General features: G+C 37.9%; 1 protein-coding gene across 1 annotated transcript; it reads right to left on the reverse strand.

The window, feature by feature from the left end:
* Positions 1–1188: 1188 nt before the first annotated feature.
* Positions 1189–50138, reverse strand: ACADM (acyl-CoA dehydrogenase medium chain). The gene is made up of 12 exons (XM_082863340.1): positions 50051–50138; positions 40344–40431; positions 38066–38163; positions 37880–37949; positions 37157–37257; positions 36099–36179; positions 26821–26951; positions 24367–24475; positions 20388–20528; positions 19734–19829; positions 3297–3545; positions 1189–1995 (listed from the first exon to the last, which is right to left on the reverse strand). The coding sequence occupies exons 1-12, from the start codon at positions 50078–50080 to the stop codon at positions 1924–1926; spliced, it is 1266 nt and encodes a 421-aa protein (XP_082719466.1). The 5' UTR covers positions 50081–50138; the 3' UTR covers positions 1189–1923.
* Positions 50139–72089: the final 21951 nt, after the last annotated feature.

The following is a 72089-nucleotide window of genomic DNA, read 5'->3' on the forward strand; positions in this document are numbered from 1 at the left end:
GTCCAAGTAATTAGAGGGTAGTGTTGTGGTCTAAACTGCCCCAAACCCCCGCCCCAAATTCATATGTTGAAGCCCTAACCATTCCCATGTGACCATGTTTGAAGATAGGGACTTAAGAGAAGTAATTGAATTAAATGAGGTCATAAGGGTATGGCTCTAATCTAATAAAACTGGTGTCTTTGTAAGAAGAAGAGACACCAGAGCTCACTCTCTCCCTATGCATGTGCACAGACAAGAGGCCATGTGAGAACAGAGTGAGAATGTGGCTGTCTACGAGCCAGGATGAGAGGCCTCACCAGAAACCAACCCAGATGGTACCTTGATCTTGGGACTTCTAGCCTCCAGAACTATGAAAAAATAAATTTCTGTTGTTTAAGCCACCCAGTTTGTGGCATTTTCTTATGGCAACCTTAGCTGACTAATGCAGGTGGGAACTTCAACCCCACCCTTGACATCTGGGCAGGAGAGGGAGGCTGTAAATTCTCTACCGAAACTTGAACGATGAGATTCAGGCGTTTCCAGATTAGTGAAGAGGTACTGGGAGGGTGGTACATTGGGAGAAGTTATGAAAGCTCGGTGTCTCTCCTTATACCTTGCCCTTTGCATCTCCTCCTTTGTAATAAACCAGTAAATGTATTTTACCTGAGTTCTGTGAGCCATTCTAGCAAATTATCAATCCCAAAGGCAAGGTCATGGGAATACCTGAATTTGTAGCCAAAGTGGTCAGAAGTGTGGGTAGCCTGGGGATCCAGGACTTATAATGGTGTTTCTGAAGTGAGATACCACTTCAGACGGAGTGGGTGGAGCCCTTACACCTGTGGAGTCTGATGCTAACTATTCTGAGTTACTGTCAGAATAGGATTGAACTATGGATTCCCAGTTGGTATCAGAATTGGAAAATCATAAGTGATGTCAGAAACACCATTTAGTATAACATATTTAAGCAGTATTTGATGTTTAGAATTACAAAGAAATAGTAAATTTACATTTGGTTCTTTCATTATTTCATACTGATATTTTCTGAAGTATCTAATAATGCAATCTAATGAACAAATGGACAGGTAACTATGCAGTTCAAAATCAAAACATGAATTTTTTTCTATCACAGTAAATAAACCAAGTACACACTATTGCATGAAAAGAATACAGATACACAAATTGAACAGATACACAACACTGAACAATTTTAGTTAAGTTTATTTTTAGAATGTATATGCACAGAATGAGACTGTACAGTAGACCAAAGGTTAACCAGAGACCAACAGAGTCATATAAAAATAATTTAAGGGAAATTTTATTGATTCATTTTAAATAAGGCAAGTGAAATGTGGGCTCAGAATTAAACAAGATTTTCAAGTAACTTTTGGTCATTGTATAAAGGGAGAATATGAACATCAAATTTTTGGTTATTACTGTACAAAATGGAAAACAAATGCTTTCCAAATTGCAAAAATTAACTCCTCTAACACAAATACCACTAAGTCTACAAAATCACTGGCAAGTTATTTAAATCCCAGAATATTTTCTCAGTGTAAATTTTGGAACATTCTGAATACTTTTATAAACCCTCCTTCCTGTCATTGGGAAAACACTGAAATTCCAAGAAATTTCTGTTACTTTAATTATAAGAGGTCAAAACAACAAGCCAAATGTATCTTTCCAGGTTAATGTGATTCAGGTACAGTGGCACTAAAGGACAACACATAATTTTAATAAAACCAAATCTATTATAGAAAAGGCAAGTCATAAAGCTAAACAAAAATAGAAAACTACTATTAGCATCAGTTGCATAGGTTTAGTATAAGAGTACTTATTTTAAAATTTTTACTGGAAAAAACCTTAAAGCCCGCTCTTTCTCTTTCCTGGAGTTTAAGTAGTAGATCATGTTCTAAATACTCAACAATTACTAACATGGTGATCTGGTTAATTTTTATACCTGCCAATGTGTTCACGGGCTATAATAATCCTTTGAATTTGTGCTGTACCTTCATAAATCTGCAAACAATAAGAAAATACATGTAGGTTAAATATCTTCCGTATGTAAACACCCAGTATTTTGGACAGTACCCTAAGCTCCACTGCAATACCAAACTGAATCAAACCATATATAAGGTCTGTAGTCTACAGTGATTCTGAAACTTGATTTTATGAACCCCATGAAAATACATAAATTCTCTAAAGATTAGTTAAAATTATTATAAAAACTCATTTACCAAAATTTTGGAGGACAGTCTTAAAACATCAAAAAAAAGGATATTAACATTTCAAAAAGTGTTTGGGAAATCTAAGTTCAATGTTGCTAAAATATTTTAACCAACTTTTTTGAACTGTTTTTAGCTAGTTGTCGCCTTCAGTCATTTTCTGTTCTTACTGTTAAACCTGATTTCTATCTCTTGTTGCCTAAGGAACACAGTTGCTAAAGAAAAAGATGCTGGAAGGATTTGTTTTTGTTCATTTAGGTAGCCCTACTAGCCAGCCCTCACTTCCAGTTTAAACTTCTAACCATTTATTAGTTCAGATGGCAGAGAAAAGCTAAAATGTAATAATTACAAGCTCCAGGGAAGGAAGAGTATTACCAGATAAACCCGTAACTTTGGATAAGGCACAAATTCTGGTTCTCAGTTTTTTCAAGTTTAAATTGAGGGGCTGCACTGTCTAAATTTCTTTCTCTAACATTCTATGATTCTACCTCTGGATTTCAAATGACTGGATTTGTCAAATAATTTGCTGGGGGTTGAGGAAAGCAAGGGAAGAGATATTGAGAATCATGGCTTATAATTACTTAAACTACATGTGGACATGAGCATTTATATCTTCTTCACTAAATTACTCCTATCTCTAAGTTTTTCTAACCATCAATTTAATTTATAAGACAGAGTCATCTATATCACTTTCTCCTCATGTTGTTTTTTTTATCTCCCAAATATGACTTCAAGAGTTGTCAGGTAAGATTCAAAATAAAATAACTTAATTAATTTAAATGATATACATACTTTTAGGAGAGCAAAGAGTGAGTTACAATTAGCTAGGATGTTAAGAATCAAAGAAGGCTGATCCAGACATCCTGTACATGTCTGCACCATTTACTCTGTTAGCCTGTTCTCTCTCAAGGAATACACTTCAGTGTAACATTCTTCCTTGTGTTAATTAGTTCCAAAAATTTAGGCTCACAGCCATTTATTATAATGATTTATTATTACCTGTGACATAAAAATCTATAAACAATCAGAAATCTACTATGTCATTTATGAATATTATGTTCCTTAAAAATAAATAAAAATAATTTTTAACATTACCTGATAGATCTTGGCATCCCTCATTAGTTTTTCTACAGGATATTCTGTATTATATCCGTTGCCTCCGAAAATCTGAACAGCATCAGTAGCTACCTGATTTGCAATATCTCCAGCATATGCCTTTGCAATAGAGGCAAAATAGGTATTTCGGCGACCAGAATCAACCTCCCAAGCTGCTCTCTGGTAACTCAATCTAGCTAGTTCAACTTTCATTGCCATGTCAGCCAGCAAAAATGATATTCCTTGGTGCTAGAATTAAACAGAAAAAAATTTAAGGATATTTATTGACTAAAAGTTTTTTCCCTGGAACTTTTTTTTTAACTTTTAAAACTAATTTTAGACTTAAAAAGTTACATTCTGCTTCCTCCAGTGGTAACATATTACAAAACCATAGTATAATAAACATTGGTAAAATGTTGTCAGCTAAACTATATACTTTATTCAAATTTGGCCAAGTTTTCCACCAATGTCCTTTTTCTGTTGAAAGATCCCATGCAGGATTCCAACTGAATTAAACTGCTATTTCTTCGTAGTCTTTCCTTCTCTTTCATGACCATGGTGCACTTTTGAATAATACTGATTGGTTATTTTTTTGTAGAATGTCCCTCAATTTGGGTTTGCCTGATGTTTTCTCAGGAGTGGAATGAGGTTATAATTTTTGACAAAAATACCACAAAAATTATATGGATCCTTCAGAGTATCTCCTGGGACTTTTTAAAGAAAATTGCCATAGATAGTGAAAAATAATGTGGCACTGTATCAGGTGCTGATGGGAAAGTGACAAAGACAAATAAAAGATGTTTCTTATCCTCTACAGGTTCATAATTAAATAGGAGACTTAGACAAATACTTTCAAGAGGAGACAGTAAGTTTTCTATGAGTTATATGGCCAAGATATGTTATAAGATGGAAATATGTTCACCATACCTTGATATGTGAAAATTTCAAATATGTAGTATGCTTACAGCTTTGGAAAAATATATTCATGACCCCAAAAGAGCAGAACACACATTCTGTTAAAGAGCACATGGAACATTCTGCAGGACAGATAACATGTTAGGCCACAAAAAAAAGTCTCAATAAATGTAACAGGGTTGAAATCATGTCAAACATCTTTTTTGACCACAACGGTAGAGACTATAAATCAACTACAAAAACAAAAAAATCCTGCAAAAAACACAAACATGTGGAATCTAAACAACATGCTACTAAAAACCCCAATGGTTCACTGAAGAAATCAAAGAGGAAATTTAAAAATACCTGGAGACTAATGAAAATGGAAGCACAATGTTCTAAAATCTATGGGACATAACAAAGGCAGTTCTAAGAAGTTTATAGCAATACAGGCCTTCCTCAAGAAACAAGAAAAATCTCAAATAGACAATTAACCTTACACATAAAGAAACTTAAAAAGAAAAATAAGTCCAAAGTTAATAGAACAAAGGAAATAATACAGCTCAGAGTGGAAATAAATGAAATCAAGACAAAAAAATACAAAAGAGATCAATGAAACTAAGAACTGATTCTTTGAAAAGATTTAAAAAAAATTGATAAATCTTTAGCCAGACTCATAAAAAAAAGACAGGACCCAAACAAATAAAATCAGAAACAAAAGAGGACAAGATGCAACCAATATCACAGACACACAAAATATCATGAGAGATTACTACAAAAATTACATGCCAACAAATTAGACAACCTAGAAGAAATGGGTAAATTCATTTAGACATATAACCTAAGAAGACTAAATAAGGAAGAAAAAGAAATTTGAACAGACCAATTACTAGTAGTGAAATTGAATCAGTAATGAAAAACTCCCAAGAAACGAAAGTCCAGGACCAGACAGCTTCACAGGTGAATTCTACCAGACATTTAACAAAGGCTTAACACCTATCCTTCTCAAACTATTCCAAAAAATTGAGAAAGGAATGCTCCCAAACTCACTCTACAAAGACAGCATTACTCTGATACCAAAACCAAATCACTACCAAAAACAAAAAGTAAAAATACATAAAAATTACAGGCCAATATCCCAGATGAACATAGATGCTAAAATCCTCAACAAATAATAGCAAACCAAATTCATTAATATCTTAAAAAGATCATATACCATGAGATCAAAAGGGATTTATCCCAGGGATGCAAGGATGGTTAAATAGCCGCAACTCAGTCAACGTAATAAACCACATTAACGAAATGAAGGATAAAAACCATATAAACATTTCAATAGATGCAGAAAAAGCTTTTGACAAAATTCAACACCCATTTATGATAAAAACACTCAACTAAGTGTGTGCAGAGGGAACATACCTCAACATAATTAAGGACATAAATGACAAAAACCACAGCTAACATCATACTCAATGGCAAAAAGCTGAAAGCATTTCCTCAAAGATCAGGAACAAGATAAGGATGCCCACTCCCACCACTTTTATTCAACATAGAATTGGGAGTCCTATCCACAACAATCAGACAAGAAAAAGAGGTAAAAAGCATCCACACTAGAAAGGAAGAAGTAAAACTGTCACTGTTTGTAGATGATGATATAGAAAACCCTATAGACTCCACAAAAAAGCTATCAGAATGCTGTAGCATTTTCATACACTAATAATGATCTGTCAGAGAAAAGAAAACGATCCCATTTACAACTGCATCAAAAAGAACACCTAGGAATAAAAGTATCAAGGAGGTAAAAGACCTGTACTCTGAAAACTGTGAGACACTGATGAAAGAAACAAAAGATGATACAAATAGAGAGTCCATGCTAATGGATTGGAAGAATTAATATTGTTAAAATACCCATACTATCCAAAGCAATCTACAGATTCATAACAATATGAATATCAAAATACCAACAGAATTTTTCACAGAACTAGAACAAATAATCCTATAATTTGTATGGAACCAAAAAGACGCTGAATAACCAAAGAAATCTTGAGAAAGAACAAAGCTGGAGGTATCATGCTTCCTGATTTCAAATTATACTACAAAGCCATAGGAATCAAAACAGTATGATACTGGCACAAAAATAGACATATAGATCAATGGAACAGAATAGAAAGCCCAGAAATAAATGCACACTTATACGATCAATTAATCTTCAACAAAGAAGGTAAGAATATACAATGGGGAAAAGACAGCCAGTTTAAAAAAAAGACAAAACACAAAACTGGACCATTTCTTTACACCATATACAAAAATAAACTCAAAATGGATTAAAGAATTAAAAGTAAGACCAAAAACCATAGAACTCCTAGAAGGAAACAGAGGCAGTATGCTTTTTTACATTGGTCTTATCAATACTTTTTGGACCTGTCTCCTCAGGCAAGGGCAACAAAAGCAAAAATAAACAAATGGGAGTAGATAAAAGTAAAAACTAAAAAGCTTTTGCACAGTGAAGGAAATCATCAACAAAATGAAAAAGCAACCTACTGAATGGGAGAAGATATTTGTAAATGATATATTTGATAAGGGTTAATATCCAAATTACATTAAAAAATGCAACTTATCAAAAAAAGAAATCCAATAAAAAATGGGCAGAGGACTTGATTAGATATTTTTCCAAAAACACAAAGATGGCCAGTAGACACATGAAAAGACGCTCAAAGTCACTAATCATCAGGAAAATGCAAATCAAAACCACAATGAAATATTGCCTCACACCTGTCAGAAAGGCTGTTATCAAAAAGACAACCAATAACAAGTGTTGGCAACAATGTGGAGAAAATGAAACCCTCGTGTACTGCTGGTGGGAATGTAAATTGGTGCGGCCACTATGGAAAACAGTATATAGGTTCCTCAAAAAATTAAAAATAGTACTATCATATGATCCAGCAATTCCACTTCTGGGTTTACCTGAAGAAAAGAAAAACACTAATTCAAAAAGATATATGCACTCCAATGTTATATAAATAAATAAGTCATAGGGATGTTATATACAGCATAAGGAATATAGTCAATAATACTACAGTAATTTAGTATGTTGAAAGATGGTTACTAGACTTATAGTGGTGATCATTGTTTTTTCCTTTTGCGGTACGTGGGCCTCTCACTGTTGCGGCCTCTCCCGCAGCGGAGCACAGGCTCCGGTCGTGCAGGCCCAATGGCCATGGCTCACAGGCCCAGCCGCTCCGTGGCATGTGGGATCCTCCCAGACCGGGACATGAACCCGTGTCCCCTGAATCGGCAGGCGGACTCTCAACCACTGCGCCAGCAGGGAAGCCCAGATGATCATTTCTTAATGTGTTTGCCTGTCAATCACTATGTTGTACACCTGAAACCACTATATTATATGTCAACTATACATCAATTAAAAAAACACAGACACATGCACTATATATATATATATATATATATATATATATTTTTTTTTTTGGATAAAGGGAATATAGAGCAAAATGAAAAAAATCACAGTAATTTTCTCTGGACAATGGGATTATGAATAACTTTTTTTACTTAATTTTACTTATATTGTATCACATAAATTATTCTACAATGGACGTGGAATGGAACATATCCTTTAATATACATTCAAAGAAGTCATAAAGACATTCAGAAACAAGAATACTAAGATTATTAGAAAGGTGCTTTGTGTAGTATGCAACACCAAAATGGGTTTTGAAGACCGACTGGTTATAACAAAGACCCCACACATTCTATGACTGTGTACAAACTAATAGGAACTAAAGGTCACAAAAAATAAAAGAAAAAACTGAGGTGTTCAATTTCATATATTTACTCTATTTAGTACTTTAGAACGTGACAAGTTGCTTGAGACTGGTGTGGTAATTAAGTCTTAGAGGAGGCATTATTAACCAATGTGAATAATTCCTATGTAGGATAAAGAAAGTAATATCTTCCCTTATTACTATCTGCCTGAATTGTGTCCATTCTTCTAAGTCAATGATTCTTTCAGTTTTTTGTTTTTGGTTTCATTTTTGAATAGGTAATACAACTACCAGTTCAAAGTTCAAATTTTCTTCCTACTTGTATCATCCCTGCCCTTCCCCACCCCATTTAATTCCCCCTCCTGGAGGTAATCAGGTTAACAGTTTGTTTTTCATTCTCTCAGAGATATTATATACCCATGTAAGCAAATACATCTATTGTCTATCCCTCATTTTTTTCCCGCCCCCCCCATTGTCTCTCCCTTTTTTACACATATGGTAGCCTACCATGTTGATGGGTTTTCATTTTGCTTTTCTTACTTATCAATAAATCTAAGCACTGTATATATCAATACATAGAGAACTTCTTTATTCTTTTTTAGAACTGCAGGATATTCCACTGTATTGATGATCAAAATCTTGGCTGTTTCTAGTATTAGGCTGTTTCCACACAATGCTGAAATAAACAACCTATAAATATGTCATGCTGCACATAATGGGAATATATCTGAAAGATAAATATTATATGAAATATAGCTGAAGGATAACCATTGCAATGTGGGCCCAAAGGTAGGTACTTTAGATATATATTGCCAAAATGTGGTTCATAAAAGTTATACCAATTTATATTCCCATTGGCATTAGGCAGAATCACTTATTTCAATACAGCCACAGCAACCTGGTATAACATGCCCATGCTTCTCTTGAAAGATTTTGATTTAAAAATCTAGGGTGGTACCCAGTTTACGTTTTTAATTAATACTCCCAAAGAGTCTCATTCACTTCCATTTCAGCCCATGCTTTGAGAAACTCTGTTGTAAATCCAGCTCAGATTCCCTGTAATGCATCTAGCCCAAGACAGTCTCTCTCCTTTTGGTTCCGTAACCCTGTCTGTAGCTCTCATTTTGGGACTTAATGTTATACTGCTCTATATTATTTCTTAATATTTCTTTTCTGATATGTATCTTATCTCCAAAGTCAAAGGCTCCTGAGGGCAGAGGCTATATCAAACTTCTTTTATATCTCTGGAAATAGTACATGTAGAGTGTGCAAAGAGGACAGACTCTTTAATAAGTGACTACTTGGGTTCACATCTTTTTTTTCTTTTTTTCTTTTTTTCAATATCATTATTGGAATATAATTGCTTCACAATGGTGTGTTAGTTTCTGCTTTATAACAAAGTGAACCAGTTACACATATGTCCCCATATCTCCTCCCTCTTGCATCTCCCTCCCACCCCCCACCCCTCTAGATCAGCAACAAGCTGATCTCCCTGTGCTATGCGGCTATCTATTTTACATTTGGTAGTATATATTAGTGATGCCACTCTCTCACTTCCTCCCAGCTTACCCTTCCCCCTACCCTGTGTCCTCAAGTCCATTCTCTACACCTGCGTCTTTATTCCTGTCCTGCCCCTAGATTCTTCAGAACCATTATTTTTATATATTCCATATATATGTGTTAGCATATGGTATTTGTTTTTCTTTCTGACTTACTTCACTCTGTATGACAGACTCTAGGTCCATCCACCTCACTACGAATAACTGAAGTTCGTTTCTTCTTATGGATGAGTAATATTCCACTGTATATATGCGCCACATCTTCTTTATCCATTCATCTGTCAATGGACATTTAGGTTGCTTCCATGTCCTGCCTGTTGTACATAAAGCTCCAATGAACATTGTGGTACATGACTCTTTTTGAATTATGGTTTTCTCAGTGTATATGCCCAGTAGTGACATTGCTGGGTTGTATGGTAGTTCTATTTTTACTTTTTTAAGGAACCTCCATACTGTTCTCCATAGTGGTTATATCAATTTACATTCCCACCAACAGTGCAAGAGGGTTCCCTTTTTGCCAAACCCTCTCCAGCATTTATTGTTTGTAGATTTTTTGATGAGGGCCATTCTGACTGGTGTGAGGTGACACCTCATGGTAGTTTTGATATGCATTTCTCTAATGATTAGTGATGTTGAGCAACCTTTCAGGTGCTTGTTGGCAAACTGTATATTTTCTTTGAAGAAATGTCTATTTAGGTCTTCTGCCCATTTATGGATTGTGTTGTTTACTTTCTTGATATTGAGCTGAATGAGCTGCTTGTATATTTTGGAGATTAATCCTTTGTCAGTTGCTCCAACTGCAAATATTTTCTCCCATTCTGAGGGTTGTCTTTTCATCTTTTTTATGGTTTCCTTTGCTGTGCAAACACATTTAAGTTCCATTAGGTCCATTTGTTTATTTTTGTTTTTATTTCCATTTCTCTAGGAGGTGGGTCAAAAAGGATCTTGCTGTGATTTATGTCATAGAGTGTACTGCCTATGTTTTCCTCTAAGAGTTTTATAGTGTCTGGATTTACATTTAGGTCTTTAATACATTTTGAGTTTATTGTTGTGTATGGTGTTAGGCAGTGTTCTAATCTCATTCTTTTACATGTAGCTGTACAGTTCTCCCAGCACCATGTATTCAAGAGGCTGTCTTTTCTCCATTGTATATTCTTGCATCCTTTATCAAAGATAACGTGACCATATGAGCATGGGTTTATCTCTGGGCATTCTATCCTGTTCCACTGATCTATATTTCCCTTTTTGTGCCAGTACCATAGTGTCTTGATTACTGTAGCTTTGTAGTAGACTCTGAAGTCAGTGAGCCTGATTCGTCCAACTTTGTCTGTCTTTCTCGAGATTGCTTTGGCTATTCGGGGTCTTTTGTGTCTCCATACGAATTTTAAGATGTTTTGTTCTAGTTCTGTAAAAAATTCCACTGGTAATTTGTTAGGGATTGCACTGAATTTGTAGATTGCTTTGGGTAGTAGAGTCATTTTCACAATGTTGATTCTTCCAATCCAAGAACATGGTATATCTCTCCATCTGTTTGTATCATCTTTAATTTCTTTCATCAGTGTCTTATAGTTTTCTGCATACAGGTCTTTCATCTCTGTAGGTAGGTTTATTCCTAGGTATTTTATTCTTTTTGTTGCAATGGTAAATGGGAGTGTTTCCTTAATTTCTCTTTCAGATTTTACATCATTAGTGTATAGGAATACAAGAGATTTCTGTGCATTAATTTGTATCCTGCTACTTTACCAAATTCATTGATTAGCTCTAGTAGTTTTCTGGTAGCATCTTTAGGATTCTCTGTGTATAGTATCATGTCATCTGCAAACAGTGACAGCTTTACTTCTTCTTTTCAGATTTGGATTCCTTTTTCTTCTCTGATTGCTGTGCCTAAAACTTCCAGAACTATGTTGAATAAGAGTGCTGAGAGTGGGCAACCTTGTCTTGTTCCTGATCTTAGTGGAAATGCTTTCAGTTTTTTAACATTGAGAACGATGTTGGCTATGGGTTTGTCATATATGGCCTTTATTATGTTGAGGTAAGTTCCCTCTATGCCTACTTTCTGGAGGGTTTTTAAGATAAATGGGTATTGAATTTTGTCGAAAGCTTTTTCGGCATCTGTTGAGATGATCATATGGTTTTTCTCGTTCAATTTGTTAATATGGTGTATCACATTGATTGATTTGCATATATTGAAGAATCCTTGCATTCCTGGGATAAACCCCACTTGATCATGGTGTATGATCCTTTTAATTTGCTGTTGGATTCTGTTTACTAGTATTTTGTTGAGGATTTTTGCACCTATGTTCATCAGTGATATTGGCCTGTAGTTTTCTTTCTTTGTGACTTCTTTGTCTGGTTTTGGTATCAGGGTGATGGTGGTCTCGTAGAATGAGTTTCGAAGTGTTCCTCCCTCTGCTATATTTTGGAAGAGTTTGAGAAGGACAGGTGTTAGCTCTTCTCTAAATGTTTGACAGAATTTGCCTGTGAATCTCTCTGGTCCTGGGCTTTGGTTGTTGGAAGGTTTTTAATCACAATTTCAATTTTAGTGCTTGTGATTGGTCTGTTTATATTTTCTATTTCTTCCTGGTTCAGTCTCAGAAGGTTGTGCTTTTCTAAGAATTTGTCCATTTCTTCCAGGTTGTCCATTTTATTGTAATACAGCTGCTTGTAGTAATCTCTCATGATCCTTTGTATTTCTGCAGTGTCAGTAGTTACTTCTCCTTTTTCATTTCTTATTCTATTGATGACTCTTTCCTCTTTTTTTCTTGATGAGTCTGGCTAATGGCTTATCAATTTTGTTTATCTTCTCCAAGAACCAGCTTTTAGTTTTACTGATCTTTGCTACTATTTCCTTCATTTATTTTTCATTTATTTCTGAACTGATCTTTATGAGTTCTTTCCTTCTATTAACTTTGGGGTTTTTTTATTCTTCTTTCTCTAATTGCTTTAGGTGTAACGTTAGGTTGTTTATTTGAGATGTTTCTTGAGGTAGGAGTGTATTGCTATAAACTTCCCTCTTAGAACTGCTTTTGTTGCATCCCATAGGTTTTGGGTAGTTGTGTTTTCATTGTCATTTGTCTCTAGGTATTTTTTGATTTCTTATCTGATTTCTTCAGTGATCTCTTGGTTATTAAGTAGTGTATTGTTTAGCCTCCATGTATTTGTATTTTTTACAGATTTTTTTCCCATGATTCATATCTAATCTCATAGCATTGTGGTAGGAAAAGGTACCTGATATGATTTCAATATTCTTAAATTTACCAAGGCTTGATTTGTGACCCAAGATATGATCTATCCTGGAGAATGTTCCATGAGCATGTGAGAAGAAAGTATATTCTGTTATTTTTGGATGGAATGTCTTATAAATATCAGTTAAGTCCATCTTTAAATGTATCATTTAAAGCTTGTGTTTTCTTGTTTATTTTCATTTTGGATGATCTGTCCATTGGTTAAAGTGGTGTGTTCAATTCCCCTACTATTATTGTGTTACTGTCAATTTCCCCTTTTATGGCTGTTAGCATTTGTGTTATGTATTGAGATGCTTCTATGTTGGGTGCATAAATATTTACAATTGTTATATTTTATTCTTGGATTGGTCCCTTGATCATTATGTAGTGTCTTTGTCTCTTGTAATAGTCTTTATTTTAAAGTCTATTTCGTCTGATATGAGAATTGCTACTGCAGCTTTCTTTTGATTTCCATTTGCATGGAATATCTTTTTCCATCCCCTCACTTTCAGTCCATATGTATCCCTAGGTCTGAAGTGGGTTTCTTGTATACAGCGTATTTTAATGGGTCTTGTTTTTGTATCCATTCAGCCAATCTATGTCTTTTGCTTGGAGCATTTAATCCATTTACATTTAAGGTAATTATTGATATGTTCCTATTACCATTTTCTTAATTGTTTTGGGTTTGTTAGTGTAGCTCTTTTCCTTCTCTTGTGTCTCCTGCCTAGAGAAGTTCCTTTAGCATTTGTTGTAAAGCTGGTTTGGTGGTGCTGAATTCTCTTAGCTCTTGCTTGTCTATAAAGGTTTTAATTTCTCTGTCGAATCCGAATGAGATCCTTCCTGGGTAGAGTAATCTTGGTTTTAGGTTTTTCCCTTTCATCACTTTAAATATGTCCTGCCACTCCCTTCTGGCTTGCAGAGTTTCTGCTGAAAGATCAGCTGTTAACCTTATGAGGATTCCCTTGTATTTTATTTGTTGCTTTTCCCTTGCGGCTTTTAATATTTTTTCTTTGTATTTGATTTTTTTTTTTTCTGGTACGCGGGCCTCTCACTGCTGTGGCCTCTCCCGTTGCGGAGCACAGGTTCCGGACATGCAGGCTCAGCGGTCATGGCTCACAGGCCCAGCCGCTCCACGGCATGTGGGATCTTCCTGGACCGGGGCACGAACCCATGAACCCTGCATCAGCAGGCGGACTCTCAACCACTGCGCCACCAGGGAAGCCGTTTGTATTTGATTTTTGATAGTTTGATTAATATGTGTCTTGGTGTGTTTCTTCTTGGATTTTCCTGTATGGGACTCTCTGTGCTTTCTGGGCTTGATTAACTATTTCCTTTCCCATATTAGGGAAGTTTTCAACTATAATCTCTTCAAATATTTTCTCAGTCCCGTTCTTTTTCTCTTCTTCTTCTGGGACCCCTATAATTCAAATGTTGGTGCATTTAATGTTGTCCCAGAGGTCTCTAAGACTGTCCTAAATTCTTTTCATTCTTTTCTCTTTATTCTGCTCTGCAGTAGGTATTTCCACTATTTTATCTTCCAGGTCACTTATCCATTCTTCTGCCTAGTTATTCTGCTCTTGATTCCTTCTAGAGAAATTTTAATTTCATTTATTGTGTTGTTCATCACTGTTTGTTTGCTCTTTAGTTCTTCTAGGTCCTTGTTAAACGTTTCTTGTTTTCTCTCCATTCTATTTCCAAGATTTTGGATCATCTTTACTATTATTACTCTGAATTCTTTTTCAGGTAGACTGCCTATTTCCTCATTTGTTTGGTCTGGTGGGTTTTTGCCTTGCTCTTTCATCTGCTGTGTGTTTCTCTGTCTTCTCATTTTGCTTAACTTACTGTGTTTGGGGTCTCCTTTTCACAGGCTGTAGGTTCGTAGTTCCTGTTGTTTGTGGTGTCTGCCCCCAGTGGCTAAGTCTGGTTCAGTGGGTTGTGCAGGCTTCCTTGTGGAGGGGACTGGTGCCTGTGTTCTGGAGGATGAGGCTGGATCTTGTCTTTCTGGTAGGCAGGACCGCATCCGGTGTGTGTTTTGGGGTGTCTGTGACTTTATTATGATTTTAGGCAGCATCTCTGCTAATGGGTGGGGTTGTATTCCTGTCTTGCTAGTTGTTTGGCATAGGGTGTCCAGCACTGCAGCTTGCTGGTTGTTAAGTGGAGCTGGGCCTTAGCGTTGAGACGGAGATCTCTGGGAGAGCTTTCGCCATTTAATATTATGTAGAGCCGAGAGACCTCTGGTGGACCAATGTCCTGAACTTGGCTCTCCCACCTCAGAGGCACAGGCATGACACCCGGCCAGAGCACCAAGACCCTGTCAGCCACACGGCTCAGAAGAAAAGGGAGAAAAAAAGAAATAAAGAAAAAATAAAATAAAATAAAGTTATTAAAATAAAAAATTAAAATTATTAAAAATAAAAAAAATTAAAAAGTGATAAGAAACAAAGAAAGAAGAGAGCAACCAAACCAAAAAACAAATCCACTAACGATAACAGGCACTAAAAACTATACTAAAAAAAAAAATAAAAATAAATAAACCAGATGGACAGAACCCTAGGATAAATGGTAAAAGCAAAGCTATACAGAAAAAGCACACAAAGAAGCATACACATGCACACTCACAAAATGAGAAAAAGTAAAAATATATATATCGTTGCTCCCAAAGTCTACCTCCTCAATTTTGGGATTATTCGTTGTCTATACAGGTATTCCACAGATGCAGGGTCCATCAAGTTGATTGTGGAGATTTAATCCACTGCTCCAGAGGCTACTGGGAGAGATTTCCCTTTCTCTTCTTTGTTCACACAGCTCCTGGGGTTCAGCTTTGGATTTGACCCCGCCTCCACATGCAGGTCACCTGAGAGCGTCTGTTCTTCGCTCAGACAGGAGGGGGTTAAAGTAGCAGCTGATTAGGGGGCTCTGGCTCACTCAGGCCGCGGGGAGGGAGGGGTACGGAATGAGGGGCGAGCCTGCATTGGCAGAGGCCGGCATGACATTGCAACAGCGTGAGGCGTGCCATGTGTTCTCCAGGGAAGGTGTCCCTGGATCATGGGACCCTGGCAGTGGTGGGCTGCACAGGCTCCCAGGAGGGGAGGTGTGGATAGTGACCTGTGCTTGCACGTAGGCTTCTTGGTGTGCAGCAGCAGCCTTAGCATTTCAGCCCGTCTTGGTGTCCGCGCTAATAGCCACGGCTCGTGCCCATCTCTGTAGTTCATTTAGGCAGTGCTCTGAATCTCCTCTCCTCGCGCACCCCGGAATAATGGTCTCTTGCCTCTTAGGCAGGTCCAGACTTTTTCCCAGACTCCCTCTTGGCTAGCTGTGGTGCACTAGCCCCCTTCAGGCTGTGTTCACTCAGCCGACCCCAGTCCTCTCCCTGGGATCCGACCGAATCCCGAGCCTCAGATCTCAGCCCCCGCCCACGCCAGCAGGTGAGCAAACAAGCCTCTCAGGCTGGTGGGTGCTGGTCGGCACTGATGCTCTGTGCGGGAATCTCTCTGCTTTGTCCTCTGAACCCGTGTTGCTGTGCTCTCCTCCATGGCTCCGAAGCTTCCCCCGCCCCGCCACCCCTGTCTCCACCAGTGAAGGGGCTTCCTAGTGTATGGAAACCTTTCCTCCTTCACAGCTCCCTCCCAGAGGTGCAGGTCCCATCCCTATTCTTTTGTCTCTGTTTTTTCTTTTTTCTTTTGCCCCACCCAGGTACGTGGGGAGTTTCTTGCCTTTTGGAAAGTCTGAGGTCTTCTGAGAGCATTCAGGAAGTGTTCTGTAGGAGTTGTTCCACATGTAGATGTATTTCTGATGTATTTGTGGGGAGGAAGGCAATCTCCACGTCTCACTCCTCCACCATCTTGAAGTTCCTCCCCAGGTTCAAATCTTGATTTCATCATTAACTGATGTTCTTACATACAATAAATAAGACTACCAGTACTTACTCTATAGTATTGTGTGGATTAAATTAATTAATACATGTAGAGCACTTAGGATAGTGCCTAGAACAAAGAAAGCAGCTACTTATTAATATTTTAATATAGTAGTAGTTCAATTACTACTATTTGTTGAGAAGTTCACACTGCAAAACATATCATAAGTGCTAGAAATCTAAAGGTTTCCAACACAGAAATTTACTACTTTTATGGATATTACATTCTAGTGAGGCAGTAAAGAAAGACAATAAACAAACACATACATGGTATAATGTTGGGCAGTGCTAAGACGAAGAAAAAAAGTGGGAATACTATATAGAATGTTGGAGGTGTTTTTTTACACAGGGTAATCAAGGGTACATTCTTTAGTGAAATGAATGAGCAAGTGGGTATCTAGCGGGAAGAGTAAAGTTAAAAACAACAACAAAAGGTCACTGTGGATGACAGATGACCATTTTAAGGACTCTGGATTTTAATCTGAGTGTGATGAGAAGATATGAAAGAATTCTGAGCATAAAATGGTTAAGTAACAGGGAGATATAAGTATATTTCTTTCTAAGTATATCTTATTTCAGTCTTAAGTCCCAAATAACATTTTCCCTCATCCATTTTCCCCTCAAGAAAAGTTACTGCTAACTAGCAATAATAATCAATACAAATGGGAGTTATTCTCAACAGATTTTTTTCATATCATACCAAACCACTCCAACTTCACCTGGATGGAGGGTTTTGACTAGACAAAGGAGTAGGCAGTTATTGCCATTAAGAGATTCTACCATCCCGTAATTTGTTATCAATGTCCCTAGTTCTACTCATTGGTTAAAAAAAGTACCATTCTCTGTTTTTGGGCAGCTTTCTTTAGCCACATCAAGTTAAGCACTGTGAGGATAAGTAGTGACATAGTGTTCTCTTAAAGAGAGAAGTGATAATAACAACAATAATAAACATGGTAGTGAATAGGAGAGCTGTGATTAGAGTACTACACTCTATAATGTCTCTTAAAACAAAACAAAAAAAATCTATTCTTTCTTTTTGGAAATAACAGACCAAAGCTATATATAAATCAGCCCTTTAGTGTTACCTTTGTTTAGCCTAGAAAAGTAGTAAGCAAAAACAAAGATTTTTCTACACTTAACAGTAAGAGCCATGAGGAAAAAATATCAACTTCAGAGTCTGTAAGAAGTGGAAAATAAAAGATTCCATATTGAGTTGAAAATAGCCAGAAGAGTTATCATCAGATACTTGGTGGGGAGGACCTGTAAATTATGTTATCTGTTTACAATTAAACTAAACTAATATTTAATAATAAATATACATTCCACTAATCTGTATACATATAGTTCTGGCAACATAAATGAGCTAATGTAGAGTCTCTTTTTGGTGACAAACACAAAGAAATACTTGATTTAAAAACAGCTCTTAGAATGCTGAAACCTCTGGACTACCTGATAAAAGTACAAAAACCAATTCCCCTGGATGCTTCCACAATGCATTGAAGGAAAATAATACCTGCTACAGATAAACTTATAAGCAAAAATTAAGAGAGGAAATAACTGGTCATGACAGAGAGAACACATGCAACAGACCAAAAAAATAATCACCCTAATAACTTGAGATAACAGAAAAATATCAGAAAGTGACTATAACTTAAGTATTATATAATTAAGGAGATAAAAGGAGAATAAGAAGCTATGTTAAAAAAACAGGCTACCATAAAAGAAAGGGTGGAGATGAAAAAGAACCAAACATAAATTCTAGAAATGAAAAAAGTCATTAAATGGATTAAGTAGCAGATTAGACACAGGGTAAGAAAAACTGAAAAGCAAATCTGAGAAAATTATCTAGAATACAGCAAAGATAAATTACGAAATTGAGGTTAAGAGATACAGAGCAGTACTAATCCAAGTTTGATCTGTGGATCACTGCCAGTCCACAAATTGTTACTGGTCTAGTTCCTGATACAGAAAGTGAGAGTAAGCATTTGCAACAATTTGATATTATTGTGACATTCTTATATTTTACAAGAATAATGGTTCACAATTGATTGGAAATTAAAAACAATCTTTCACCACAGATAGTTTGAGAACCACTGACACACAGAGGTAGAAATAGGGAGTGTTCACTGTACAACCTATAGTTAACAGGAGTTATAGGAGAGAATACAGACAATGGGGGTGCATCAACATTTGAAAAGATAAGATTAAAAATTTCCTGGGAATTACCTGATGGTCCAGTGGTTAGGACTCTGAGCTTTCACTGCCCCAAGGGCCCGGGTTCAATCCCTGCTTGGGGAACTAAGATCCTATAGGCCGTGTGGTGCAGCCAAAAAATAATAATAATAAAAAAATAATAAATAGTACTAAAATTATTTGATACTCAAGAAGACATGAGAAGTAACATGAATTAAGAGCATGAAATGGAATCCTGGACCTATGACTTCTAAATTGTGTGTCCTTGGACAAGTTATTCTCGCTGAGTTGCTGTTTCCTGATCTTTAATAGAAATTACAGTACTACCAAAACAAGAGTGTAATGGGGGAAATGCACAATATATTTTAAATGTGTAGCACAGTGTCAGGTACACCACAGGCACTCAAATATTAGCTGTTCTTTTTCTTCTTAATTAACAGAATCCCCAAAGTGGACAATAGTTAGTAGCAGAGTCTAAAGAAAATCTATTCTTAAAACCCACCCTGGGGATTTCCCTGGTGGCACAGTGGTTAACACTCCACGCTCCCAATACAGGGGGCCTGGGTTGGATCCCTGGTCTGGGAACTAGATCCCACATGCATGCCGCAACTAAGAGTTCGCATGCCACAACTAAGGAGCCCACCTGCCTCAACTAAGGAGCCCGCCTGCCAGAATGAAGACCCGGCGCAACCAAATAAATAAATAAATATTTTAAATAAATAAACAAATAAATAAATTAAAACCCACCCTGACAGTTCACATTATCTTCTTGCTACCAAAGCAGAAATAAATTATTTTGTACTTAAAAGATAATTTTCAAATATTTAGATGAAAATGAATGTCTTTACATTTGAACAAAGCAAGTACAGTATTAAAATTACCTCTACAAGCAGCTTTCCAAAAGTTTTCCTCTCCAGGGCATACTTAGTAGCTTCATCCAAAGCTCTTTGTGCTAGTCCCACAGCACCAGCTGCTACCTAATATTTTAACATTTTACAAAGCAAAAGTTCATGTTGTCTTTAAAACACACGTATAATGTCTATTTGCCTAAAATCTAAGTTAAGGATTATACAAGAGAAGCTGACCTATACCTTAAGGCAATAAAGGGTGGGGAGATAACAAGCATTTAAATTTATATTATTTATGAATTAAAGGTTAATGGAAGGCATTTGTAAGGCACAGGATCATAGCCTAGAGACAAGTCATTCTTTCTGTTTAACAAGGGAAAGCTTCTCGGGGGAAATACTCCAAATGAGTGAGGGAAGAGGAATGAGTACACATCAGCAGGAATGATTAGTGTGAAATGCTTCTTTGTAAATCGAACAGCTATAGTAATTCTGTATTTACTAAAATAACTTCTGTAACACCAAGAGTGTTGAAGAATTCTAAAACAAACAAAAAACAATATCCCTCCATCCTTATAAAAGAAGCAGATATTAAAAAATAAATACAGACCAAGAATACAGTGTTAAAATAAAACTACTCAGTGTAATAAATGAAAAATCCTATAAAGGTTATTAAGTCATATTACTTACTAGAGGTCTGGTTTTATCAAAAGCTCCCATTGCAATTTTGAAACCAGCTCCCTCACCAATTAAAACATTTTCCTTAGGTACTCTCACATCTTCAAAGACAATTCCTCTTGTATCTGAACATCGCTGGCCCATATTTAATTCCTAATAAGGAAAACAATATATATTAAGGAACATTTTTTGAGCTAGCATGTATTCTTGCTTTAACCACTGTTTTATGACTTTTCTGCAATTGTCTTAAACAGAGGTGGACAAACTATGGCCTGCAATGCCTGTTTTGTAAAGATAGCTTTATTGGACTACAGTTGTTACTGAGTCCAAGCTCACTCTGCTCGCCGCACGACAGGCCAATGAGTCAGAGACGAGGTGTTGGTAGGAACGTAAATTGGTGCAGCCACTATAGAAAACAGTATGGAGGTTCCTCAAAAAACAAAAAATAGGGTTACCATATGATCCAGCAATTCCACTCCTGGGCATATACCCAGACAAAACTATAATTCGAAAAGATACATGCACCCCTATGTTAAGAGCAGCACTATTCACAATAGCCAAGACATGGAAACAACCTAAATGTCCATTGACAGATGAATGGATAAAGGTGTGTGTGTGTGTGTGTGTGTGTGTGTGTGTGTGTGTATTATATATGTGTGTGTGTGTATATATATATATACACACACATATATAATACACACACACAATGGAATATTTCTCAGCCATAAAAAGAATGAAATAATACCATTTTCAGTAACATGGATGGACCTAGAGATTATCATACTAAGTGAAGTAAGTCAGAAACAGAAAGGCAAATATGATATCACTTATATGTGGAATCTAAAATATATGACAAATGAACATATCTACAAAAGAGAAACAGATTCACAGATATAGAGAACAAACCTGTGGTTGCCAAGGAGGGGGTGGAGGTGGGGGAGGGAAGGATTGGGAGTTTGGGATTAACAGATGCAAACTCATATATATATAAAATGGATAAACAACAAGGTCCTACTGTATAGCACAGGGAACTATATTCAATATCCTGTGATAAAACATAATGGAAAAGAATATATATATGTATAACTGAATCACCTTTATGTACAGCAGAAATTAACACATTATAAATCAACTACACTTCAATAAAGTATATATATATGAAAAAAGAAATTGCCAAGGTAGCTATATCCCCTCAACATTTCATTTAAAATATTTTCAAACCAACAGAAGAATTGCAAGAGTAGTAAAATGAATACCTCATCTTTACCTAGATTTGCCAATTTTGGCACATTTCCTTTATTTCTGTGTTTTGTGGGTGTGTATAACTATTAGCATTATTTGCTGAATTATTTGAGAGGAATTTGCAGATACGATGACCCATCTTAACAATTTAATCTCGTTTTTCATAAGCAGCATGAGAAGCAGGGGCAATGGGAACATAGAGCTGTAAACAAATTCTTTAATTTACTTGATTTAATATTAATAATCTGCTTCCAGGCTTGAAAAAATAGTGACAGTAATATATAGTTTGACTGAGAAAAAAACCAACATCTCTTTGTCTTTATAAGTTGATAAACTCTAGTACCTTAGACCCTCACTCAGACATAATGAGAAAACACTGTTTATGAAAACAGTTTTACTCTATCCTGTTTCCCAGACTCATCCCAAACACCAGAACATTTAAAACCAAAATGCTTCCTGGACTCATCTCAAGGCATATAATTTCTAAAACACAAAACATTTTGAAAAACATCAGATTTCACAAATTTGTAAAATTCTGATAATTTCAAAAAAGACTTAAGGAGATTTAAATATATACAATATAACTATCTATCTCTCTCACTAGAAAATTAGATCCTCAAGGGCAGGATCTAATTTTTTTCTGTTTTGATCAATACAGTATCCTCAATACCTTGAATAACGCCTAGCATATAGTATGAACTCAATAATAAATATTTATTGAATTAGAGATTTTTTTTAAAGTTAGAATATGGGAAAAAGGAAAGTGAGACTAGACATAGCAAGATAAAATCAGAAATCGGTTTACTATGTAATAAAATATAATCTGTCAGGACCTTTACATTTTCTAGAGACAGCCATAAATTTGGCCCTGAGTTTTCTAGCAACCATCCCTAAAAAGGAAAAATGAATAAAACATGAATAAAAACAAACCAATTGCTTGGAAGAAGCACAACAATTCTTAGTACTTCTATTTTGTTATATACAATAATCTCATTATATTTTTATTTGTAAAGTGCAGTCTACCTTTAATATCTATCTTAAAAGAAAGTATAGAATAATACAGTGTAGGAAACTGCACTAGGCAAGTTTCTAGGACACATTAGCACTGATCTCAACTCTGCCTCTTAAGTATGTAACCTTGAGCAAATCATTTCACTTGGATTTCAGTTTCAGTGTTCAGCAAACAGACCATAAAAAATGTGTAGGGTATCTTCCACTTTTAACATTCTACGGCCTAAAAGGGAAAGTACCCCTCTTACATACATTAGCAACATGCTTCCATTTTGAAGAGGCTTTGGTACAAAAGAGAGATTCTCATGGCTTTTAACAAAACATACAAATACATATGATTGGTTTAGAAGTTTGCATAACTTGGCCAACTCAAAGTAGCCTTTCCAGTTCAGGTTATGTCACCCTTAGTCTAATATCTGACAAGATAATCTGAACCTTTACCCATTTGGAAGAAAATTCATGTAACTCTTAATTAACTTCCATAATCCCTCCTTTGCCTTAGATATAGACATCATTTAGTCATTAATAGGTTTTCTTTTTTACAAATTCACTTTGAAAAAAAGAGTTTTACATTTGTAAAACTGCATCTCCTCTTCCTTTTCTCAGAGTTATAATCTTAAATCATGCTTCCTTAGCTCTCACTAGGACTACTTTAATGACTTCATTTCTTTCCTTCTTTGATTTACTAAATTTTAAACTCTTTTCTCTTTAGTCTACTTTAAATGCTACTGCTTAATTATATCCATGCATTCAGATTACTATGCTTTTGTTTCTTTTTTTTTAATATATTATTTTTATTTTGGACTGTGTTGGGTCTTCATTGCTGCACGCAGACTTTCTCTAGTTGTAGCGAGCAGGGGCTACTCTTCGTTGCGGTGCATAGGCTTCTCATTGCGGTGGCTTCTCTTGTTGCGCAGCATGGGCTCTAGGCGCACTGGCTTCAGCAGGTGCAGCACATGGGCTCAGTAGTTGCAGCACGCGGGCCCTAGAGCATGTGGGCTCAGTAGTTCCGGCGCGTGGGCTCTAGAGCGCAGGCTCAGTAGTTGTGGCACACGGGCTTAGTTGCTCCGTGGCACGTGGGATCTTCCTGGACCAGGGATCGAACCCGTGTCTCCTGCATTGGCAGGTGGATTCTTAAGCACTGCGCCACCAGGGAAGTTCCCCATATTACTATCCTTTGCAAATATGTTAAATTACCTTTTCTTGTTCAAATAAAATTTTTCTTGCCTTCTCACATTCAAGGCTCTTTGCCATTTCTACACTTTCTCAGGAACAGATTTTTCTCTTAGTGTTGTATGAACTTGGGTAATCAACTTATGTCACATTGTTTTAATCCATAAAATGGGCATAATGCCACTTATCCTACATGAAAGGTTGCTGTGAGCAAAGAAAAAGAATGGCGAAGTGTTTTGAAATATCTAAAACTCTATTACTGGGCAGGCCATACAAACGATAGTTTGATTTCTGCTTCATTATCCCTCACAGCTGTTATTGGCATTCTCCATAGACTGGCACCAAGAATGGCTACTCTTTCAAATAATTACTTGACACGACTATTCTCAACTTAAAAATCTTTAGCAAGGACTATTTCACCCAATAACATCAAAAGCAGATTTATTTTCATTGCAACTTAATACAACCAAAATGTTTTCAATAAAGGAAACTGAAATTAGTAATTTTGAAATTTATAGTTAAAATAATATTGGAGGCCTTAATCACTGATAAATACATACTTTACCTTTCTTCCAATCTGTACTCCTGGGGTGTCTGCTTCCACAATAAATCCAGTAAAGGCTTTACTAGCAGGAGCCTTAGGATCCAGATCAGAACGAGCCAATAAAAAATACCTAATACACATACATGATGATAGATAATGGTATCAGCAGATAACATATGGTGACTCCCATCTCAGTTAATCCTCCCAACAGTCCCAATTATTATTACTCCCATTTTATAGATGAAGAAATGAAGAATCAGAGAGGTTTAAAAGCTCACCCAGGTCACATACTTACAACATGGCAGAGCTAGTATTTCACCCCACATTTACTTCTTAACTAATACGGTATCTAACTTTTTTGTAGTTTGATTGACAAGTAAAAATTCCTTGTATCAAGATGACATAAAATAAAGTATGTGTGTGTTGGAACTGTCACTTTTTCTTTCCCAAAACTAGTTTAAGTATTTAAGGGACAAGTTATCTGGAAAAGGAGGGTAAATGGGACTGCCTGTGAAAAGAAATGAGATAGTGACCCCTATGTTCTGACTACTGTCCTCTTCATGCAGCAAAATCAGAGTTTGTGTTACAGCTGAATTATGAATATCTCCTGGGTTTTCTCTCCAGAAGAATTCTTCCCAGGAAGATTTAAAAATAAAACATGAGGAAAAAAAGGCAAAACATCCAAGTATCCATGTAACCCATGTTCTAAATAGCCTGGTATAGGAGAATTTTTTTTTAAAATTTCTTGAACAACTAATTTATTTTCTATGCTTAAAAGTAATAAACTGGGCTTCCCTGGTGGCACAGTGGTTTACAGTCCGTCTGCCGATGCAGGGGACACAGGTTCGTGCCCCGGTCCGGGAGGATCCCACATGCCGCTAAGCGGCTGGGCCTGTGAGCCATAGCGGCTGGGCCTGTGCGTCCGGAGCCTGTGCTCCACAATGGGAGAGGCCACAACAGTGAGAGGCCCACGTACCGAAAAAAAAAAAAACAAAACTAATAAACTATCATCTACTCTACAGTTTCACTTAATAGTTTAAAAAATAGTAAAAATTGTTTTCTAGTTTCATATATTACCTAATTTGTCTTACTACATGATGCGCTGTACTTAATCAATTCTTAAAATTGTGAAAGCTTCTACTTGCATTGTTGGATTTCCCTCAACTTGTTACATTTTAATCATTTCTTCACTTTTTTATTACTTGTGATATTATGATAACTTACTTAAAGATAATGATATAGCACTCCATAATACTGGACACTCATAAAGTGATTGACATATTTAAAATAAACAGTAAACTCACTCTCAGGAATAATGCTTTTCTTGCCAAAAAATAGCACTGAAGAGCACACATATATAATCAGAATTTTTGCAGACAAGGGAAGATAGCCCATTTTTAGTTCATTATACCAATCACCAGAAGGTCCTTCTTCTATAAGTTTTTATTTATATACTTGTAGTGATGAGTAAATACATTTTTCCCATGACCACTTAACACACACTAGATAGAACTGTTGTTGAAATTCTTGTGTTTATGTTGAGCTATACTTTACATTTTTCTCACTTTCACACATTTATTCTAAACTGACTTTTGAAGCAAACATACAAGCCTACTCTTCCATGTATGAGACATTATTTTAAAAATTTTTAAATTCTTTCCTACACAACCAAATCTAATTCCTTTACTCTTCATAGGACATGTTTTCTGTGCTCACCCTAATGAAGGACATTTACTTGCTTCTGAATTTATTTCATTTTGTCAATGCATGTCTTAAAAAGTGTTGCCCAGAAATGTTACCATTTTTTTTCCTGCTTGTTTGATGCTATACTTCTATTACTTCAGCAAGAAATTACATTCGCTTCTTAAAGGCAGATACATCACACTGTTCATTCCTATAGAACCTTTCTTCATCTTTTTTCCACAAATAATGCTATCAAATATGTTTTCCTTCAAAATTTTATATTAATACAAAGGATTTTATGATCCTTTGTTGAACTTCATGTCATTATTTTTGGACCTATATATTTGGACCTTTTAGATTTTATTAAAGTAAAATTCTGTCCTCTCTAAACTTATTGCTCAGAAGCAGAGAAATGTGCATACAATGGCTTTCCTTTTTCCTCAGAATCTTAGGGGAATGGTTCCAAGGATCCTGGTATGGGCTAGGGAGAGTGGGGGTAGTAAGCCAAGTAGAGGGAACTCTAGCTTTCCTAATCAGATTCAACCAGAGCAGGTGTTTTTGTTTTATTTTATTTTACAAATTAAACTTCTGATACAATTTGAAGAAATAGTTCAGGACTTAAGAATAGTTTGTGAAAATCACTGAACTATTTATAATCCTTTATGGACCCTCCAGTTCCATGAATAAAACTTGTCTTAATTGTGGTAGTTTAATAATAAAGGAAGGAGAGAAGGGGAGATTCTGAATATAAAGCATTTAAGAATCAATATAGAGAGGTTTTAAACAACATACCAATTAGCTTTTCCTCCATTGGTTATCCACATCTTCTGACCATTAATAATATACTCATCTCCTTTTTTTTCTGCTTTGGTCTTTATAGCAGCTACATCAGAGCCTGCTCCAGGTTCTGTTACACAGTAGGCCTTGAATATATGGAAATAAGAGAAAATAATTACATGTTAATTATTAAATTATGAACATTTAGAACCAGGAGGGTATTTTATTTTTTAAGTCAGTATTTTAAATACTTTAAAATACTTAACAATAAAATGTTCTTACAGAATCAAACTACTCAAATGTAAAAACATTTAATATGTAATTTAAAACTAGATGTAGGATACCAATAAACCATATCAAAAATTACAATGTTAGGTATCTTCAACCAAGTTAAATAAATTTCACACTAACTCATTCATCCAAACATTTATTGAGTAGTATCTACCATTTACCAGGTTATGAAGGAGGAGATGGAAGAGCCAGAGATGAAAGACATCCTGTCTTCAAGATTTTTACAATGTAGCAGTGGAGATGAATATTATATTGTAATTATATATCTAAGTATTAAAGTCACACACAATGGGCTTAAGAAACTATCTTAGCTTTAGGGTGTCAGAAAGCTTCCCAGAGGTGATGTTTAAATTAGGTCTCAAAAAGGAAAAGGAATTCTTGGGCGGGAAGGAAAAGGGGGAATGTGTATTCCAGGAAGAAGTAATACATATGCAATGATACCGAGATAAGAAGCAGGGTTACTCAGTGTTTGTGATACAAAAGTACCAGATTCTATGCATTCTGTGCATGTAAGGGAATGGTAGAAATTAGTCTGGAAAGAAAAGAAGGGAACAGATGACAAAGAACACTTTATATTACACTAAGAAGTTAAAATTTTATCTAGTGGAAAAAGGGAAGCCTCTTAAGGCTCTTCAACAGATATGTGACAAGATGTAAGCAGAATGGATAAAGGGAGTGGTAGAAGGCAAGCAATGGGTAGCTGAAGTTCATTCAAGTTTACTGAGTGACAGGTACTGGGAATACAAGGCCTAAAGACACAAGTTCCTTACCCTTAAGGTACTTATAGTCCAAAGAGAGAAACCTTAACAGTTAATTTTAATTCAAAGTAGTAAGGGTACATAGGGACATTAGAAATGACTACTTAGACCTGTAGAGGGTGGGAAGTGATGAGTGGTAAGTAAGATGAAAAGAAGAATAATAAGTAATACTCGTTGAAGGAGATAAGTCTTGAAGGACAAATAAGTGAGGCAAGCAGACCTAGGCATGGAAGAATGAAACAGCAGTTGTACAAGGCAAAGTACTAGCAGTTCAGTACTGGAATGTAAAGTATGAAAGTGAAAGCCATGAAAACAGGCTAAAAAGGCAGCCAGGGACCTGGTCCTGGAGGCTGAGGTGTATGCCATGCTAAGGAGAGCAGACTTTTATGCATTCAACAAAAGGTTATCAAACACTTGCTATTGTGCCACAGAACCTGGGCTTCAGGGAAATCCAGAGCAGCCTAGTGCGGAAAAGTGAGGAATATACATGCATTTTTCTGAGGATGTCAGATTCTAAAACGGGTTCACAAACTAAAAAAAATATATTAGATACCACTGCTATTGATGAAATGGAAACACAATGTTTTTGTAAATGCAGGAAAGTGACAGATTTACATTTTAGATAGTTTATTATTACAGAAGTATAAAGGACAGATTTAAGGGGAGATAATAATAATAACTTTTTACTATCTTCCAGGTGCTGTTCTAAGTACTTGACTCATTTAAACCTCACAATAATCCTTATGACACAAGTACTAGGTGTCTACATTTTATAAATAAGGAAACTGAGACAGTGAGGTTAAGTAATTTTCCCAAGTTCACAGATCTAGTAAGTGGCATAAATACCTACATAAGACTGGAGTTAGGGACACAAATTATGCAAGAAAGAAAGCTTAAACTAAGAAGCAAGATAAGGCAAGAAGATAAGATGAAGTTTAGAATTGTGGTGTGAAATCCACAGGACACAATGACTGAATAGGATGTTGGGGAGCTAAAGAGGATGTTATGATGACTCAATTTTTTAGTTTAGGAAGCTTCCAATTAGGGATAATCTCTAAGAGAAGCAGTACTATAGAGTGGGAAGAAAATAATTTGGTTTGGGACACACTTCGCGTAAGATATTTGAGTCTAGGGCTTCCCTGGTGGCGCAGTGGCTAAGAATCTGCCTGCCAATGCAGGGGACATGGGTTCGAGCCCTGGTCTGGGAAGATCCCACATGCCGCGGAGCAACTAGGGCCGTGAGCCACACTACTGAGCCTGTGCGTCTGGAGCTTGTGCTCCGCAACGAGAGGCCGCGACAGTGAGAGACCCGCACACCGCGATGAAGAGTGGCGCCCACTCACCGCAACTAGAGGAAGCCCTCGCATAGAAACGAAGATCCAACACAGCCAAAAATAAGTAAATAAAATAAATAAATAAATAAAAATACAAGTTGAAAAAAAAACATATTTGAGTCTAGCTAGGAAGAAATGTCTAATAGATAAGTTCATATAGGAGGGTAAAGGTCAGGGGAGAGATAAGGGCTGGAACTGGAGACTTAATAGACTACTCAGTGAATACACCGAAACTTAACACGAGACAGGGAGACTGATTTGCCAATTTAAGTCAAGAGTAAGCTTTATGTAAATCAACAGTGCTAATGCTATAAGCTATATTTACAAAAGAATAGTATCTACCTCTTCCTATCTTTGTGCTCTTTACACAATTCTTGGATGACACCTTTGGTCCAGAAGACCTTAATTAAGAAGAAAATACAGATTTATGGGAAAGAGACCTGGAAAATCTCAAAGAGACACACCTTTATAGCAACCCTATCTGTGAGAGAGAACAGGGCCCAGAAGGATCAGCTCCAGACTTGCTCCAACTCGAGGCTTTCAGTAACTCCCTTCTCTTCAAGCTCCCCACTCAGCCCAACATTTTAATCTTTCAGTCTTTCTCCCTCCTTCATCATCCTGTTTATTCACCTTTTCCATTCACCTGTCTCATTTTCTCATTCTTTCTGATTGCCCTGCTCTCTCACACTCACATCCCCTTGCAGATCATCTTTCTGTTGGAGACTATACTGATGGCCTATTTCCAAGAGCAGCAGGTTTGAATCAGCTCCAGTTTAAAATGAAGGTGGGGGGTGGGGGCAAGGCCAGGAGGGGATATTAAAAAAAAAAAAAAAGTATCTAAAATAAGAGCGATGGAACCATGCTACTCTGTACTCATCAGACCATACTAGAGTACTATATGTAGCTCTATAATAATATTTTTGAGTCAATGATTACTAAGAAGGCAGTGGGACTTTACTGTGTTGTATGAAGAAAAGATGAAAAAATTGGGGCTAATTTGCTTAGAAAAAAGTAAGATCCACATGACAGCCATATTAAAATACCTGAAGGGCTATACAGCCAAGGGAGAGGATTTGAATTGATAGGAGAAAACTAGTGTGAAATTATTCAAACTTATTGAACACCTATGATGGTATCAGGTGGTGAAGTTATAAAAGGAAATGACACTATCCTTTCCCTCAGCAGCATGCAATCTAGAAGAGCTTTCTAACAGTCAGGGACACTCCCAAATGGAGCTGCTTCAGGAAGTTGAGGTTCCTAGACATGAAAACATGAGCTAGATGGCCTTTTCACAGGTGTGCTATAGAGGAGATTCAGGTGTCATGTAGGTTAACTGCATTACTCTTCTACCTAGATGTTCAAAGATGTTTTCAGCAACACAACAAAAAAAGTATACAAATGAACTGCCCAGAAAAGATAACTCTTTAAAGTACCAAAATTATATTTTAAGTAACTTTGGGAATTTCTTTTCCTCTGAAATATGCTATTAGACATTCTTCTGCTTTATAATAAGGCATAGTTTTTATTTTTTTTAACTTTTTCATAAATTTATTTTATTCTTACTTATTTTGGGCTGTGTTGGGTCTTTGTTGCTGCACGCAGGCTTTCTCTAGTTGCGGCAAGCGGGGGCTCCTCTTCGCTGCAGTGCGTGGGCTTCTCATTGCGGTGGCTTCTCTTGTTGCGGAGCACGGGCTCTAGGCACGAGGGCTTCAGTAGTTGTGGCTCGCAGGCTCGAGAGTGCAGGCTCAGTAGTTGCGGCACACGGGCTTAACTGTTCCACGGCATGTGGGATCTTCCCAGACCACGGCTCAAACTCCTGTCCCCTGCGTTGGCAGGTGGATTCTTAACCAATGTGCCGAAGCCCAAGGCATAGTTTTTAGAACTTATGAAGTGTATGAGTTTGTGTGTTGCTATGCACAATGGCTGGTTCTTCAGAGTTGCTCTTGTCTTATTTGATTGTTTCCTAGTAAGTAAAATTAACTTTATAATGCTCTTTCAGAAGCCATTTTTGTTTCCAGTGCAACTTGCTCTCTTAAGTCAAGCAAATTAATAACATTCTTTTATGCATAATTATTTATGAAGAATTTATTATTTACTTAATTTGCATAATTCTATGAATTCTATAATTCTATGAATAATACATTTTGGGTAAGGATCTAAGGGTCTACCAGATTGCTAACCTATGAGCAGGAACCCAGTTTTGGTGGGTTTTTTATTTATTTATTTTTTTTGTGGGGGGAGCTGTGTTGGGTCTTCGTTGCTGTGCACGGGCTTTCTCCAGTTGCAGCGAGCGGGGGTTACTCTTTGTTGCAGTGTGTGGGCTTCTCATTGCAGTGGCTTCTCTTTCTTGTGGAGCACAGGCCCTAGGCACATAGGCTGCAGTAGTTGTGGCATGTGGGCTCAGTAGGTGTGGCTCACTGGCTCTAGAGCGCAGGCTCAGTAGTTGTGGCACACAGGCTTAGCTGCTCTGCGGCATGTGGGATCTTCCCAGACCAGGGCTCGAACCCGTGTCCCCTGCATTGGCAGGCAGATTCTTAACCACTGTGCTGCCAGGGAACTCCCAAGAGCCCAATTTTATTCATTGTTTTATTCCAAGTCCACCTGGTACACAGTATTCAAATATTTAAAATGAGTAGAACATTATACTTTTCTTTATTAGTGATGATACCACCACCTTATCTTTGTATAGTTTACTAAACAATTTTGCATTCATTCTCTACTAATTTTTTCTTTTTTGCCTTACACCCTAAAGTGACTGGAGGTAGTTCATATAATGCATGCTTTTTAAAAAATCAGGAATGAAGTGAAAATAAAGATAAACCAGAAAGAATAATATACTACAACACATGCTTCGAGGTTCAAATAATTACTAATGGAGGACTATAAAACTGGCTCTGTGCTTCCTACTTACCAAAACAAAAAAAATACTATACTGTAGTTACAAGTGTAAACTGCCTATAAGCTGAAGTCTGGCATATAGCAGGGAACTCAGATATTGAGTAAATGAATGGATGAATGAATGGCAGTTAAAGAAAAACAAAGTATCCCCTGGCCATGAGGTATGAAAGAAATTACTATATTTTTGCAAAAGGGACACTATGGGGCTTCCCTGGTGGCGCAGTGGTTGAGAGTCCGCCTGCCGATGCAGGGGACACGGTTCGTGCCCCAGTCCGGGAAGATCCCACATGCCGCGGAGCGGCTGGCCCGTGAGCCATGGCCGTTGAGCCGGCGCGTCTGGAGCCTGTGCTCCGCGGCGGGAGAGGCCACATTGGTGAGAGGCCCGCGTACTGCAAAAAAAAAAAAAAAAAAAAAAAAGGGACACTATGTGAAGATATTCTTATAAAAACATAAGCATTTTGTTTTATGTTTACTATATCTTTTTAGATGTTATACGACCAAAATAGGTGTGTATAACAATACAGAAGAAAATACAGAAGAGACTTTGAGGCTAAGTAACTATATAAGATCATATTGCTATTATATGGCTTGAAGCCAGGTCTTAGGACCCCAAGCTCAGTGTTCAGTTACATTTCAGCTACTTCTCAGTTCCACTGGAAATACATGGTTTTATGACAAGAGTTTTCTTTATCATGTTATGCTTTTTCAGACACTTATGAGTTCTTAGACCATGTTTGGACAAGTAAGTTTACTGAATGTCTTGCCCATAACAAGCTTGTCCTAGTAGTCTAATACTTGTTTCCAGTTGTCTAATACTGCATATATTTTAGGTATATACTTTTTAAAATATATACTATATTTTAGGTATATACTTTTTGAAAGATTTAATCCAATCCTTGAAAAATAAATATGGTTTCTAACTTATTATTGATATTTTAATACTACATGTGTAATATATATGCAGTAATATAATTAGTTTTGATTTTTAGAAAATGTTTTTGCACTAAGTGGTATTAAAAAATAATTATAGTATTATCCTGATTTATTTCTGTACTCACTTTCCTCAGCAAGAGTATAACTGATCACATGATCTGGTAAGAGATTAAGTCTTACGAACATGCACTAACACTGTAACTGTAAATTAACTCCAAAAACTTATCATCTTTTTCTGTATCAATTTTCACCATGACATTATTATTACTATTTTTTTTTTTATTGGGTGCTTCAGGTCTTAGTTGTGGTATGTGGGATCTTCGTTGAGGCATGCAGGATCTTTCATTATGGCACACGGGCTTCTCTCTTGTTGTGGCGTGCAGGTTTTCTCTTCTCTAGTTGTGGAGCACAGGCCCCAGGACGTCTGGGCTCTGTCGTTGAGGCACGTGGGTTCCAGGGCACATGGGCTCTGTAGTTTGCAGCACGCAGGCTCTCTAGTTGAGGCACACGAGCTCAGTAGTTATGTCGCACGGGCTCAGTTACCCTGCGGCACGTGGGATCTTAGTTCCCTGACCGGGGATCAAACCCACGTCCCCTGCATTGTAAGGTGGATTCTTTACCACTGGACCACCAGGGAAGTCCCCTACCATGACATTATTTTTTTTTTTAAATAAATTTATTTATTTATTTTTGGCTGCATTGGGTCTTCGTTGCTACGTGTGGGCTTTTCTCTAGTTGCGTCGAGGAGGGGCTACTCTTCGTTGCGGTGCATGGGCTTCTCATCGCAGTGGCTTCTCTTGCTGCGGAGCACGGGCTCTAGGCACATGGGCTTCAGTAGTTGTGATGCACGGGCTCAGTAGTTGGCTCGTGGGCTGTAGAGCGCAGGTTCAGTAGTTGTGGCGCACGGGCTTAGCTGTACCGCAGCATGTGGAATCTTCCCAAACCAGGGCTCGAACCCATGTCCCCTGCATTGGCAGGCAGATTCCTAACCACTGCACCACGAGGGAAGTCCGACATTATTTTTAAAAGCAAAAATCTAAGGAATTTAAATATTCAACAATAGGGAATAGTGAAATAATATATAGTACATCAATTAGATAGCATATTATGTAGTCATAAATATCACAGTATTTAAAAAGAAGTAGAGCATAAGAAAATGCTCGTTATGTTAAAAAGGATGTAAAACTGCATATATAATATGACCTTAATTGTGAAAAATACATTTATATGTATTAAAAAATTTAATAGAGTATACAATAAGACAGTTATAGCAGTTAACTTCATATCTGAGGGATTACAGATGTTTTTGTTCTTCTTCATACCTTTCTAAATCTTCTATACTATTTTTACAATCTGAAAGTTTTTAAAATATTAATTCTAAAAAGTTTAAATAAAACGTATTATATGTAGTATAATTTTATAAATATTATTGAGAGTTAACTGACTCTCAGTAGAAATTAATCAATATTTTTCATTAATATACCTATTGACTATTTTCATTTTCACCCTTGGCTTCATATTTTGAGTACATCAATTGCACTAGATATATATTTGAATAATATTATGCACTAGAAGGGGGAAAATGTACAGTAAACCTTTATTAATTCAGAAGTTAGAATAATTTAGGGACTAGAGTGAATGTATTTTTACATATACTGAAGATATTAATAACAAAACTGCCAAAGAAATGTTTAAAATACTTCAACTACTTTTAAAGACTCTAATATTTTAGAAATACCTATTTATAAACAGTAAGATAATTACAAATATTCATATCAGTGTATAAGTTAGGTTCTCCAAAGCATCTCTATGCTACAATTTTTTAGCCTATTTCTAATATTATATACATTACAAGAAAAGAATCTGGATGTTTCACACAATTCTTAGACAATATTGAGAATTAGCCTACTAAGTAACTCTCACTTGTTAAAACAAATTGACAACTAAGTAGGAAATACATATAAATGTCTTCATAAGTTTACCTGAAATTTAGGTACCTGAAATTAATAAAAAACATTTATTTTCAAATACTACTTTCTACTCTTTCAGACCAATTCTCACAGCTCAAAATGATAACAATTTACTATATTTTGGTATCACAATCACACCCTAAACTGAAATCTGTTTGACTAATAACCAAAAGAAAGAAAAATCCTATGTAAAGTCACTTTCAGTATAGAACTGCAGCATGCATGTGTGTAAAATGTATAAGAATATCTTTCATAAAAAAATCCAATTTAGGGACCTCCCTGGCAGTCCAGTGGTTAAGACTCTGCGCTTCTACTGCAAGGGGCACAGATTTGATCCCTGGTTGGGGAACTAAGATCCCGCATGCCTCTCGGCACAGCCAAAATTAATTCCAATTTAAAAATTTGTTGAGGGCTTCCCTGGTGGTGCAGTGGTTGAGAGTCCGCCTGCCGATGCAGGGGACATGGGTTCATGCCCCGGTCCGGGAAGATCCCACATGCTGCGGAGCGTCTGGGCCCGTGAGCCATGGCCGCTGAGCCTACGCGTCCTGACCCTGTGCTCCGCAACAGGAGAGGCCACAACAGTGAGAGGCCCCCGTACCGCAAAAAAAAAAAAAAAAAAAAAAAAATTGTTGAGTAGTTCTCAGAAAATTAAATAAAATCTATAAATATCCTCCTGAAGTCACTCAGTGATTCAACAAACAAACTGTTATCTTTTCAGTCATGTTAATTTCTTATTAGTTCAAAAAACTACTAGTTCAAACACCTACTGTCATGTATTCCATCTGAACTTCCTGACACAACTGCTCAGTTCTAGAGCTCTGGAGTGCTCCATTAAGTAGCTATTACTCTCCTGGAAATAAGCTAGAGGATTGTTATGATACTTTTCTGGCATCCCAGAAACATTATAAGTAGGTATCTTTCTTCTGGAAATAAGCAAGAGGATTATTTTATGACACTTTCTGGCATCCCAGAAACATCATTGTACCTAAATATGTTGCTTTTGCCTTAATGTGCTGTAGCCCAGTGTATACATACAGACTGAAAAGGAAAAAGAGCACACTTATTCACTTCTTTAAATGTGAAATAAAGCAGCAGCTACACATACTCACACACATCATTGGCTCCTCAGTCAGTCTCCCCAAATATTTCTTTTGTTGTTGATCATTTCCAGCAATAATAACAGGCATTTGCTATCAACCAAAGAAAAGTGATATTAAAAAAGCAAGATATTTTAAAATTAGGTATGTAAATTGAAATACTTAATTCAAAACATGAGAACTATTTTTCCCCAAGGGTAAGTCCAAAGAATTGGCCTTTATTCTGCCTCTAAGTTAGAGAGCTAAAACCACAAGGATATAAATCTATTAATCCAAGTATTTTCATAAAACAAAGTTATATAGAACTTGTTGGTAATATAATATATAAAAATCTACTGTAATAAGATACACAGGTAGAGAATTAAATTTACAGATTTCCCTGGTGGCACAGTGGTTAAGAATCCGCCTGCCAATGCAGGGGACACGGGTTCGAGCCCTGGTCCGGGAAGATCTGACATGCCGCGGAGCAACTAAGCCCGTGTGCCACAACTACTGACCTTGCGCTCTAGAGCTCGTGAGTCACAACTACTGAGCCCGTGCACCACAACTACTGAAGCCCACGTGCCTAGAGCCCGTGCTCCGCAACAAGAGAAGCCACGCAATGAGAAGCCTGAGCACTGCAATGAAGAGCAGCCCCCACTCACTGCAACTAGAGAAAGCCTGCATGCAGCAACGAAGACCCAATGCAGACAAAAATAAACAAACAAAAAAAGAATTAAATTTACAATAAATGACATGGTATATATGACCAGGTGTCCTAAGAATTACTCACTAAATTTCAGCATTGCCAGCAGTGGCAGCAAGCCATCCCAATCCTTCTCCTGAATGCCCTTACCTAAGAATTGCCACTGAAGCCACAGCCAAAGTGTACAGTTTCCCACAGAGACAGCTAGGACTCCAAGTACTAAATACAACAGCCAAAATGATCAACTCATGGAAAAGAACTCCAGGCTTCACTGCAGAATCTTGTGTTCCTTTTTAAAGAAAACTGTGTTCCACCAGCTAACCTAACTTAGTACTGTTTCATTAACAACAGCTCAGTTAAGCAATTCATTTTCTAGGTAACTTACCCCCAGAGAATTTCCTTCAATAGCAGTCTGAACCCCTGTACATCCATAAGCCATTTCTTCAGTAATTAGACAGCTATCAAAAGTTCCAAGTCCAAGACCTCCTACAGTATCAAAGAGCCCATTATAATATATAGCACACCTCAATAGAAATAAGGGTCAACTATTTAAATTACTTCCAATATAACCTAATTGATTTTAACAGCAAATTTGCAAAAACAGTATCTATAACACTAGAAACTAAAAGTTTTCTGGCTAGTACAGTAACAAAGTATACTTCTATAAAATAAGTTTTAAAATTTCAAAAAATTCTCTTACTATTTGTAATCTGGACCTGTCTTCCTGTTTCAGCTTGATTTTGTAAAAACTTGATTCAACTATGCTAAAATTTTAACCTTTTGACTGACGAAAGGAGTGAAAGGAAAGTCTCAATAAAATGTAAAATCAAAGGTAGAATTAAAATGCAACAAATCAACTAACTGTAGAGATAGAAGTTACCAAGGATTAGGATCAAGTTAACATCAGAACCAGTTATAAAGAAGGAAGAATGCCTCTAAGTGTTGAGTACAAGGCTTCTAAAAGCTGACAAATACTGAAGTCTGAACAGTGGCACAAAGGTAGAAAGCCATTTAATGGCAACAAATATCTGAAAGAATAACTGAATAGAATTTCAAAATTCTTCTTGTACATAGGCATTCTAGAATTAAAAATGTAAAGAAAGCTTACCACAACTTTCTGGAATGTGTGTATTCAATAAACCAAGTTCCCAGGCTCTTTTAATTAGTGGGACAGGGTACTGAAAGAAAAAAATAATAATAAAGATAAAAGCCAGTTACATTTAAAATCTATTTATATTTAAAATCTTGTAAAATATGTCAAAGACTTTTCTCTCCTTAAAATGCATAAACCTACCTCGCCAGTCTTATCGTATTCTGCAGCAACTGGGATTATTTCCTCCCTGGCAAATTTACGAGCAGTAGCTTGAAATTCTTTCTGCTGTTCAGTGAACGCTAAGGGAAAGTTATTTAGAAAACATTAAAATAGGACAATGAGTTGAGGGAAATGAAGTATGTGGAAATTTATATTTATAATGGAGACTTTAAACCAGGATAACAAGAAAGTCAGACTACAATGTGCCTTCAGACTAATCAAGGTTTCACTGTGCTATATGAATAAATCTATATCGATACTCATGCCAAAAATTAGGTAAGATTTCTAGCTTTTACAAATGAGTAACAGATATAAACTTGAGTTTTCCTCTTCCAAGTGTTAAGGTAAAAACAATTTTTCTTACTTATTATTAGTTCCAAAGCAGACTCATCAAACTTTGACTAACACTGAAATAAAACTAATACATATGACAATGCCCTGATCTCAAGAATCAATCTAATTAGGGAGATAAGATATGACCAGTGACCATAAACCAATAAAACTTGTTCCAAAATATCATATAATACTAATATCATAATTTCAATTTTACTCCTCCTTTAAACTCAGAAAATTTAAGCTTATAAATTAGCACAAAGCAACTGGCAAAAGTGGTGGGAAAGCTTCTCAAATTAATGAAGTGAATAGGGTGACTGGACCGAGGACAGAAGCCAATTACCACCATATTTTTAAAAATCCATACTATCAAAGGATAGGTAAAATTTTTAAAAGATATAGGGTATTTCAGGTAAGAAGAATGAGAAAAAAGGCAGAAAGGCAAGAATGAGCAAGAATGTTTAGGAGTATAGTAATCATTTCTATAGGGATGTATGAAATAAAATGTAAAAGACATTAGAAATTCGGTGTTGAATCTCTCATTGTATAAATAAGGAAACAAAAGCCCAGACTAAGGAAACGATAGCTCCAGAGTCTTACAATGAATTAGCAATAAAAGTATACTTAGCATTTCAGTCTAGTGTTCTCTACATCACAGCTTTACTTCTAAAATTGGGGCCAATTCGTATCAAAATTGTGAGTGGCTAAAGGGGAGGGAAGGCAAGGATCTATTACGTATTATTTGAGAACCTACTTTGATCCAGTTACTATGTGCTAGGACTTCACATATGTCATATAATTTAATCTTCAAATAAATCCTCTGTTGTAGATATTATCCCCATTTTATAGCTAAACAACCAGGTGCAACTGGTCATAGGTGTTATCCCTATTCCTTTTCTTGAGCTCCACAATCTCCCTCCTAAACACTTGTATCTATCTCATCTTCTGTCAGTCAGCGAACCACCATAGATTTCTCCTGCTAGTCTCTTACTATTGAGTATGAATCTGTACGTGACAAACTGAAACTAAGGAGCAACCATACCAAACCTATGCTAACATCTCAATAAGAAAATAAGATCCAGTGTCCCAAACTGCTATCCTCATGCTGTTTCAAAATTTTCACTTAATTCTGTTAAAAAAAAAAAAACTTTATAAAGATGTTAACAATCTTAAAAAATAAAATAAAAAACAAAAATGATAACCCTAGGGAGTTTTGAGTTTGTTATTTCTACCTGGGTGTGAGTTAATTATCTCAGCTGCCTTTTAACTATTTTCTGAGACCAAGTGAACTGAGAAAATGGGTTTTCAACTAGAGGAAAGGTAATAATTTTGAAGCAAAAAGCACTTTAGGGGGCAAAGGATGCTGAAGAAAGGGATTATTTTTCAAATTTTTTGCCTGGGTGGGGCTCTTCATTTTAGAGAGAAAAAGGAAGCAAAATCTTATTCCTTTTCCCTCCGACACCACATGGCTCCCTGATCCCCAAACTGAGAACCATATGTACTAGCACCAAACTGCAGTTCAGATATATTATGGACAAACCAGGCTCTGGCTTATTAGCAGGCACCTAGCACTTTGTAACTAATAAGTGTTTAAGAAGTATTTGTTGCATTCATTTCTAAGTTGAAGACTAGTCATATGTAGCAGTGAATTTGTTATTTATTTGGGGATATATACTTAAGAAAAATGGCAGAAATATATATGTATGCTGCTAATACAGATTTATGTATAGGGTATTATGATGGAGAAGAAAACAAGATCAGGAAGAATGGGTATGACTAACTGTGAACAACCTGTGGATGGTGATTGGTTCTATTCACTTACAGACATTAAGTTTGTTTACAAACATGTTTCAGATAAATACATATAGAAAGCTGCATACATACAACAAACAAAGTTTAAAATCAAAACACAGAACAAAACATATACCAAAACTAAATCCTGATCCAGGTTCACGGTGTTGGACAGCTTTCGTATGTTGTGATCTCCAGTCAAAGCGAGAAAGACTTCTCAGTACCTACAAAGAACAATTTTATTACAATAAATTTGATAAATTAAACATGAGTCAAATAGAATACTGACAACACAAGTGAGTAGAACAGCTTCTTTGACCATATTCAAGAAAACAGTTTAAGTCATTACTTAAATGCCCTCAACCATAATTTGACTTCTGTATTAAGCCAATTATAAGATATTTGAACACCTATCATAAAGGAAATTCTTTTTTAAAAAAATGCAATGTGGAGAGATTAGTTCAAGATGGCGGAGTAGAAGGATGTGCGCTTACTCCCTCTTGTGAGAGCACCAGAATCACAACTGCTGAACAATCATCAACAGGAAGACACTGGAACTCACCAAAAAAGATAGCCCAAAAAAAAAAAAAAAAAAAAAAGATAGCCCACTACCAAAGACAAAGGAGAAGCCGCAATAAGATGGGAGGAGGGGCGCAAGCACAATAAAATCAAATCCCATAACCACTGGGTGGGTGACTCACAAACTGGAGAACAATTATACCTCAGAAGTCCACCCACTGGAGTGAAGGTTCTGAGCCCCATGTCAGGCTTCCCAACCTGGGAGTCCAGCAATGGGAGGAGGAATTCCCAGAGAATCAGACTTTGAAGGCTAGTGGGATTTGATTGCAAGATTTCAACAGGACTGGGTGAAACAGAGACTCCACTCTTGGAGGGCACAAAGTAGTGTGCACATCAGGACCTGGTGAAGGAGCAGTGACCCTGTAGCAGACTGAACCAGACCTACCTGCTAGTGTTGGAGGGTCTCCTGCAGAGATGGGGGGTGGTTGTGGCTCACCACGGGGACAAGGACACTGGCAGCAGTTCTGGGAAGTACACCTTGGTGTGAGCCCTCCTGGAGTCCTCATTAGCCCCACGAAACAGCCAGGTAGATGCAAGTGCTGAGTCGCCTCAGGCCAAACACCCAACAGGGAGGGAACTCAGCCACACCCATCAGCAGACAAGTGGATTAAAGTTTTACTGAGCTCTGCACAACAGAGCAACAGCCAGCTCTACCCACCACCAATCCCTCCCATCAGAAAGCTGGCACAAGCCTCTTAGATAGACTCATCCATCAGAGGGCAGACAGGAGAAGCAAGAAAAACTACAATTCTGTAGCCTGTGGAACAAAAACCACATTCACAGAAAGACAGATAAAATGAAAAGGCAGAAGACTATGTACCAGATGAAGGAACAAGACAAAATCCCAGAAAAACAACTAAATGAAGTGGAGATAGGCAACCTTCCAGAAAAAGAATTCAGAATAATGATAGTGAAGATGATCTAGGACCTCGGAAAAATAATGGCAGCAAAAATCAAGAAGATGCAAGAAATGTTTAGCAAAGACCTAGAAGAATTAAAAAACAAACACCTAGGAGAATTAAAGAACAAACAAACAGAGATGAACAATACAATAACTGAAACGAAAACTACAATAGAAGGAATCAATAGCAGAATAACTGAGGCAGAAGAACGGATAAGTGACCTGAAAAACAGAATGGTGGAATTCACTGCAGCAGAAAGAATTTAAAAAAAGAATGAAAAGAAATGAAGACAGCCTTAGAGACCTCTGGGACAACATTAAACGCAACAACATTCATATTATAGGGGTACGAGAAGGAGAAGAGAGAGAGAAAGGACCCGAGAAAATATTTGAAGAGATTATAGTCGAAAACTTCCCTAACATGGGAAAGGAAATAGCCACCCAAGTCCAGGAAGCCACCCAAGTCCAGGAAATAGCCACCCAAGTCCAGGGAGCACCCAAGTCTCAGGCAGGATAAACCTAAGGCGAAACACGCCAAGACACACAGTAATCAAACCGACAAAAATTAAAGACAAAGAAAAATTATTAAAAGGAACAAGGGAAAAAGGACAAACAATATACAAGGGAACTCCCATAAGCTTAACAGCTGATTTCTTAGCATAAACTCTACAAGCCAAAAGGGAGTGGCATGATATATTTAAAGTGATGAAAGGGAAGCACCTATAACCAAGATTACTCTACCCAGCAAGGATCTCATTCAGATTCAATGGAGAAAACAAAAGCTTCAGACAAGCAAAAGCTAAGAGAATTCAGCAGCACCAAACCAGCTCTACAACAAATGCTAAAGGAACTTCTCTAAGTGGGAAACACACAAAAGAAAAGGTCCTACAAAAACAAACTCAAAACAATTAAGAAAATGTTGATAGGAACATACATTTCAATAATCACCTTAAATGTGAATGGATTTAATGCTCCAACCAAAAGACACAGGCTTGTTGAATGGATACAAAAACAAGGCCCATGTATATGCTGTCTGCAAGAGACCCAGTTCAGAACTAGGGATGCATACAGACTGAAAGTGAGGGGATGGAAAAAGATATTCCATGCAAATGGAAATCAAAAGAAAGCTGGAGTAGCAACAATCATATCAGATAAAATAGACTTTAAAATAAAGAATGTTACAAGAGACAAGGAAGGACACTACATAATGATCAAGGGATCAATCCAAGAAGAAGATATAACAATTATAAATATATATGCACCCAACATAGGAGCACCTCAACACATAAGGCAAATGCTAACACCTATAAAAGAGAAAATCCACAGTAACACAATAATAGGGGACTCTAACACCTCACTTACACCAATGGACAGATCATCCAGAAAATTAATAAGGAAACACAAGATTTAAAAGACACCATAGACCAGATAGATTCAATTGATATTTACAGGACCATCTGAAAACAACAGATTACACTTTCTTCTCAAGTGCATGTGAAACATTCTCCAGGACAGATCACATCTTGGGTCACAAATCAAGCCTCGGTAAATTTAAGAAAACTGAAATCATATCAAGCATCTTTTCCGACCACAACACTATGAGATTAGAAATAAATTACAGGGGAAAAAAAAGTAAAAAACACAAACACATGGAGGCTAAACAATACATTACTAAATAACCAAGAGATCACTGAAGAAATCAAATAGGAAATCAAAAAACACCTAGGGACAAATGACAATGAATACATGACGAACCAAAACCTATGGGATGCAGCAAAAGCAGTTCCAAGAGGGAAGTTTATAGCAATACAACCCTACCTCAAGAAACAAGAAAAATTTCAAATAAACAATCTAACCTTACATCTAAAGAAACTAGAGAAAGAAGAACAAAGAAAACCCAAAGTTAATAGAAGGAAAGAAATCATAAAGATCAGAGCAGAAATAAATGAAATAGAAACAAAGAAAACAATAGCAAAGATCAATAAAACTAAAAGCTGGTTCTTTGAGAAGATAAACAAAATTGATAAACCTTTAGCCAGACTCATCAAGAAAAAGAGCGAGGAGTCAAATCAATAAAATTAGAAATGAAAAAGGAGAAGTTACAACAGACACCACAGAAATACAAAGCAACATAAGAAACTACTACAAGAAACTCTATGCCAATAAAATGGGCAATCTGGAAGAAATGGACAAATTGTTAGAAAGGTATAACCTTCTAATACTGAACCAGGAAGAAATAGAAAATATAAACAGACCAATCACAAGTAATGAAATTGAAACTGTAATTAAAAATCTTCCAACAAACAAAAGTCCAGGACCAGATGGCTTCACAGGTGAATTCTATCAAACATTTAGAGAAGAGCTAACACCTATCCTTCTCAAACTCCTCCACGAAAGTGCAGAGGAAGGAACACTCCCAAACTCATTCTATGAGGCCACCATCACCCTGATACCAAAACCAGACAAAGATACTACAAAAAAAGAAAATTGCAGACCAATATCACTGATGAATATAGATGCAAAAATCCTCAACAAAATACTAGCAAACAGAGTCCAAAAATACATTAAAAGAATCATACACCATGATCAAGTGGGATTTTTCCGAGAGATGCAAAGATTCTTCAATATATGCAAATCAATCAATGTGATATACCATATTAACAAACTGAAGAATGAAAACCATATGATCATCTCCATAGATGCAGAAAAAGCTTTTGACAAAATTCAACACACATTTACAACAAAAACTCTCCAGAAAGCGGGCACAGAGGGAAACTACCTCAACAAAATAAAGGCCATATATGACAAACCCACAGCAAACATCATTCTCAATGGTGAAAAACTGAAAGCATTTCCTCTAAGATCAGGAACAAGACAAGGATATCCACTCTCTCCACTCTTATTCAACATAGTTTTGGCAGTCCTAGCCACAGCAATCAGAGAAGAAAAAGAAATAAAAGGAATACAAATCGAAAAGAAGTAAAACTGTCACTGTTTGCAGATGACATGATACTATAAATAGATAATCCTAAAAATGCCACCAGAAAACTACTAGAGCTAATCAATGAATTCCATAAAGTTGCAGGATATAAAATTAATGCACAGAAATCTCTTGCATTCCTATATACTAACAACGAAAGATCAGAAAGAGAAATTAAGGAAAGAATCCCATTAACCATTGCAACAAAAAGAATAAAATACCTAAGAATAAACCTACCTAAGGAGGCAAAAGACCTGTACTTGGAAAACTATAAGACACTGATGAAAGAAATCAAAGATGACACAAACAGATGGAGAGATATACCATGTTCTTAGATTGGAAGAATCAATATTGTGAAAATAACTCTACTACCCAAAGGAACCTACAGATTCAATGCAATCCCTATCAAATTACCAATGGCATTTTTTACAGAACTAGAACAAAAACCGTAAAATTTGTATGGAGACACAAAAGACCCCCAATAGCCAAAGTACTCTTGAGGGAAAAAAAATGGAGCTGGAGGAATCAGACTCCCTGACTTCAGACTATACTACAAAGCTCCAGTAATCAAGACAGTATGATACTGGCACAAAAACAGAAATACAGATCAATGGAACAGGATACAAAGCCCAGAGATAGACACACAAATATGGTCAACTAATCTATGACAATGGAGGCAAGGATATACAATGGAGAAAAGACAGTCTCTTCAGTAAGTGGTGCTGGGAAAACTGGACAGCTACATGTAGCAGAATGAAATTAGAACACTTCCTAACACCAGACACAAAAATAAACTCAAAATGGATTAAAGACCTAAATGTAAGACCGAACACTATAAAACTCTTAGAGGAAAACATAGGAAGAACACTCTGACATAAATCACAGCAAGATGTTTTTTGACCCTCCTCCTAGAGTAATGGAAATAAAAACAAAAATAAACAAATGGGACCTAACGAAACTTAAAAGCTTTTGCACAGCAAAGGAAACTATAAACAAGACAAAAAGACAACCCTCAGAATGAGAGAAAATATTTGCAAATGAATCAATAGGCAAAGGATTAATCTCCAAAATATATAAACGCTCATGCAGTTCAATATTAACAAAACAAACAACCCAATCCAAAAATGGGCAGAAGACCTAAATAGACATTTCTCCAAAGAAGACATACAGATGGCCAAGAGGCACATGAAAAGCTGCTTAACATCACTAATTATTAGAGAAATGCAAATCAAAACTACAATGAGGTATCACCTCACACCCGTTAGAATGGGCATCATCTGAAAATCTACAAACAACAAATGCTGGAGAGGGTGTGGAGAAAAGGGAACCCTCTTGCACTGCTGGTGGGAATGCAAATTGATACAGCCACTATGGAGAGCAGTATGGAGGTTCCTTAAAAAAACAAAAAATAGAATTACCACATGACCCAGCAACCCCACTGCTGGGCACACATCCAGAGAAAACAATTCAAAAGGACACACGCACCCCAATGTTCACTGCAGCACTATTTACAATAGCCAGGTCATGGAAGCAACCTAAATGCTCACTGACAGATGAATGAATAAAGAAGATGTGGTACATATATACAATGGAATATTACTCGGCCATAAAAAGGAACAAAATTGGGTCATTTGTAGAGACATGGATGGACCTAGAGACTGTCATACAGAGTGAAGTAAGTCAGAAAGAGAAAAACAAATATCGCATATTAACACATATATGGAGAATCTAGAAAAATGGTACAGATGAACCATTTGCAAGGCAGAAATAGAGACACAGACGTAGAGAACAAACGTATGGACACCAAGGGGGGGAATGCTGTGGGGGGGGGATGAATTGGGAGATTGGGATTGACATGTATACACTAATATGTATGAAATAGATAACTAATAAGAACCTGCTGTATAAAAAATAAATAAATAAAATAAAATTTTTAAAAAATGTAATGCAGGGCTTCCCTGGTGGCACAGTGGTTGAGAGTCCGCTTGCCGATCCGGGGGACGCGGGTTCGTGCCCCGGTCCAGGAAGATCCCACATGCCGCGGAGTGGCTGGGCCTGTCAGCCATGGCCGCTGAGCCTGCACGTCTGGAGGCTGTGCTCCGTAACCGGAGAGGCCACAACAGTGAGAGGCCCGCGTACCGCAAAAAAAAAAAAAAAAAAGAAAAGAAAATGCAATGCAACTAAAACTGATTAGTAGTATTTGCACTACTAACATGGAGTGTTTCCAAGACAAATACCAATCAGGGGTAGTGGTAGACTTAGAACCACTATTCGAGAAATCTCATCTACAAGTTCTAGAACATTTGTGATTGGGGAGTTGGAACGGGGGTGGGGGGGGCAACAATAGGATGGTACCATACATTCAAGAGTTGCCTAGTCCATCAACTTTGATACCCTGTCTCTGGAGAGCCTCCCAGCAATGCCTCTGGGAATCTTCCCCTTGGAGGATCCCATTTTCTACGATACCTCACTTTATTTAATAAAACAAATTAGCCTAAAACAATTTTCTATATTTTCTGCTGTTGTCTGTAAGTATTCTTAGAATATTCTAAGCCAAGGGTAAGCACACTATGGTACCCATCAGTTTTGTAAATAAAATACTGTTGGAACACAGCCATACCATATTGTCCATTGCTGCTTTCACAGCAGAGTTGTGAAACCATATGGTCCACAAAGCCAAAAATATTTACTGTCTCTTTACAGTTTGTCAACCCTATTCTAAACCATTAATATACTACTTGTCTTAATACCTGAAATACATGCATATTTCAAAAAATATATATAAAAAATATAAGCAGATATTATTCCTTTGCAATCCATTTTTATACTCACAACAGTTCAATGTACACAAAAAGTAACCACTCGCATTTATTAAAGTTATCAAACTGGAAATCATACTGGAACTCCTAAGTAAATGTTTGAGGACAGCCAAAATTACACAATTTATACTTCAAGGAATTTGATGGAACTAAATTCTAGTAAGCTAGACATTGAAAGAAAAGAGCAACTCAACAATATACTAAAAGATCAAGAACTGAACTTGCTTATGTTTTTCAAAATCTGTGAAAAGAAAGTGTCCACTTTGTAGATGACAACTTGAACTTGTAAACAGAATTATCTACATTTAAAGTGACAATGAAGACTGTCAAATATCTTAATTTAAATAACCCTTTCAAAGTGATAACATACTTTATACTACAATTTTGAAAAAAATAGAGTACAAAAACTCATATCTTCTTTGCAATTTTCATTAATTTTATTCTGGAAGTAAAACATGGTTTCTCTGATACTCATTGTCCAGTCATCATAGACCAAACCTATTCTTCTTTAGTCACATTCCACGTATTAATGCACTGAATCTTTCAGTCAATCCTAAGATTAAGGAACTATTTTTATTCTTATTTTGCATATGTAGAAACTGAGGCTCAGAAAAGTCAAGTAAAATTGGCCAAGGTCACTCTACTTACTATTAGGAACTAGGATTATTATTCTAACATTTACTATCATGAACTCATGCCATCAACCACCTTGCTATACTGCTCTTTCAATTTAAGTATCCTAATTGGTTATTAGATTCCAAAAAAAAAACAAACAAAAAAACCCCCACAAAAATCAGACCAAAAAACTTGACCCTTCTAAATGTGTGTTTTGACAGCATTGCACAAAATTAGACCTCACAATACAGGTAAAATGGTCTGCTGGGAGACTTTAAATAGGGAATTATTAGTGTATCTAAAATAATTTACAAAAAGTTTACATATGATTTTTCAGGAAAACATGTTATGTAAAACAAAGTACAAAGGTAGCTACAGCCAGGGAACAATGCCCAAAGCCCTGTTAATTAACTTTTCAAACCTGGAAAATGAGGCTAATCTTACTGGGTAATTGCAGAGATGATTAAAATAATATCTTGGAAGCGTAATGCTATATAAATATTGGTTACTATTGTGAGCTCTCTGATCAGAACAAGGGAATTCCAAACCTCCAAAAGGCAGCAACTTTAATCAAGCATTAACTCTGCAATAACAGCACAGATATAATTAAAGACTTTTGCATATTTCTTAGGAATTAGTCTTAGTTTTATGGGAGTGTCAAAGAAGAGATACAGGGGTATAAGTTTTCTGGATAGGTTTTTCTATTTCCTTTTTTTGCAAGATTGAGAAATCCCTCTTTTTTCCTGGTGTCAGAGTTTAAAATCATTTTTTAAATCCCCCAATCTCTGCCTTCAGAGTCCATTAACCTGCATAACAATGACAAATATTGGGCAAAAATCCATTAGAATTACTCTAAATTCTAAATCTGCTACTATTTTGGTACAGGGCATAACGTTCTTAATTATAAATGACATTTAAATGGCAGTCTTGTGTGACTATATAAATAATAAAGCTAGCAAAATATATCTAGTGACTGAGACAATTTAAAATCTGTGAGACAACACTAGAATATACAAACAAGCTTCAAAGAAAATTGTGCCGTATGATTTACTTTCCTCTTTTTTTAACGTACACGACGTGGAGGCGTCTCCCTCCATATTACGAAAACAAAAGCATATTAAACTTTTTAACTATCCTAATGAGCAGCTGCTCCGTTTTCCTTTTCCCCGTGACTTGGCAGGCTGCACTTTGTAGTACAGGGGTCCCCAACCCCCGGGGCCGCAGGATACCAGGCCGCAGCCTGTTACGAACCAAGACGCACAACAGGAGGTGCGTGGTGGGCTAGCGAGTGAATCTTCACCTGGGCTCCGCATCGCTCGCATTACCTCCTGAACTATCCCCCCACCCCCATGGAAAAAATTCGTCTTCCATGAAACCGGTCCCTTGTGCGAAAAAAAGGTTGGGGACCGCTGTTGTAGTATACATCAATTGCAGAATAAAATTTACTTTATGACCTTCTTCTTAGGCTGGGGATAGAAAGCCAGTAGAGAGTTTTCCCCAAGACATACTAGTTCAGCAAAAACTAGTTAGTTCAGGGTTGTAATTCTGAGGCACCGGCCAATTCAGAGATGGATTTACTTCGAGATAGGATGGGATTCCTCCGGAAAACCTTTGGAAGGGTCTCGGGCCAGAGAAAGATAAGCGATATTCTCAAAAGTGGACGCCGCCTATATCGGGGGCAGTTACCGAGGGGATAGAGGAAAGTGAAAACGCAGGAAGCATTCCGTCCCACAAGGAGAGGAGGGGGTGGGCGTGAAAGTCAGGGTCCGGAATCCAGGCTATTGCCAGAGGTGGGGTAAGGAGGGCTAAGGCGCCCCGAAGCGGACTCCTTCCTTATCACCGCTTCCCACACCGCCCCCCCCGCCACACCTATTTCCGGTCCAGGTCCCCCTCGCCAAACACCACAAGCTCCATTTCCCACCCGCCCCGAGCCCTGCTCTTCCTCTCACCCCGCAGCTTCGCCTAAACAGCGCTGCCATGTTGACTCTCCGTCCGGCTACTGAGTCTCTAATCTACCAGTTTGTGCCAAGACCGCTGACACGTAGGACGCTGGACCCGTCTGGCCCCGCCCATGTCTGGCACAGACCACCCTCCAGGGTGTGGGCGGGGCCCAGGGGGCGGGGCCTCCGAACGCTCAATAGGTGACCTCGCCTGCGCCTTCAGCGCCATCTTGGCGGCCTTGGTGCCTGAAGAGCCGCGAGGGGTGGTCCCTGAAAAGGCTTCGCTTCCCGCTTGTCCTTTGAGTTTAGACGATGCGCCCTCTTGGGGGGAAGCTGAGGCTGACAGCGGTGCGGAGAAGGAACGGGAGGGCGGCAATGGCGAGGGAGGCGGGAACTGGGCAGGCTGCTGGCGCCGAGCGGGGAACTGGCGGGGCACCGGGCTGGCGGAGAATCTGGGTGAGAGGGCGAGGTGAGGAGCCTGGCGAAAAGACGTCTCCCTGGCTTTCGACCTTGACTTTTAACCCGGAGAAACCTATCAAACCCAAATCATTTCTGCCTTGACGATTCAAAGTATACTTTACTCTCAAACGCTGGACACAAAGCTAAACGATGTTCTGTGTTGAAGAAAATTTAAACAAAGGGAATTTAATCAACGAAGTAAATTTGATCTTCCGGCATATTTCCAAGGCTACTTATTACTGTACACGTGTGTAGAAATAAGGGTGCAAGGTGAGCCTATCTAAAGCTTCTGACTCAGCGAATGAATGTTGGAAGTCAATGTCTGCCTGAAGAATTATATTTAAAGTCACCCTTTCCAGTTAGACCCTGAGTTCTGAGATAACTGTGGTGTTTCAAAGCCGGGGGATTTTTAAAGCTGTCAAGGTTTGGTGGCTCTTTGTGAAAGTTAGTAAAAGCCCAGTGCAAGTCGAGAGTATAAATGTTTCCCGTAATTTCCAGGACTTTTCATTTTTATTGTACCATCCTAATTTTAGGCCCTCAGCACTCACCCCTAAATCTTGTCACTAACTTAACTTTTCTTGCCTAGTAGAGGCTGACCATAATCTAATTCTAAGTCAATTGTTTATCTTCTATATCCTGTTACTGTACTCCCCTACAAGAACCTTCCACTTTGTCTTCTGGAAATTTAAGATGTATTTATTGCAGACTGAGTACAAGACAGAACATTAATTAAGAGCTAAATTTAAAGTAACCAGGGAAATTCAGTAAAGGGAGAATGCAGTTTGTCCTGGAATCAGCAAGGAAGCTCTCGAAGAGGTAGGTAAAACACAAAATGGACTGTTAAAGATGGGTAGGATTTGACTTCTTTTTTCCAATTTCTTATTGTGAGCATTTTAAACACAGAAAAAATGAACAAAAAATACAAAATCACACATATGCCCATCACTAAATTTAAAAATTGTTATTATATGTCACGTTTTATTTATATGTTTGTATGTACATATATGTGTGTGTGTGTTTGTGTTTGCTGGTTGTTTTTGTTTTTGTGAGAACCATAAGCTGTAGACATTAAGGCACTTCACCTCTGAATATTTTTGCTATATATCTTCTATGAGGACATTGTCCTACATAACCACAAAACCTTTATCACGTGGAAGAAAATTAATAGTTATTCTCTAAGTTAATATCCAGTTAATATTTAGATTTCCCTGGTTGTCTGCAAAATGACTTTTGTATGCTGTTTGTTTTTGAACTAAGATCATATCAGTGATTGCCTGTTGCAGTTAGGTTTTAACTTTCTTTGATTTCTTTTAACCAAAAACTTGTAATCCAGCAATTTTGTTTTTTTCCTTAAGAAACCAACCAGTTGTCTTGAAGAATGGCCTAATTCTGAGTTGTCTGATTGTACTTATTTTTGCTTCTAGACCTTGTATTTCCTATAAACTGCTAGTTATGAGAGGCTCGAGTAGTTAAGGTTAAATATATTTGGCAAGGATACTTTTTGTCATACTGTGTAATTCATGTTGTATCACATTAGGAGGTGTTTAATGTTAGGTTTGTCCCATTATTTGTGATGGTAAGTTTGACTGATTAACGTGCTGACCAATTAAGGTCATTTCTTTCTATGGTAAAGGTATATTTTTCCCTTTGTAATTAAGAAGCAATCTATAGGGTGATGTTATTGAACCCAAGTTCATGTGCCCAAGACACAGTGAGGCCAAACAAACCAAAACGTCATCATAGTTTGGAACAGAGAAAGGCTCATTGCAGGGCTGAGCAAGGAAAATGGGTGGCTCGTGCTCAAAAGGCCTGAACTCCCCAATGGTTTTTGGGGAAGAGTTTTTATAGGCAAAGTTTGAGGGGAGGTCTGCACTATGTGTGATCTTTCTCTGATTGGTTGGTGGTGAGGTAACAGGGTGGTGTTCCAGGAATCTCAATTATCAGCCTTTTGGTTTCAGCCAGTCTGGGGTCCATGTGCTTGTGCTAAGCATGAGGTTACCATCTTCCACCTGGGCGAGGGCACTTAGTTCCCCTAGAAGAACTCAGAGTTTGTATCAGATTGCTATGTATATCCCTTGAACAGGAACCAGGACCCTGCTCCATCTCTGCAGTGTTTCTTAACTGCCTTTCTTTTGTTTCTGCATTCTCTCACTCTTCTGATTAGTAACTGTTTGAATCTGCCTTTTGGAATTCAGGGAAGGGCTAGGAGCTGAAACTTTTTTCCAACAAACAAGAAATGGGGGACATGGAAAGGCTTTTGTATCAGAGTCCTCAGTTTCAGTGATATGTGGTGTTATGCTAAACAATCTTTCTACTAAATTTTGCCCCTTGGTAGACATGGAATTGAAACAGGAGGGAAGGGGCAGGGCACAACCTTTAAAAGAATGACATAGCCTGAGGACATGACATAAACTGATTAGAACCAAATAGGTCCAAGATGACAGACTAATCGACTTCCACTAGACCTTGAGCCTCAGTATAACACATCAGCAAGCTAAATGACACACCCACAGGCACCATGAGAGTTCCAAGGCCAACTATAAAAGTCAAAAAGTGGACAGTGGCCCAGTTCCTGGAAATCCCCACCCCTTCCCCAAAATAGGTGGAATACTCCTCCTACTCATTAGCCTATGAAACTACCCACCACTATAAAAACTGACAACCCCATACCCAGAGGCCCACTCTTGCCTTCTGAGATGGCCCACACTGTGTCTGTGGAGTGTGGTTCTCTAGATAAAATCCACTTTTTGCTTATCACTTTGTCTGTCACTGAATTCCTCTCTGTGATGAGACATCAAGAACCTGAGCTTCGGGCTTCCCTGGTGGCACAGTGGTTGAGAGTCCGCCTGCTGATGCAGGGGACACGGGTTCATGCCCCGGTCCGGGAAGATCCCACATGCCACGGAGCGGCTGGGCCCGTGAGCCATGGCCGCTGAGCCTGCGCATCCGGAGCCTGTGCTCTGCAACGGGAGAGGCCACAACAGTGAGAGGCCTGTGTACCACACAGAAAAAAAAGAACCTGAGCTTCATTAAGTCCTGAGACCAGGTGTGTGATCTCAATTAAAAGACTGTGGGTTCAAGTCCCAGTCTGGATTTTGGCTGGGTTTAAGTCCTGGCACATGGGTTCAAGTCCCATTCTGGGTTTTGTCTGGGTTCGAGTCCCAGCACATGGGTTCAAGTCCCATTCTGGGTTTTGGCTGGGTTTGAGTCCCAGCACATGGGTTCAAGTCCCAATCTGGGTTGTGTGGTTCCAGAATCGGCTCTTAATAAATACCTTTATATTAATTGGGCACTGTTCCACAAACCTTTTACTGCATTTTTAGGTACAACAGTTCAAATATCTCTCCCCAATGTTCCTTTGTTCCCTGCCATCTCCCCCTAACTCATGGGAATATGACATAAATGACAGGCCATTCTTTAGGTTAGTGGTTCTTAACCTGGGGCCCTTGAATAAGCTGAAGGTAGACCAGAGATTCCTTTGGAGTTGAGGGAAAAAATTTTATATTCCTTCATACATTTCTGAGGAAAAGATACTCACACAGGTAAGAAAGTAGGAGTATGTAAGTTCAGGTGCTGATAATTTGGTAGATGTGATGGAGGGAATAGTTGAAGATTTTCTGCTGATTTTTTCTATTTCCCAATGAAATGGGAAGTAAGATTATCAACAGAGAGTGAGGGGATATTGGAAATTTGAGAAAAGAATGAAAAATTATTTTGTAAGTATGTTACACCAAAACTGGGTTCGCCTTTTGGTGGGTGTTGAGCCAAAAGACACAACCAAGCCAAAGCTCAGGAGAAGGAAGGATTTATTACCTGCAGCAAGTAGGGGAACACCAGGGATCTTTCCCACAGCAGTGTCTCCCCAAACAGCAAAATTGGGGAATTTTTAAGCTAAGAGTACATGCATATACATGAAGGGGATTGGGTGGTCAACAGAGTCCAAGCTTTCATTGGTTAAAGTCACAGGAGTCAGAAAAGGTCAACATCATCCTCCCTTAGGTTCCAGTTGATCTGTTGTTGAGATCTTCAGGCTAATCTTTACCACTGAAACAGAAATGGGAGTCTTTGCAACTGATACATTATCTTTGCTATGGTTACTTCTTTTGCCCAATAAGTCATTTGCTTCTGCATTCTTTTGTCCCCTTAAGATCATTAATTACTGAGATCTGTTCAAGGATAAGTATTGTAATCAGGCTTAGGTCACAAAATGGCTTAGGTCAAAAATGGCTTCTCTATGTCAAGAAAGCCATGCCTGGTTCTCTTTCTCCAGGAATCCCCTAACCTATCTCTTACAAGTATAGAATATTTTCTTTCTTTCTTTTTTAATATTTGTTTATTTATTTGGTCTTAGTTGCGGCAGGCAGGCCCCTTAGTTGTGGCATGCGGACTCTTAGTTGTGACATGCATGTGGGATCTAGTTCCCTGACCAGGGATCGAACCCAGGCCCCCTGTGTTGGGAGCGTGGAGTCTTAACCACTGCACCACCAGGGAAGAACATAGACTATTTTCTTTTTTCTCAAACTTCCTGGGAGTGAGATTGTGAAGGTATGAGGGACCCTGCAGAGGTACTAGTTCTAATGCGTTGGCATATCTAGTGAGTTTGAAAAATTAATGGAACTAGAATATTGGAAAGAATGAGCCAAAAAGAGAGTAGTAAGGTGGAAGAATGCAGGAAAATAAAGACAAACTCTAGGGCATCATCGTGGGAATAAGCACTTGAAGCAGAGTGGAAAACAATATTATTGTGGGGAAGGAAGACAAAGACTGAGAGGCCAGGTTAATGGCAGGATCATTTCTGTGGATATTAAGGTTACTAAGAATCATGACCATAGTTTGAGATAAAGTAACTTTGAGTCAAGTTCAAAACTCTTGGTAGCATCCATATTTTTCTCTCAGTTAAACAGGGGAAAAAATGATGATAGAATTGTAATTATAAGCTGATAAATTTGGTACAAAACAACATTAATCTTTTTGGTACCTGATTTTTTTTTCTTCCATTCCTTTTTCAAATAGTACTCTAGTTCTGTCTTCTCTAGCATTAGTAATAGAGCCAGGAATACTACATTACATTATTATGAAAAATGATTCATAGAAAATGATTTTATGAAACCTCAAGGAGCTGGAAAAAGAACAAATGAAGCCCAAAATCAGTAGAAGGAAGGAAATAACAAAAATGAGTGGAGAAATAAGTGAAATGAAGACTAAAAAGACAACAGAAGAGGTCAGGAAAACTCAGAACTGGTTCTCTGAAAAGATAAACAAGATTGGCAAATCTTTAGCTAGACTTACCAAGAAAAAAACAGGACTCAACTAAATAAAATCATAAATGAAAGAACCATAAACAAGACGAAAAGACAGCCCTCAGAATGGGAGAAAATATTTGCAAATGAAGCAACTGACAAAGGTTTAATCTCCAAAATATACAAGCAGCTCATGCAGCTCAAAATCAAAAAATCAACCCAATTCAAAAATGGGCAGAAGACCTAAATAGACATTTCTCCAGAGAAGATATACAGATTGCCAACAAACACATGAAAGAATGCTCAACATCACTAATCATTAGAGAAATGTAAATCAAAACTGCAATGAGGTATCACCTCACACCAGCCAGAATGGCCATCATCAAAAAATCTACAAACAATAAATTCTGGAGAGGGTGTGGAGGAAAGGAAACCCTCCTACACTGTTGGTGGGAATGTAAATTGATACAGCCACTATGGAGAACAGTATGGGGGTTCCTTATAAAAATAAAAATAAAACTACTAAATGACCCAGCAATCCCCCTACTGGGCACATACCCTGAGAAAACCATAATTCAAAGAGTCATGTACTGCAATGTTCATTGCAGCACTATTTACAATAGCCAGGACATGGAAGCAACCTAAGTGTCCATCGACAGATGAATGGATAAAGGAGATGTGACACATATATACAATGGAATATTACTCAGCCATAAAAAGAAACAAAATTGAGTTATCTGTAGTGAGGTGGATGGATCTAGGATCTGTCATACAGAGTGAAGTAAGTCAGAAAGAGAAAAACAAATACCATATGCTAACACATATATATGGAATCTAAAAAAAAAAAAGGTTCTGAAGAACCTAGGGGCAGGACAGGAATAAAGACGCAGACGTAGAGAATGGACTTGAGGACATGGGGAGGGGGAAGGGTAAGCTGAGACGAAGTGAGAGAGTGGCATTGACGTATATACACTACCAAATGTAAAATAGATAGCTAGTGGGAAGCAGTCGCATAGCACAGGGAGATCAGCTCTGTGCTTTGTGACCACCTAGAAGGGTGGATACGGAGGGTGAGAGGGAGACGCAAGAGGGAGGGGATATGGGGATGTATGTATACATATAGCTGATTCACGTTGTTGTACATCGGAAGCTAACACAACACTGTAAAGCAATTATACTCCCATAAAGATGCTAAAAAAAAATAAGACCACACTATGTGCTGCCTACAAGGGGTTCACTTCAGCTTTAAGGACACATGTACATTGAAAGTGAAGGGATGGAATAAGATATTCTATGCAAATAGAACCAAAAGAAAGCAGGGATAGCTATACTTATATCAGACAACATAATTTTAAACCAAAGACTGTAATGAGACAAATAAGGTCATTATATAATGATAAAGTAGTCAATTCATCAAGAGGATATATCATTTGTAAATATTTATGCGTATGACATAGGAGCACCCAAAAATATAAAGCAAATACAACTTCTGAATGGAGAAATAGACAGCAATATAATAATAGCTGGATAATTCAATACTCACTTTCAACAATGGATAGATCATCCAGGCAGAAAATCAATAAGAAAGCATTCAACTTATAGATCAGATGGAATTAACAGACTTAATAGTCTTTTACAGAACATTGCATACAACAGCAAGAATATACATTCTTCTCAAGTGCACATGGAACATTCTCCAGGGTTGATCACATGCTGGGCCACAAAAGTTTTGGTAAATTTAAGAAGATTAAGATATCAAGCATCTTTTCCAACTATTACAATGGTGTAAAACTAGAAATTAATCACAAGAAGAAAACTGGAAAATTCACAAATATGTGGATATTAAATAACATGCTACTGAACAACCAATGGGTCAAAGAAGAAATCAAAAGAGAAAAATATCTTGATATAAATGACAATGGAAACACAACATACCAAAACTTATGGAATGCAACATAAGCAGTTGTAAGAGGGAAGTTCAGAGCAATAAATACCTACATTAAGAAAAAATGAAGATCTCAACCTGACTTTACACCTCAAGGGAAAGAAAATGAAAAACCTAAGCCTGAAGTCAGAAAAGGGAAGAAAAAAACCAAGACCAGAGTGAAAATAAATGAAATATATACTAAAAAGACAATTTTTAAAACTGAGAAAGAGGACTCAAATAAAATTATAAATGAAAGAAGAGGAGATATCACAACTGATACCACAGAAATTCATGGGATCATAAGAAATAACTGTGAACAATTATATGCCAATAATTTGGACAACCTAGAAGAAATGGATACTTTTCTAGAAACATGCAACCTGCCAAGACTGAATCATGAAGACAGAAAATCTGAACAGACCAATTACTTGTAAGGAGACTGCATCAGTATCAAAAGCCTCCTAACAAAATTCCAAGACCAGATGGCTTCACTGGTGAATTCTAAAAACATTTAAAAGAGAATTAATACCTGTTTTTCTCAAACTCTCCCAAAAGATAAAGAGGAGGGGACACTTCCATGATCATTTTACAAATCCAGCATTACCTTGATACCAAAACCAGGCAAGGAGTCTTCAAGAAGAGAAAATTACAGGCCAATATCCCTGATTAACATAGGTGCAAAAATCCTCAACAAAATATTAGCAAACTGAATTCAACAGTATGCTAAAAGGCTCATGTACTGTGATCAAGCAGGATTTATCCCTGATATGTATGAATGTTTCACCATCTGTAAACCAATCAATGTAATATACCACACAGCAAAATGAAAGATAAAAATCATGTGATTATTGCAATAGGTGCAGAAAACGCATTTGACTAAATTCGACATCTTTTCATGATAAAATCTCTCAACAAACTGTGTATAGAGGGAATGTACCTCATCATAAAGGCCTTGTTTACCTTTCTAAAATGAAAATCTGATTATATCTCATTTTAACACATTCCCTGGCTTATTATTTATAGGATAAAGTTAAAACTTCATTGCATAATAGAAAAGAACTTTTACTTCCTTGCCCCGTGCAATTTCTCCACCTCATTTCCCTCATATTTCTCTGCTATGCTATGCTTTTTCACATGAACTGATCCCTCAGCACATAATACCCTGCCTCTTGGATCTCCATCTGATTTTTATTTGTCCTATGAGAGGCAGCTCAAATGTCACCTTTGGTGAAATTCCTGAAGCTATCTGTCAAATCAAGTAATTTTTCTTGAGTGTTCTTTGTACAAACCTCTTTTATAATATAATGTTAATAAAGAGTTAGGCCCTACATGGCCCAGTCTCTACAGAGTTGTATACACATAGTATAAAAATAAAAGTATTAAATAAAAGGAATTGTAATCTTTTACTATCCCTCCAGAAAAACTGTAGACATTCAATTTATAATCCATGGTTGTGGTCTATTAAATCCCTTTCTCTTTGTTCTATTGATTTATTATCTTCCATTCCAAAACCACAACCAAATATCTCTCTATCCCCTCCTTTATTCTTCATTTCTTATTGAGGAGAAAACCCACAACAGCAGCTCTTGCTTTTCTCATTTTTTCATCTTCTTTCCTCTCCTCTTTTCGACACTACCTTCCTCTCTTCCATTCCCTTTCTTCCCCTACCCTTCTCTCTCTTTCTTTTTTTTTCTTTGTGGCTTCACTGAGGTATAATTCATACACGTTAAAATTCACACTTTTAAAGTGCACAATGTAATGGTTTTCTAGTATACTCACAGGATTATGTGACGGTCACAACCACCTAATGTTAAAGCATTTCAACATCCCTGAAAGAAACCCCATACCATTAGCAGTCATTCCACATTTCCACCTTCTCCCATTTACTTTCTGTTTCCAAAGATTTCCCTAATCTAGAGATTTCATATAAATGGAATCGGAATACGTGGTCTTTTGTGACTGGTTTCTTTCACTTAGCATCATGTTTTCGAGGTTTACCCACGTTGCATGTGTCAGTACTTCATTGTTCTTTACGGCTGAATAATATTCCATTGTGTGGTTGTATATCACATTTTACTTATGCATTCATCAGTTGATGGACATTTCGGTTTTTTCCACTTTTTTGGCTATTAGGAATAATGCTGCTATGAACATTTATGTACACATTTATGTACATGTGGATGTATGTGTTTATTTCTCTTGGGTATATAACTAGGAGTGGAATTGTTGGATCATATGGTAACTCTATGTTTAGCATCTGAGGAGCTGTCAAACTGTCGTCCAAAAAAGCTGCATCATTTTACATTCCCACCAGCAATGTATGAAGGTTCCAATTTCTTTATATCATCCTCAACATTTATTATCTGTCCTTTTGATTACAGCCATTCTAGGGGCTGTGAAATGGCATTTCACTGTGGTTTTGATTTGCATTTCCCTGATGTCTAAGGTTATCCAGCACCTGTTCATGTGCTTACTGATCATTTGTATATCTTCTTTGGAGAAATGGCAACTCAAATCCTTTGCTCAGTTTAAAATTTGGTTATCTTTTTATTATTGATTTGAAAGAATTTATATATAAATCCCACGTTAGATATATTCTCCCATTCTGTGGGCTATTATTTTCTCCCATTTTTCTCCCATTCTGTGGGCTATTTTTTCTCTTTTTGGATGGGTTTCTTTTTTTTTTTTTTTTTTTGCATTACACGGGCCTCTCTGTTGTGGCCTCTCCCGCGGCAGAGCACAGGCTCCAGATGCGCAGGCTCAGCAGCCATGGCTCATGGGCCCAGCCGCTCCGCAGCATGTGAGATCCTCCCGGACCGGGACACGAACCCATGTACCCTGCATTGGCAGGCGGACTCTCAACCACTGCACCACCAGGGAAGCCCAGATGGGTGTCTTTTGAATAAAAATGTTTTTAATTTTGGTGAAGTCCAACTTCTCTGTTTTTCTTTTGTCACTTGTGTTTTTGTTATATCTAAGAAGGTTTTGCCTAACCCAAGGTCATGAAAGTTTAATGTTTTCTTCTAAGAGTTTTATAGTTTCACTTCTTACATTTAGGTCTATGACCCATTTTGAGTTAATTTTTGTGTACAGTGTGAAGTAGTCCAACTTCATTCTTTTGCATGTGGATTTCCAGTTGTAACTGTCTCATATTGCATATCTAATCTAAAGCCAAGGAAAAGTGTTTGCAATTTTTAAACATTTGAATCTATGGTATTTGATATTGTTTGAAAGGTCTTGCATTCTGGAAACAATTGTTTGGTGGCTTAATTGTAGATCTTTTACTTTTTCTGACATTTCATTTTCATTTTTAGTCTTTTTCTCAAAAATTCCCAATTTCCATGACTAAAATAATTATTCTTTTATCATCTCTCCACATAATTTTATTTGTGTATGAGCAAAAATCCAAGCTAATTTATGACCAGCCAAAGTTATAAGCTCAGATCCTGTTATAAATCTTTAAAACCATATTTGTTGGACACTTGATTCTAAGTGGTTGATTTCATAGATTTCTTTTTCTTGAGAGGAAATTTTTTTTCCAAATTCTTTATGTAATTCCTGAAATTATGCCCTAAAATGGTCTACTTTATTATTTATAGATTTTCTTACACAAAGAACAGCTTTTAAATTTTGCTCTGCTGCAGCAAATTTCAATTACCAGTTATGGTGATATTTGCAATATACCTTCTTCCAGTCTGTTTTTTCTTTACCATTCCAGTAATATTACTAGTTTCTTTATCTCTATTTGATTCTACATTGTATTATGCCTTCAAACAAAATTTAAAATATGTCCATTCTTATGTTTTTAAATTATAAAGTAACATAATTACAGTATAATTTCAAAATTATAAGTATTTCAATTTATTTACCAATTATGATTTATTTAGGTATCACTATAACTTGTGCTGTATGCATAATATAATCAGATAGACACATTATGGTGTTATGTTGACACCTAGAAAAAACTTATTGAACCAAATCAATCCATTCATACTGACTAAATGGGTAGTCTATATATATTTTTATATATATATTATATATATATATATCATAAATACGGAGAGAGGGAGAGAGACTGATTCACTCTAAGGAATTGTATAAGGAATTGGCTCATTTGATTATGGAGGCTGTTAAGTACCAAGATCTGCAGTTTGCAAGCTGGAGACCCAGGAGAGCTGATGGTATAGTTCCAGACCGAGTTGAAAGCCCTGAGAACCAGAAGAGTTGATGGTGTAAATTCCAATCTAAGTCTGAGGCCAATGTCCCAGCTTAAACAGTCAGGTAGAAGGAATTTTTTTCAACCTTTATGATCTAGTCAGGTCTTTAGTGGGTTGGATAAAGCCCACATTCAGGAGGGCAATCTGTTTTACTTAATTTACCAATTCAAATGTTAATCTTATCTAGAAACCCTCACAGACATAACCAGAATAATATTTCACCAAATGTTTGATCCATGGCCCAGTCAAGTTGATACATAAAATTAACCATCACAATTGGTGATATATTTATATCTGAAACCGAGCAGAACCCTATGGGGCTCCTGGGCACAAGAGCTTTTCTGTGTCCCCTTCCCTGAGTTCCAAAGGGCAGGTTCAAACAGTTACTAGTCAGGGAAGGGAGGGGATGTGGAAACAAGGGAGGAACAGTCAAGAAGCAATAGTGCGGCCTTGGGGCAGGGTCCTGGTTCCTCCTTGAGAGTTATACATAATATCTTTGAGCTCTTCTGCAGAACTAAAACCCCCACCAAATGGAAGGTGATCCAGAAAGAAGGTCACAGTTCAATAACCTCAAGAACCACAGATCATGGGACCACCTGACACCAGAAGATCTCTAGATTGAAGGAATGCAGGCCCTGCACACACACTGATCCTTATCAGCAACAACCCCCCCGCCCCCCAGACTATAAGACTCCTTACAGGGTTCCCTGGGTCAGGACATAGAGTTTTGAGGGCATTAGCCCTCTGTGGCCCCTTTGCCTGGCAAAGCAATAAAGCTGTCCTTTTATACTTCACCCAAAACTCTGTCTTTGAGATTTAATTCAGTGTTGGGGTACAGAGGCCAGATTCAGCATCATGTATAATACTAGAAATTATACATGTGCTTGGTCCACACACTATCATACAGCAATAACATCGTACACAATGTAGCAAAAACTGGATTTTGGATTTTGCAGAATCCAAACCCCCTTGCGCACTCAACCACCAGACTAGTGACTAAGAAAAGATGATGTTGACCTTGGCTCACCCTTGTGACTTCAGTTCACTAGAGCCTGCCAACATTTGCCCCAATTTTATGCTGAATTCTCCTTTGCTTAAGCTCCTTCACATGCACCCTTAGCTTAAAACTTCCCCAATTTTGCTGTTCCTGGAGACACGGCTTTGGGAACTATCCCTGGTGTTCTCCTTACTTGTTGCAAGTGATGCTGACAACTCGGGCAGTGTGCACCAGTGCTGAATTGAATCTCAGAGACAGAGTTTTGGGTAAAGTAGAAAAAGAATAGCTTTATTTCTTTGCCAGGCAAAGCAGGACACAGCAGGCTCATGACTCTCAAAACTGTGTGTCCCAACCAGGGAGGATTTGGTGAGGGGTATTATAGCAATGGTTCAAGGGCAGAGTTGTTGATAAGGATCAAGGTGTGTGCAGGGCCTGCATTCCTTTAATCTGGCTTCAGGTGGTCTCCTAATGAGCTTCTCTGGTTCCTTTAATCTTGCCTCAAGTGGTCTCCTCATGAGTTTCTCAAGGTTATCAAACTGTGACCTTCTCTGGAATGAAGAACACTAACATCTTCCATTTGGTGTGGGTTTTAGTTCTGCAGAAGAGCTTAAAGATATAGTTATGTGTATCCCTTCAGGTGGAACTAAAGCAGGAGGTAGATGGGCCCCCACAGGGTAAGCAATTAGAAATTCATTCCCTGTGGACAGATACTCCAAGATGAGAATAGCAGGACAATTGAGAGAGGAGGCTGGGCCCTGCCCAGATAGAGTATAAGAGACCACATATTTCTCATTCTCAAATTCAAGGAGACCTTCCCAACTAGAAAGCTCCTTGGAAGTCAAAAGGGGAGTGATGCCAAGCTACCCATAGGCCTCTTTGGTGGAATCCATCTTGGCTGAGATACGTGCACACACACGGGAGGATCCTGAGATATACCAAATACGGACTCTGAACCAGTCAAATCAAAATGACTGGCCAAAGGAAACCCGGAAGAAATGCCCCATATAAGTGATTTAAACTACTATGAGGGAGTAACTCTGTCTCTGAGTTCACCTGTGTGTCTAGCCACACATACTGTACTCTTTTTCCTCCTAATAAACACTTAACTTGTTTCACTACTTTCTGTCTTTGTGGGAATTCTTTTCTGCAAAGCTGAAGGGCCAGAGCCTTGTCACTCACCACTGGTCTAGTGGCTAGGATTTGGTGCTCTCACTGCCATGACCCAACCTCAATCTCTAGCTGGGAACTGAAATCCTGCTTCAAGCCACTGCAGGCCAAGGCCACCCTAGATCAGAACCAGGACCCTGCCCCAAGGCTGCATTATTGTTTCTTTTTTTCTTCTTAATTAAAAAAAAATTAATTTATTTATTTTTTATTTTTGGCTACATTGGGTCTTCGTTGCTGCGTGCAGGCTTTCTCTAGTTGCAGCGAGCAGGGGCTACTCTTCATTGTGGTGCTTAGGCTTCTCATTGCAGTGACTTCTCTTGTTGCGGAGCACAGGCTCTAGGCTCACACGCTCAGTAGTTGTGGCACGCAGGCTCAGTAGCTGTGGCTCATGGGCTCTAGAGTGCAGGCTCAGTAGTTGTGGTGCACAGGCTTAGTTGCTCCGTGGCACGTGGGATCTTCCCAGACCAGGGCTCGAACCCATGTCCCCTGCATTGGCAGGTGGATTCTTAACCACTGTGCCACCAGGGAAGCCTGCACTATTGTTTCTTGACTGCTCCTCCCTTGTCTTTTTATCCCCTCCCTTCCCCAATTAGCAACTGTTCGAATCTGCCCTTTGGAACTCAAGGAAGGTCATGGAGGCTGGGCTCTATTCCCTACAAACAAGAAATGGGGGACACACAGAAAGACTTCTGTGCCCAGGAGCCCCACAGGGTCCTGCTAGGTTTCACAAGTAATAAATCCTTCCTTCTCCTGATCTTTGGCTAGGTTGTGTCTTTGGCTCAACACCCACCAAGAGGCAAACCCAGTTTTCAGGTGACACGACCAATTGTGCCTCTCTCTACTGCTTTCATAAGCCTTGTGTTTACTGCTCTTGTGCTTTTGTTCACCTTTCCTTGTGTGGTAATTCTTTTTGCCTGGAGTATCCACCTATTTCCTATTTTTTCCTTATGGAAATTTTATTTTCTTAGGGAGGAAGAAATTTTCCTCTATGCTTTTAGGTTCTTCTGACTAGTCTAAGAACCAAATTCACATGAGGCAGATTAACAGGAGAAAATCAAATGAAGCTTAATAACATGTATACATGACGACTTCCCTGGTGGCACAGTGGTTAAGAATCCACCTGCCAATGCTCAAACCTCAACACAGGTTTGAGCCCTGGTCTGGGAAGATCCCACATGCCACAGAGCTACTAAGCCCATGCACCACAACTACTGAGCCTGTGCTCTAGAACCCATGTGCCACAACTACTGAGCCCACGTGCCACAACTACTGAAGCTCGCATGCCTGGAGCCCGTGCTCCACAACAAGAGAAGCCACCGCAATGAGAAGCTCATGCACTGCAACGAAGAGTAGCTCCCTCTCGCCGCAAATAGAGAAAGCCCGCATGCAGCAATGAAGACCCAACTCAGCCAAAAATAAATAAATAAAAATTTTTTAAAAAGTATACATGAGAGAGACCCAGAAAACTAATGCACTCTCCAAAATGGCTGATGTCCTCACCTTAAATACCATCCTCAGCACAAGACAAAAGAGGATGCTGAGTGAGGGGAGAGTCAGTTATGGGAGATTACCAGGGAAAGCACAGTAAACAAGGATGATTGTGATGCAGAGTTACATCCTTGCCTTCTCCATTGATACAAGTTTCTAGAGATTTGGTCATCCTCCTCTTACAGGTACTGGGAGGGAGATACCCTTACAAATGGAGATTTCTTTTACAAATGTAAATGTTTCTTACAAAAAGGCAACTCCTACTTGGTTTTCAGGTTCCTTCCCCTGTCTGCTGTTACTCAGAAAATAACCAGCTTAAAACAATTAATATGCCAAAGAGACATATTTTAGGGTGGCAAATTCTGCTCCCCTACAATCTCTTTCAGGAAATGTTATTGCTGTAGCCCACATTGATCTCTTCTGCTCAAATCATCAAAGCATTTGTTACCAAACCAAACTTCGGTCTGATCGCCTGCCAATCAGAAAAGCCAACTTACTGACACTGGGTTGTGGTGAAGGAAAGTACGGTGTTATTGAAGGGCCCAGCAAGGAGTACAATACAACTCATGCTCAGAAGACTTGAACTCCCAGATGGTTGGTTGGTGGTGAGATAACAAGGTGGTCTTCCAGGAATCTTGTGCTCAGCCTGAAGTTACCAGCTTCCACCTGTGTGGGGCCTTAGTTCCTATAGAAGAACTCAAAGATACATTGTTGTGTATCTCCCTTGAGGAGTAACTAGGACTCTGCTTTACTGCTGCGCTATCCTTTCTTGACTGCTTTTTCTTTGTTTCTGCATCCCCTCCCTTCCTTGATTAGTAATTATTTGAATCTGCCTTTTGGAATTCAGGAAAGGTCTAGGAGGTTGAAGACTTTTTCTACAAATAAGAAACAGGGGACAAGGAAGGGCTTTTGTACCCAGGAGGGCTCTGGAGGCCCCTGCTTGCTTTCACGTTTGTTAACTTTTAATTTCTACTACATTTACTTTGCATATAGTTATTTATATATACATATTTCTTAGTTTCTTATCTAGATTTTAAATTCCTTAGTGTCAAAGATATTAATAATAGAAACAAGAACTATATCAGCAAAATAAAGTAAGCCATTTATTATATGATTACAATGCCTCAGGCACAGTGTAAGTCATTTTACCCGCTCCATTTCATTTAATCCTTACAACCAACCTAGGAAAGGAGGTAATATCTGAATTCTAGATCAGGACATAGGGCTTAGAAACTAAGTAATGTGTTCAAGACCATATTTCTAATGAATCAGAATTCAAACTCAGGTCTGTCAATGCTCTTATGTGTCTGCTTATATTACTTTATGAACAAAACTGTCGACTAAAAAAAAAAGCACAACCTAACATTGAGGATTATGTTTTATTCAGGGCATTATGGAGGATTATAGCCTGGAAACAGCCTCACAGCTCTGAGGAACTGTTTCGAAGAGGTAAAGGAAGAGCCAGGATATACAGGAGTTTTTGCACAAAAAACAAAAAAACAACAGGTGGGCTTCCCTGGTGGTGCAGTGGTTGAGAATCTGCCTGCTAATTGATATTTATAGGACATTCCATCCAAAACCAACAGAATACAATTACTCTCAAGTGCTCATGGAACATTCTCCAGGATAGACCATATCTTGGGTCACAAATCAAGCCTTGGTAAATTTAAGAAAACTGAAATTGTATCAAGCATCTTTTCCGACCACAACACTATAATACTAGATGTCAATTACAGGAAAAAAAACTGTAAAAAATACAAACACATGGAGGCTAAACAATACGCTACAAAATAACCAAGAGATCACTGAAGAAATCAAAGAAGAAATTAAAAAGTACCTAGAAACAAATGACAATGAAAACACAATGACCCAAAACCTATGGGATGCAGCAAAAGCAGTTCTAAGAGGGAGTTTTACAACAATACAATCCTACCTCAAGAAAGAAGAAAAATCTCAAATAAACAACCTAAACTTACACCTAAAGCAATTAGAGAAAGAAGAACAAAAAAACCTCAAAGTTAGCAGAAGGAAAGAAATCATAAAGAGCAGATAAGAAATAAATAAAAACATGGGCTTCCCTGGTGGTGCAGTGGTTAAGAATCTGCCTGCTAATGCAGGGGACATGGGTTTGAGCCCTGGTCTGGGAGGATCCCACATGCTGCGGAGCAACTAGGCCCGTGAGCCACAACTACTGAGCCTGTGCATCTGGAGCCTGTGCTCCGCAACAAGAGAGGCCACAATAGTGAGAGACCTGTGCACCGCGAAGAAGAGTGGCCCCCGTTTGCCACAAATAGAGAAAGCCCTCGCACAGAAACGAAGATGCAACACAGCAAAAATAAATAAATAAATAAATAAACTCCTACCCCCCAACATCTTAAAAAACAACAACAGGTAGTTGAATATCAAAAGATTACTGATAATTACAGAAAAAAAAAAACAAAAACCCAGACATCTCAGGTTAATGACTTTTGTGCTTTTCTATGTATGGGAAGATGAAAGAGTCTGGGCTTATTGAAATGATTCCTTTGATATGCACATTAACTTTCTAGGACCAATATGGTGTTTTTCCATCCTGAATCTCCTCAGGGTGCACCAGGAGGGCTGCAGTGCCTGACAGCTTTATGACTACAACATTCTTTGGTTACTGAAATGGCAGGTGACATTCTTTGTGCACATTACTTTGGGAAACCTATACAAATAGGATTATCTAACATTTATGGATTATTTACAATGTGTCAGAGCTTAATGTGTTTTCCATGAATACAATAATTTAATTCTTGCAACCGTCTTATGAAGAAGGAGCTATAATCACCATCATTTTGTGTATGTGATAATAGTACAGAAAGTTCAGTCTCAACTGGCAGAGCTAGAATTTGAACTCAAGTAGTCTGAGTCCAGATGATCTTGAGTGGCTTCGGCCTGCAGCAGCTTGAAGCAGGATTTCGGTTCCTGGCCAGAGATTGAGGTTGGGTCGTGGCAGTGAGAGCACCAAATCCTAGCCACCAGACCAGTGGTCAGTGACAAGGCCCTGGCCCTTCGGCTTTGCAGAAAAGAATTCCCACAAAGACAGAAAGTAGTGAAACAAGTGAAGTGTTTATTAGGAGAAAAAAAAGAGTAGAGTATGTGTGGCTAGACACACAGGGGAACTCAGAGAGAGAGTCGTGCCCTCATGGTAGTTTAAATCACTTATATGAGGCATTTCTTCCAGGTTTCCTTTGGCCAGTCATTTTGATTTGCCTGGTTCAGAGTCTGTATTTGGTTTATCTCAGGATCCTCCTGTGTGTGCACATGCATCTCTCAGCCAAGATGGATTCCACCGAAGAGGCCTAAGGGTAGTTGGCATCACTTACTATGCAGTGGCGCCCCCTCCCTTTTTGACCTCCAAGGAGCTGTTAGTCGGGAAGGTCTCCTTGACTTTGAGAATGATTAATATGTGGTCTCTTATCTTCTATCTGGCCAGGACTCAGCCTCCTCTCTCAATTGTCCTGCCATTCTTGTCTTGGAATATCGGTCCACAGGGAACGAATCTCCAATTGCTTACTCTGAGGGGGGGCTCATCTACCTCCTGCCACACAAAACCTGTATTCTTAATATTCATATTATTTATACATTGCATTTAACAAACATTTGCTGAGTGATTACTATGTGCCAAGCACAGTGCTAGGGATTTAAAGATAGAGAAGTGTGTGTGTCATTTTTAGGAACTTAGTGTACTAGAATAAACAAATAAGAAACTTTTGTCTTTGGCATGAAAGTTATTAAACACAACTACCGCCACTACAAAACAATAAGAATAATGAGAACTTGTTTTTTCCCAGGTATTGTTCTAAGTATTTTGTTGGCATTAATTCACTTAGCCTCACAACAATCTTGCAAGGGCATTCTTCTTCTTCTTCTCATTTATTTATTTATTTACTTATTTAATTTTTGGCTGCGTTGAGTCTTCATTGCTGCGTGTGGGCTTTCTCTAGTTGCGGTGAGCAGGGGCTACTCTTTGTTGCGGTGCACAGGCTTCTCATTGTGGTGGCTTCTCTTGTTGCAGGGCATGGGCTTTAGGCACTAGGGCTTCAGTAGTTTTGGCTCATGGGCTCTAGATCTCAGCCTCATTAGTTGTGGCGCACTGGCTTAGTTGCTCCATGACGTGGGATCTTCCTGGACCAGGGCTCAAACCCATGTCCCCTGCACTGGCAGGTGGATTCTTAACCACTGTGCCACCAGGGATGTTCTCTTCTATTTTTTTAGATCAGGAAACTGGGACCAGAGATGTTAGGATGTTAAATCCAAGCAATGTAGTGGAAGAACTGACTTATGAACACAGGCAATCTGGCTCCAGAACCAAAGTGACTAAATGAATATTCCCTATGAATAATAGAATTTCAATTTTTCTGGAGTATAAACAAGTGGTATTATATATAGTAGAATTAAAACCTGGCTTTAGACAATTTCAGGAACTTAGAGAAATGATGGTCAGTCTGAAATGAGATTCAAGAAGGTGCAGTTACTAGAATGGTCAGCAGAGGGTGAAGGGAGGCAGCTTCTGCAATGTACTGTTACATTACAACAGGGTACACTGTGCAGAACTGGGACTCTCTGAAGTCCCTCTTGCTCTAACATTCTCTGATGATACTTGTCTGAATTTCATTAGATCAGTGCAATGTAAAACACAAGCAAAAAAAGGAGTGGTCACTTCTCAAATATATGTCGGGAAGATGATATTTATCTGATTTAACATGGTATTTATTTGAATATTTGTTAAATGTTAGTTAAGACCTTCTCTAAAGAAATGTCAGATGATCCATATCCTTGAGGAGCTCAGGGTCTCACTGAAGAAGTAAGATAAACAAAAATTTGAATGGTGATATCAAACATCATATTAACAAAGTTTTAGAGGAGTTCAGAGACAAGGAGAAATTAATGGGACTGAAATGGAACTGAACTACTTCATGGAAAAAGTAGTCTTGTTCCTGTACTGAAAGGTGATTAGTATGTGCATAGGTAGAAAGGAGGACGGGAGAAATTTTTAATTCCTTAAAATTAAATTCAATCTCTCAAGCATTTATGAGCTGTCTTCAGTGAGTGAGACACCATTCCTAGGCACTGCAGAGAAGGTAAGAATGGGTGATACAGTCTCTGCCTGAAGGAAATCACGAATACACCATCAGTAATAATGTAAGTCAGGATAATGTAGACAAATAATAGGCTGTGGTAGACAAATAACAAGATGCTCTATTGAAGGCCCCCAAAGATGACAACAAAATGATATGTGCCTCTCATTTTAAAGATAGGTACCAGACCATTCATGTAGAACATTCTAAGTGTATGGTCCTAAACTAGTTCTGCCAGTTTTAGCTGTTTACTCACCTCCAGCCTACGTACAAAGCTGAGGTTGTATAACAGGGAAGAACAAAATCTGACTCCATGTTGGATCTGTTACTTTTACTTTAAACTTTGCTCTCTGTTGCTTTTTATTACTATAATCACTAAAACAATGTTGTCTATAGCTATTGGCATACATAATGGCCTCCCTCGGGGAACCCTGCCCCTCTGCCTAAATGTTATACTAAAGTGCCTTTGTTCAGCTCACAGGAAAACATTCTGACCCTGCCCACCTGTGAATGGCTGCAAGAAAGAAGAAATTAACACATCCCCTCCCTGAGGCTGGCCAAACCAGGAGATGTTTTGCAAGACTTATGGCTTTTGTACTTTACTTCCTCACCTCCTCCCCCTCTCTGTCCTATAAAAGAAACTAGCATCCAGACCCCTATAAGATGGTACTCTAGGATGCTAGTCTGCCATCTTCTTGGATGCCTGGCTTCCCCAATAAAGGCACTATTCCTTGCCTCAACACCTCGTCTCCTGATTTATTGGCCTGTGGTGCGGCAAGCAGAGAGAGCTTGGACTTGGTAACAGCTGAAGAGAAAGAGATTTCTTTGGAGGGGAGGTGACAGAGTACTTTGCATTTCACTCACCTTACTACTCTCTTCTGAAGGGGAAGGAGAAGAATGTGTTCCTCTAAGGTAGAAATCCCCTAAATAGACACAAATGGAAACTTCTAGGCACTGCAGAGCTTGCTCAGAGAAGAGGAGTTTGCCCAGCACTGGTACAGCAAGAATTTCAGAGCCTGGAGAATATGGCTGCCTGCACAGCAGAGTTATTGCCTTCTGTTGGTGTTCTAAGTTGTTTCTGGGTGTTAATGTAGCTGGTATGAAGTCCATATCCTTCTCTGACCTGGAAAATTGGTAGGCTGCCACTTCCAATGAACTTTGGATGGGCTTCTGTGGAATGTACTTAAAGCATGGGGAGCTGTATCCACTGACCTCTTCTTATTTTATTTTCATCAACGGCAGTGTATTTACTGCTTTGGGAGTAAACAGAAGTAAAAGAAATCTTTAATAACAAAAAAGAAAGAAACCTTGAATAGAGGTCAAGCTGTCTTTTCACCTGTCCTTGAATTTGGACCTGACAAACTGCCCAGTATGATTGCTGCTGCTGCTGCTGCTACTACTACTACTATTAAAAGGAACAGAATAGGGGTTTCCCTGGTGGCGCAGTG

This window comes from Leucopleurus acutus, assembly GCF_964270905.1.
Source record: "Leucopleurus acutus genome assembly, chromosome: 2".
NCBI lineage: Eukaryota > Metazoa > Chordata > Mammalia > Artiodactyla > Delphinidae > Leucopleurus > Leucopleurus acutus.

Bases quoted from the DNA above. Each gene is read 5' to 3' on its own strand.
- ACADM (XM_082863340.1), bottom strand. From the start codon at position 50,080: ATGGCAGCGCTGTTTAGGCGAAGCTGCGGG. The intron at 26,952-36,098 runs GTGAGTATGTGT...CATATATTCAAG, and splicing joins CTGAGGAGCCAATGATGTGT to GCCTACTGTGTAACAGAACC. The intron at 1,996-3,296 runs GTAATGTTAAAA...TATTGTTTGCAG, and splicing joins GGGATGCCAAGATCTATCAG to ATTTATGAAGGTACAGCACA.